The sequence below is a fragment of the Amblyomma americanum genome, chromosome 1 (assembly GCF_052857255.1).
Source record: "Amblyomma americanum isolate KBUSLIRL-KWMA chromosome 1, ASM5285725v1, whole genome shotgun sequence".
NCBI classification, from domain to species: Eukaryota; Metazoa; Arthropoda; class Arachnida; order Ixodida; family Ixodidae; genus Amblyomma; species Amblyomma americanum.
This window is the reverse complement of record NC_135497.1, coordinates 106007388-106079476: the sequence shown is the minus strand read 5'-3', so window position 1 is coordinate 106079476 and position 72089 is coordinate 106007388. Positions and strand designations below refer to the sequence as shown.

The window sequence follows — 72089 nt, the reverse complement described above, 5'->3', positions numbered from 1 at the left end:
ATATGTCAGTAACTGCTCACTAGCATCCACCCAAGCGCAGCCATCCGGCCACAAAGAAAATCTGAAACTGAAACTTCCTAGTTCAAGAAAAATTCGTCCTGGTCTGGGGTTCGAACCCGGGACCACCGCCTCGCCGGAGCAGCCGCACTACCAACTGAGCTAACCGGAACGGCTAGCATGTGGCAGGGCGAGAGCGGATTGGTCAACAACTCGAAGTGGAAACCCGGCAGTAAGCACTCCCTTACTACAAATCTATTCCACCTTGGATTATTTCCCTAAACATTGGACCAACATTAACGTAGCGGTCGTGCAAACCCACACTGCAATGATGCGTGCCTTATTGGTCATAGAGTACTATACCGAACAAATGAAACAGCCGCCGCGGTGGCTGAGTGGTTACGGCGCTCGGCGCTGCCGGCCCGAAAGACGCAGGTTCGATCCCGGCCGCGGCGGTCGAATTTCAATGAAGGCGAAATTTTAGAGGCCGGTGTGCTGTGCGATGTCAGTGCACGTTAAAGAACTACAGGTGGTCGAGATTTCCGGAGCCCTTCACTACGGCGTCTCTCATAGCCTGAAGTCGCTTTGGGACGTTAAACCCCCATAAACCAACATGCTCACAACCTGGACAAATTTATTGTTACCCTTTGTAAATAATGTATATATGACCGCTCCCTGTGTCTTTTCTTGCTGTCCCCTCACCTCTGTCATTTCACTTCTTCATTCTGCCTTCTATCCTTTCTTTCCGCTTCCCCAGCTCAGGTGCCGCCGATACAGTGATGGCAGATGCCGGGGTGAGCAAAAATCTTGTAACTTCCATTTTTATTATTATTTTTTAATAAACATTTACTACTACTACTACTACTCCATAAGCGAGACTGTTTGGGTCACACGAGGCTGCCACCATCTATGAACAAGCGCAGGTTTGCTGTTAAATTTCAATATAAGCGCTGTTCTACCTGGGCCAACCCCAAAAGAAGTCCTCCGTAGCGCTGCCTTGCTGAATCTCTTGAGACGCCCCCTCTGCGTCGTGAAAATTTCCCATGCCGCCGACGTTATTGTATCTATTTACAAAATTGCCGAACTAGTAAGTTATACAAAACATCAGGCGAAACTAAAAACAACGTTACTGGCAAGAAAGAAAATTTGAACTATGCTTTCATTTCTGGAATCCCCTAGCACATTAAAAAGGAGGTCACTACATTCCATTCAATACCATCACAACGAGCTTCTGCAGGAAATAAGTAAAAAAGAAGCCTCCTTGGAAAGACTAAATCCCTAACGGAATCCCAAGACGAAATGCGATACCTTAAGCTTCCCACGAAACTTTGAAGTCAATGTCGTTCCCCCAGAAAAGGCCACCGTGCTATCCGTAGCGATGAAAGAAATCGCAAAAACAACCATACACCAGGGCGCATTTTCATGAAACAAAATTTTCAGGAAATGTACAAAAACGTTTCTGTTTAGTATGCAGTGGCAGTTATTCGACAGTACAGTAAAACAAATAAAGAAATAAGCGGTCAGTGAATATGATAACGCCATCCTTCTCTTTCTGAAGCAATAACCAGTTTCGAGCAGCCGCCAAGCAAATAAGTCCATTATGAAAAGAAATTAGAAGTAAAAAGACAAGAGAAAAATAAAAGTGCCAGCTTTGAGGCTATATGGGCGCGATCACAGGCCCAACTACGGAACAAATGAGAACAAAAATGATCGCGAAAGTAAAAAGCGAAATATGATGAAGCACGAAGGGTTACCTAGCACCGTAGCTTGCTGTTATTTGAACATTTTGCTTCGCAAATGTGCTTTATTTTAGCCCCCCCCCCAAAAAAAAAAAAGTAAAGAGAAAGAGAGTAGCAAAAAAAGAAACGCTACACGCTGCAGAAGTGTAACGCTAGAGACATTTCCTTTCTTACGCGCACTGTGGTGTCCGCACAACGCGCAAATATCCCAGTTCAGCACTTCCGAATTCAAGCAGGATAAATTAGGAACTTATTACGCGCTTGGTTTTCGCGAACAACGCGAGACGTACCGGCGCGAAGGTATTGAAATTCTTCGCCTTCTTGTGTGCGTGTGCCTTAGCATGTTTGTGTGCGCACGCGCATAAAAAGCAGACACAGGTGAAGATGTATCCCGCTTCTAAATTCGAAGATTATTTTTCCCAAGCATCACAATCAGAGGTATCTTTTTTAAAAGCCGTAAAGAATTAAAAGCGAATTCATAGCGGTTTGTTTTTACTAATGTAGGCAGAAACGGAAAACGACGAGAAAAGAAACAGAGAATAGGCCTGCCTAGTAAATGTTAATAAAATAAAACAATTAACAAATGACCACGACGGAAATCCGATAAACGTGATAGGCGCATCGTCACGCATTCGAGAACAAAGCGCATCGTCTAAGTGGTTTAATCTACACAGTTCTCCCCACTAAATACAGAAATGTCCCTAATTGTTGAAAAAAGATTGTGTAAAAAATATTTCCAATTTGGTCAAGACTGCATATTTAAATATAGTGTTCGGGTTGGATGCTAGAATCAGAAAATTTTACAATTTTACGAGTAGAACTAAGGATTAGATGGTGTAAATGAAGGCAGCAGTCAGCACGGATTGTGCCTGTCGACTCGCCTTGAACTTGTTGTTGGGCTCAAAAGAGTAATATCGAAATAATAAAGTAATCAAAGAGCTGCCCAATTCATCTTGTGCCACGGGATGCCAAATTAAAAAAAAAAATGATCGCGAACCATAAGAAAATATTAGTACGAAAAAAAATATAAGAATCCCCATCAAGGCAATAAATAAAGAATTGTTCAGTGCGTTATCTTTTTGAACGGCCCGTTTTATTATTTATCCTAGATATTTTACAGCATTGAGCTCCTAGTTGCGTTCCTGTGAATCTTAATAAGCAATCTAAAAACCCATTAATATTTCTTCATTCTTGATTTGTTGGTTGGTGAGTTTCCGTTATATTTATTTGAACTCATATTTTTTTACCAGTTAACTGCGCCAAAGTCGACACTCGAGAAAGAAGACCCACAAGAGCGTGAAGTTGCAGTGACAGTCTCCAGGTCGAGAGCTCGGCGACTCGATTGCCAAGTGGGCCACCGGAACGAGATTTTTTTTTTCTTCTCGAGTCGCTAGGCCACTTTAATAGCAACAGCGACTTCGCGAACTTTGGCACACCACATAAAAAGCGAAGAGGGGAACGCTACTAGGCGCGTTTCTGTCGCGGACGATTCGAATTTCATGCGCTTGACAGACTGCGCGAAAAACCCTTTCGCAATAAAGATACACCGTCACGAAAAAAAAAAAGGAAACGCATCCTTTGCCTTTTTTTTTCATTTTTTAAGCGCTACATGCAGTTCTCAAAGCTCAAGCGTTTCCCATTATCCTCAGCGGTTTAAAACTGAACGCACTAATAATAGCAAAATCAATACCCCGGCGGGCTGTTTTGGTAAACGTTAACAATACTGCTGTGGTCACACAAGTAACAGGTACTCGGATTTTTATTATTATTCCTTAGCTCGACGTTACGAGATATACTTTTATGCAGGAGATCTAGGTTTACAAGTAGAAGTAGCTGATTCACATTGTTGCTTTGCGCGGAAAGTGAAGTCCTCGCAAATTTCGTGGTCTCATTTTCCCTCGCGAGTCCTAGCAATGTGAAAGCTCAGAAAAAGGGAATTTTTGGGGAGAAAAAGAACGCATTTTGTTTTTGTTTTCTCCGAAATATGGAAAGTTGTAAGAAAGCCGACATGGTCTAGCAGCCTTTAACAAAAATAATGAACAATTATTCCGGTCCATATTGAAAGTGCGATGCCTGGCAGTGTAAAAAAAAAAGAACAGGCAAGCTTCTACGTATAGACTGTAGCGTACTAAAACGAGGACAAGATAAGAGAAGACAAGACAAGCTCTAACTTTCAACTGAAGGTTTATACAACCAGAAAGGGAACAAGTACACGTTGAAATAAAGATCCGTGCAAGTGCACTTATTCCCTTTCTGTTTGAATAAACTTTCAGTTGAAAGTTAGAGCTTGTCTTGTCTTCTCGTCTCTTGTCCTCGTTTTCGTGCGCTACGTCTGTATGTGCGAAACCAACTCGCTCAACTTCCCGTTATTCTAAGTGCGCTTCATTTAATATTATGATTAAGTTGCAAAATAATTCGGGTTTAGCCATAACATCCTGATTACCTGTAATTAAAATGCTTATTGACTGCGGCACGAAGTACTGGCCGGCTGTATTCTCGTCTTATGCCTTTTACTTTCCGTTCTAACCAAGCTGGAGTCAAAACAACATCAGAAGTGTTGCGTGGTTCTGTTCTGAAGAATGAGAACGCGCCTCCACGTGGTGGAAGTTTTAAACTGGGATTTCGATCAGCTGTTTCAAAAGGAAAAAAAAACAAATCCAGTTCTTTCTAGCTTTGGAAGCCTTAGGGTACTTCTGTTTTTCATTTTTGGAAAAATTCGTAACCGCTATTTGCAAAGCGCGTTCTTGATATAGGGAAACAGATCGCTTCCGTCAAAATCCGGCATTGCAAAGTGAGCAGACTAATTAAGTGGGAGTTACTTTTCGTCCTCTTAACTTCTTGCAGCGCAATTAGTTTAATTACTTCCAGACAAAATCAAGTTCGACGCGTGGTCGCAGCAACACAGCGTTTCGACTTGGGTTAAAATACCGGCTTATGATCGCCCATATGCAGCTTTTAAGTTGCACGGATTGCCTATAACTACATAGCATACTCCTCCTCATTGCCAAGTTGAAATAATCTTTCATATCTGGATATAAACTATCCAGTGTGCCTGCGATCATCAGTTTCCACAGCAGTATAGGCGCTTAGCCCCTACGTAGCTGCAAGACAGCTGATCACGCTCTCCCCGCGTGAACAGTGGTCCAGCAGCAGTTTGGTCAGTATGCACAGACACGCGATTTGCTGGACTTTTTCTTTTCTGCTTGCCTCATCACCCTGTCATATACAGCCTTGAGGACTTGCCAGCCTTGAGATTTCCTTGATAGTGGCACGATGGCGGCACGATACGAGCTGCAAGCTTGTATCGTTTGTAACCAACAAACCTGCCCCACTCGTGTAGTATATTGTTTCTGGCAGCACCTCATGAAACATGTTCTAGCACTCTGGTGATGTTCGCTCAACAGACGGTTCTATAGAAGTTTACTGAGCAGCTTGTTTGTCAGCTTTGGACAGCTTACCCCTGGATCTCACTTCATTAGATTGGCTGCTGGAGCGACTGTAATCAAACGCAATCCTTGAGAGGCCACCTTGTTCTAACTCAGCAGATAACCTAATGCCCGGTGGCATTAGCACTATTTGGCAAGCAGAAGCAAATGAAATATTGAATGTAAGCGCACAAGAATTCGTAAAAATATATTTTCGCTGTGAAACTCCAGTCGTACCTGACGACCAATCGTGCGCATATTCTTGTTTCTAGGATTTTTTTTTCACTGTTCCCATTATTTCTGTAAAAAAATTCTTGTCTTTTTCTTCTTCCGGTGTTAAAAATTTCCTGAAATTTTACATCTCTCCACCCGACCCTCTGCTGCCCCGTGCTACGCTCTCTTCCTCTTGAAATTCACTCTGTCACTTCAACGGACCACATCTGTCCTCCGCATAGAATCAACGGCAGAAAGAGAGCAGAAAGATGGAATTCTTGATAACGCAAAACAAAGTGAAGAAGGGTTTAGAGGGAGCCTAAGTCCGCCAGCCAACGTTTCGACAAAAGGTTTTGCCAGACGAAGACAAGTCCTTCTGTCGAAGCCTGGCCTGGCGGACTGAGGCTCTCCCTCAGCTCCGCATTAAATGCCACGCCCAAGTCAATTGGCTTTTCTGGATTCTCCAATCCCCGCTGCTCTTTCTGTCTCTTAACCTCAAGAACTCCAAAATGTCGTTTCTCTGATTTATCCGAGACGGGCGCATATGATTCGCGGTAGTGATGGATGTGGGGTTTAACGTCCCAAAACTGCACCAGGCTATGAAGGACGCCGGAGTGGAGGGCTACAGGTTAATCTAAATCATCTGGGGTTCTTTAACGTTAGGTCACATTGCACAGCACACGGGTGTTTTTGAGCTTTCGTCTCCACTGAAATGCGGCCACCACGACCGAGATTCTACCTCGTGACCGCAGCGGCAGGTCATGCGATTTGTAGTTTACACTCGGTGTTTTCTGCCAACTAAATGCTAAAATGGCTAGCAGGGCATTAAAAAGAAAACACTCTGGATGCACAGTTCCAGCATTACTGGCGCCCATAATAAACTGACTCTTACTTATGTGCTCAGTTCTTGGCTGAGTTACTGAAATGATTTTATTACATGCCTTTTAAGTGCGCTTTTCTCGAGGCATCAGTGCAGCCGTGTTACCCTAGCACTAAAAAATAGTGTGTCTTAAGATGTTCAACAACGGCTAGACTGAATTATCTGACCTACTCTTTCAGCGTCCCTTGCCGTCTTGCGAGATATAGGCTAGCAAGAAAAGATAAACAGAAGAGCATATGAGGTAAAAAATAAACTATGGGGACGCTTGACTCACCTTAAGAGTGGAATGCGATAGCATATTAGGTTTCAGATTTGTCGTAGCTTCTGATGCAAGTTCTGTGTGTGTTGGCATCAGTTTCTTGGCAACCGTCGGTCCATCAACCGCCATATATGGACTGCTAGCAGCAGTAGTAGGCATACACTATGATGTGACATTCCGGACATTTGTATATATCACAATTTAACGCAGGACTGTTAAAGGCCCCATTATCCAGAAAATCCTGTGTCGATGTTGTGAGCGAAAAACCACGAGCATGACTCCGGCAAGTGGTGCCCAGAGCGCAACCTAGGAGGGAGGTGGGCCACCTAGGTCACGTGACCTTCCGGCGTCATCACAATCTGCCCACCGTGGCAGGTGGAAGTTAAATTAATAATTGGTCGCAGGGGAAGAGCAACCTGGTTCGCACAAAGAGCACCGCTGGGAGCACCTGCACCTGCCATCGCAGGACAGTGGGACATCGCTTAAACGCTGCACCATTGTGCCAGGAGGGGTGTGAGGGCTCCTAGGGATCTATAAATGTAAAGTAGAGGATGCCCTTCTGCATATATGCGAATTAACCCATTACGCTATCGCGTCATACCCTTAAGGCGGAGCTTAAGTGTCGCCTCCAATTTTTTCAAATTTGTGATTTCGATTCTATATCCAGGTTGATGTACGTCTAGAAACTAGATTGCTCACAAACCGGTGGGCATGTTTTGATGACGTCACAAGTTCACGTGACATCTATCGACCAGCCATTAATTTAATTGCCACGGTGGCCAGGTTGCCCACAATCCGGTGGCCAGGTTGCCATTTCTCGCAGGTTGTGATAACGTCACAAGGTCGCGTGACCTCTATCGACCAATCAGGGTATGCAGTGATGACGTCACAAGGTCACTTGCCCTCTCTAAGAATCAGTGAATTTGGTGGCAGTGGACATCGGCGGGATCGGCGCTCGGATTCACGTCGTTTGTTCCGTTGTCTGTGTGGTACACCGGCACATCGAGACGTTTTGTCAGTTTTGCTGCAGAAATATATTTTAGGAGCGTTGTTACATGCATGTTTGGAACCTAACGAGATATAAGAGCCGCTAAGTGCTACTGTGTGAGTTTTCTAGAGCCAGTTACACAGTGAGAGCATGGGAACAGGAAGTTTCCACATTCTGGTGGGCCGCTTGCAGAATCATGACAGCACAGTTCTGATCAGGACAGTGCGTGTCTCGTTTCTGCGTTACTTCTACATCGTCCTCGTTTTTTAAGCGCTGCTTAATGGGTCACGGTGTCTAAAAAGATGACCTACGTAAAAACGAGGCATTGTTTATTAAGAAATATCACCGAGCACACGACTAACGGGCACATCTCAAGCGCGAAGAGCTTTGTGCACGACTATCTCTGTGATTACAGGCCTTATTTGGGCATGCTTATGGTGCTTTGTTATCCGGGGTGTAGAGGAGATTATATAATGATATCGATGTCATTAGAATTGCATTTCATTCTGACTCTTTTTGCACTCCGATTTCCCCACGCATTCGCTGTGACTGGGATTAGTCGGACATACGTACGGATAATAAGAATCGAATACAATCAGGCGAACAGAATTGTGGAATAAAAGTCTTACATTCATCACACGCCGTCCACCCACTTCTCAGGAACGAAATAAGAGCACAAGGTGTGCTTATTTGCTCGGGGAAGACAGTGCGCGGAAAAAAGCGACCTCGTTGTTCATCCTTTCCACCTGTACACACAAGATTACACATATATATTCGAATTTAAAGTAGCACGTTGTTAAAAAATATTGGCATAATAAAAAACGGAAAAGAGCGCATCTTGATCACTTGAAATTCAAGTGACAGTGAGTGGCAAAATTTCTAGCTTGTTTGCTGATAAGCGGCACGACGGATTAATAACTGCTGGGTTTTGCTCACCTGATCTTCTGGTTTTGTCATTCAACAGCTGTAAAAAAATCTTCATCCACGATGTTGTTTTAAATTCTCACCAAATCGTGCGTCGACTGCCTACCGTTCCGTTTTCACGTCGGACGTTCTCGAACGCCAGACGGTAACGGTGATTTCTTCCTTGCTTCTCGTTTATTCCTTTACACGCTCGAAAACAAAGGGCTGTTGGGCTCACATTAGGTTGCCACGACCGACAAACAAGTGCGAGTTTGCCGTGAAATTTTCAAGCCCGATTCCACATTGGCTGACCCCGAAAACAGACTTCCATAATGCCGCCGTACCCGCCGCGGTGGCTCAGTGGTTAGGGCGCTCGGCTACTGATCCGGAGTTCCCGGGTTGGAACCCGACCGCGGCGGCTGCGTTTTTATGAAGGCAAAACGCTAAGGCGCTCGTGTGCTGTGCGATGTCAGTGTATGTTAAAGGGACACTGAGGAGAACTCTATCAATTATTTTTGTTAGCAAAATCTGACAGTTCGCCATTTCAAGGCTTTGTTGCCGCTTGTCCGGGCGCGAAAGATGCATTTATTTCAAAGAAATTTGGATTCGAAGTTGAAAAAGTTTTTCCCGCCCCTCTGATTCAAACTCAGGAAACTCTTATGACGCCACGGCAACTCTTATGACGTCACAGAACAGAGTGACGTGAATAGTGACGTAAACGCAGACTCCGTGATTTCTGACGGCTAGCGGTGCTGTGCGCAACCTTCCTTTGCAAGCCTCAGAGATTCGTGACATCCATGAAGTAAGGAAAATTACTCCAAGGTGGCGCCTCTTGTCCAAGGAAGTCATCACGCTTGTACTTGCGAGATTGGCCCTTGGCGGCGATACCTGTATTTTGGTTCTTGCTATTTTCTACATTACAAGAGCTTTGTTTTCAGGAAGAGTGGCGTTTTTGTGATCAGGAGCTGCTATTCTATGTATACAAGCCAACTTCAATTTCTCCTCAGTGTCCCTTTAAAGATCCCCAGGTGGTCGAGATTATTTCGGAGCCATCCACTACGGCACCTCTTCTTTTCTTCTTTCTCTCCCTCCTTTATTCCTTCCCTTACGGCGCGGTTCAGGTGTCCGACGATATATGAGGCAGATACTGCGCCATTTCCTTTCCCCAAAAACCAATTATTATTATTATTATTAATGCCAACATACTGGATGAAATGAGGCACCCCCTATAGATCACAAAAATCGCCAATGGAATGCATTTCGCACTCTGTGTGAACATAGGACGCTTACATGACTCTAAGCGTGGGAGCACAGGGTGCCCGTGCTTCCTTTGGTCTTCAACAGAAATACTACCGCAAACAAAAGAAGCCAAGAGCTGGAGATTATGTGTAGTGCTACGAAGTAATGTGGGTGCGACAGGTAATGAATAAGCACACAGAACATGGATCATAGTCGCCTACATCTCGACCATGAGTTTATTATACCAGACTACCGCGTCTAATACACGTGACTTTTTTCCTCCTGTTTTCTTTACTGCGATTTTAACGCTACAAGTCTGACACGCTCATGTAGTCATAAGTGGCTTTCTGCCGTGTGCAAAGGTCTATTAACTCTGATAGAGTTCTGATCGCAGTCACCAGGGATTCACCATCATCTCTCCAGGCACTGTGACCTCGCAGCGTTGTTAAAGCTGCAGCAGCATGGTCAACTAATTAGGAGCTTAACTGGCAAAGATGTTCGCACGCAAGAATAGGTAGCGACCGATCCGAGACTCGGCTATCGCAAAGTGGACTACAACCGTTTTTACGTGAGCTTCTCTCACCCCTTCCCTTTTCTTTCACCCATCTTTTCCTCCCTCACGGTGCAATTCAGGTGTCCACCCGGAGTGACGGGGTGGCCGGGTCTTTCATCGAAAGTTTTTCCTTCTCATCCTGTTTTAACGACGCCAATCACAAATATGCACATGCGATCAGCTTTCGCCAAGCTAACGGCCACGTGGAAAACATAGCAGTAGTGATTATTACGCTTTCAGACAGCTCACGTTTGATCCGTCCTGTCACACTACAAGGCATAATCGCTGACGCACCGACAAAGAAAATTGTCTGAAGGAGGGCCTCCGGAATATTTTGCCGAGTTATGAGGGGAAGGAGGACTTCGACTTTATTTTTTCCATATTTTCATTAAAAAATTATGAAATTTAATTTTTTTATTATATATGTTTCTTATTCTGCAGTGGCCAAAGATGTATTTGTTTAAGGAAAAACGCGGGTCTTGAAATGTTTAAAAATGCTAAAATGTCGATTTTTCAAACATGGCATATTCGGGTTCATTGTACACTAGAGTCCCAACCTACGAAGCTTTAAGGTTTAATTCGACCTCCAACTACCAAAAATCGATATATATGACGCCTCCGAAGCGCCGAAATGGCGACTTAGGAGCAAGATGCGCCATAACTTCGGCCCGTCGCTTCCTGCAATCGCGTCCCCGATGGCCGCCATCTTGGTCTTGTTCAAAAGCTGGTGCTCTGCCCTACATCCAGGTATTGCTAACTATTGTGAAATCCTCACAGAACTACCGCATTCGGCGTTTTATGATACCTCTAAAACGACCTCTGAATGCCCGTCGCGCGCACTTCGAATGCAATTTTCTCAACTTGGTGTTTTTTGCTAACATAGTCAGCCTTATGGAAGTTTTCGTTAGGTTTTTATGGTGAAATGTCAATTTTCCTTATACCGTTGTATTCATAAAGAACTAAACTACAAAGCTGGGCTATTTTTATGGCCTAGTCGAATACATCAAATTTTGTGAACAATAATGTTGCGAAATATGTTTGATAATTATGGTGTGTCGATACAATTGAGAATTTTTGTATGATTATGCACCTTAATAACAATTAAATAGCATAGCTTCACATGACAGGTCTTTCGCTACAACTCCAGTTCAATTGGAACCAAGAAATATTAAGGGAAAGTGTCGCAACGACCCTCAATAAATTACCTAATTAGGCTTATTTCCCTTATTATGATTATTAATCGATATATACCGAAACTAATTATATATTTGAAAACAGGAGGATGAACTAAATAACAATTTCATTAAATTTAAAATAATAAAATTTTCATTTTAAGCCCAGCGTCTCCCCTTAATGCATATGAAACTTAAAATGAAGTGGGCGGCTTTATTAAGACGTACACGCGAGTAGAGATTGACTGCATTAAAATTTAAGCATAGCCTCTTTAAATTCTGCTAACCATGCTCATGAACAGGGTCGTCCGACTTCTGTAGGGACATTATTGGTCTACGTTACTCAAAGTCAGCTAGTTCAGCCGCACTATGCTTTACGTTAATAACGTCTTAGGATTCAAGCGTATGTCCAAAATCTGATGCTAGTGCCAACTGGAGAGGGTGGAGGGGGTGCAACCACTCCCTTATCCTCTCTCCCCCCCCCCGTTCTGGAGACCCTAGTCTGAAAATTTATTTCCAAAATCTCGTTTATTGAGGTAGCGCCTGTAAAGAGTGCACCACCACAAACACACCTATATTGAGACAAAGCTAGCATAGCCCGTTCACGTGTGGTGGAAAGGTACAGGTGCCCACAAAATTTCTCAGAACGCCGAAATCGCCAAAAGCCTGATTTTTCTCGCTAGGTAGAGACACAACGAGGCATTGAGAAACGTATCGTGCTATTCGCGGAGGAAATTACGGAGTTCATCTGTCAGTTCGTGCATGGATGCTGAAACAGGTGAGAAGTTGTAATTTTCGTGTTCCGAAAACTTTTGTGGGCACCTGTACCTATTCCTGATGCAAGCTATGATCGACGCTTGGCACCAGTTGCAGCCGACCTGTACGAAGGATTGCGCACACGTTCAGTAATGAAGAAAGGTTTACTAGACGCGGGCTCGTTGAAAATAATTTATTTCTACACAGACAGGCAAAACAGTTCTCAAAAAAGTCTCGAAGCACGAGACAGGCGTGCTCAATCTGCTGGAACGAACAACAACTGACTGGATAGGAAGGTAGTACAGAAATAAATATTTTTCTGTGAATGCTAATCACGCAAACTTTCGTCAGTCACGGTACGTTTCAACGTAGGTGTTGTGAAGGTGGTGTAAATGTCACACGCAGCCTCAATTGGCTTGGCGCAGAGTGGATATCTTACCTTTGAAGATCGCTGACTGATGTGCCTCGTCATGAAAACAAAAGAGATCTCATATTCGGAACACCTGACGATCGATCCAGTATGAGCCGGTATGCAGAGCTGATGACATAGGCGACACGTTCTTAGTGCTTCGCGTGCAGTTATCTTTTCTTTGTGGATTGTAGAGATGTTTATTTATTTGTTCGTCACACACTATAATAATTTGCTAAATGAGCAACTACACGTACAAAACAATTTCTTGCAACTTTCTTTTGCGTAAGCGCAATTAAAACGTAAGTAGATAGCTACATGAATACAGCGTTGATAAATTGCTTGCAACACAAGCTCCTTCAATTCTTCAATGACCAACACAATTGCTCTTTATCTCGCACTCTTTTTTTAGACGCTTAACCGCCCACATTTCATTTATTTCTAGCACCTTCAATATTTCCGCACACGAGTCCACGAATGCGAAACCAGATCTCTACGACCTTACTCTTCCGCGAAAAAACAAAAGATTTGTTAAGGGCGAAAGTGCTGCTGGGACTAGGCGAATTGGAAGTATCCTGAAACCACAGCCAGCCAACTATGTAAAGAATCAAATAACTTTCTACGCGATAAAGCTAAGCCCGGCTGTGAGGGTCGTTGCTGTGAAGAGCTGCTCCGATTAATTTTGAACACCTGCGGCATTTTAACACGCGTCAAAATCTCCGTAGCCACTGAGCCACCGAGGCGGATTAGCGAGACAACAAAACAAAGGTTTCGGAGGTTGTCCGAATTAAATGAAAGTACAGGGCCGAGTTCGAATTATTTCGAGCCTATACGCCTATTTCAAATTATTTATACACTGCAGTTTGCGCCCCAAAATACTGAATCATATTTCACTGTTGCGTTTATGAGCCGATTGCTGTGAACGTAACAACAAAAAATTGTGGCAGAAATAATAGTTGACAGATACGGTGAACCGCAATTGTTTTCATATATCAGTCGAAAGTTGAGGATTCGATTTCCAGCCTTTCTTCCCGAGTTAATGCCCTAGAAAAAGTCGCCGTAACAAATCAGTTAGGCGGCTCAGGCTCTGTAGCCGATTCAGATGTGGCTAAACTTTCCTCAGATATTAAGCTACTTTCGGACAAATGTGACGACGCCGAGAATCGTCTCCGCCGGTCAAATTTGCTGTTCTTCGGAATAGAAGATGAACAAGAGGAAACGTGGTCACAATCTGAATCGCGCATCATTTCATTCTGCTCCCAGAAACTTGATATCGCAATTGATAGGCAAGATATTGAGCGCGCTCATAGACTTGGTCATTTCCAGTCGGGAAAGAACCGCCCTATCATAGTCAATTTCACGAGATCTAAAGACAAAGCGCGAATCCTTTCCACTAGTTCGGTGCTTAAAGACACGTCGTTGAGAGTCCGAGAAGACTACTCTGCACGTGTACGCTTGGCAAGGAAAAAACTTTTTTCATATGGTCTGCAGTGTTCTAACTCACTCAAAATCCGCTTTGATAAGCTAATTATTAACAATAACAGTTCGTGTATGATGCTGGAACCGACTCTGTAACCGAACAAACTTCATAGCACTCACTGCCGTCGCAGAAGCTGTTGATTCGCCAACCTTTGCAAACTTCTGAGCGCGCCACCCCTGCCCCAAGAGCAAATCAGTATCAGTTTTACTAACCAGTATCCGAAGCTACTTCTCAAATAAAGAAACCGTTGAAGCTATTTTGGATGACAACAGCACCGATATCGCGATCTTTACCGAAACATGGCTCGCCCCTGATATACAGAATGAAGAGCTATTGCAAGATAAGCAATCTTTCGATTTTTTCCGGCGTGATAGACCTGGGCGCAGGGGAGGCGGCGTGATGGTCCTCGTTAAGCGTACCTTGGTTTCTCCTGCTGTTGAAATCACTAGCAATGACGAAATCCTTTGTGTGAACGTTTCACTTGGTCATCGCACTAATATTATCATTGCCTGCTACCGAGCTCCTGATTCTGATCACTCCTTCATTGAAGACTTAGGTACCATTCTTTTTCACATGAAAAACCAGTTTCCCTCCGGGAACCTTATAGTTTGCGGTGATTTTAACTTTCCAGACATCAATTGGGAGAACCTAAGTGCAGACTCACGCCATTCCAGAGATTTTTTGGATCTTATTCTCTCGTTTAACCTCTCTCAAACATTGTTTTCCAACTCGTGGTAGTAACACCCTAGATCTTGCTCTTGTCTCAAATCCAGATTTAATCCAGTCATTGTCATCCTGCGATGGTCTTAGCGATCATAACATAGTGCTGTTCAACCTATCGATTTCAATCCCTCCCCGACAACGTTCAGTAAAATACATTCGTGATTACAGCAAAGCCGATTTTTCCAAAATCAATGATGAACTGGCTGAATTTCTTCCCCACTTTGCAGAGTCCGCTCCTAATAGGTCTGTTGATGATAACTGGCGTTCGTATAAAGAAACAATTATCTCTCTAATTGACTCATATGTACCCCTTGTCTGCATTCGTGGTGATGCCGGCAAACCATGGTTCACAAATTCCTTAAGAAAATTATGTAAAAAGAAAAAACGGTAATTCAGGGCAGCTAAGAGCTCGAACTCAGCTCTTAAATGGGAAAAGTACTTAAGCTGTCTGCATAATTATACCAGGTTGCTCAGGAGCACCAAACATAAATTTTACAAGGACCTACTTGACATCCTCCGAAATAACCCAAAAAAGTTCTGGTCTTTGTTAACTCCCAACCATAGCGGGTCACATAATATCACTTTATTAGATCCCGACGGCTCTCACGTTCTAAAGGAGCTCCGTTCAGACGTAATGAACGAGTACTTCTCGTCGGTTTTCACACAGGAACCGGTTACAAATATTCCTTTAGCGCCCAGCTTAAATTGTCCTCAAATGGCGCCAACTGAAATCTCTGTTGATGGAATAAGTAAATTAATAGATAACTTAAAGGTATCAAGTGCCCCTGGGCCCGACAACATATCTGCCAAAATTCTTAAAGGTACCAAACTAATATCCAGCCGTATCCTACAAATAATTTTCACGCAGTCTATTTCCAGTGGCCAAATCCCGTCCGAGTGGAAGTTAAGCAGAGTTGTACCCACCTTTAAGGCAGGAAACCGCTCCGATCCGTCCAGTTATCGGCCTATCTCGCTGACGTGCATTGCATGCAAGCTCATCGAACATATAATTTACTCTCACATTGCAACGCACCTAGATAATAATTCATTTTTCTTCTCTAAACAACACGGATTTCGTTCTGGTTATTCATGTGAAACTCAGCTTTTCGAATTCACGACTGACCTCCACTCAAACCTAGACTCATCCCTTCAAACAGACATAATTTACCTCGATTTTTCTCAGGCTTTTGACCGCGTTCCCCACCAGCGCCTCATGACTAAACTTTCCTGCCTGTCTCTGGACCCACTATTATTATCATGGATTCACTGCTAACTAATCGTTCGCAATACACCGTCATTGATATTCATCCTTCCGCCGCTACAAATGTTACCTCTGGAGTCCCTCAGGCATCAGTTCTTGGCCCGCTTTTCTTTTTAATCTTTATTAATGACCTTCCCGCTAGAATTTCGTCATCCATTCGTCTGTTCGCAGATGATTGTGTTCTCTACCGTCGTATTTGTTCTAATAGTGATCAGTCTCTGCTGCAGGATGACTTAAACTTAATCCAAAACTGGTGCTCTACCTGGCTCATGAAGTTGAATGTGGCTAAATGTAAGTTTATGCACGTGTCCCGGAAACGATCTAACTTGCTCTACTCATATTCGCTAAACTCGACCGTGCTATCGCAAGTTGAATCTTACAGGTACCTTGGCATCGAAATAACAAGTAATCTGAACTGGTCAAAGCACATCAAGTCACTTGCTGCAAGCGTTTCCAAATCACTAGGCTTCATTAGACGATCTCTCACATTTTCTCCGCCCACGGTTAGACTAATCGCATATGAAACATTTATCCGTACCAAACTTGAATATGCATCGACTATTTGGAACCCCCATCAAGAATACCTAATCCAGGCGTTAGAAGCAGTCCAAAACCGAGCTGCTCGTTTCATAACATCCAAATATGATTCTCGGCTGAGCGTTACCAATATCAAATCTTCCATTGGTCTAACCCCCCTGTCATCACGACGTAAGATAGCAAGACTTTGCCTTTTTCACAAACTTTATTATAATTTCCCGCAATTACGTGAGAGCCTTATTCTGCCTCCCTTGAGATCCTCCCGACGTTTGTTTAATTGCAACAGTGTTCAGCGTATTCATGGTACCACTAAAGCTTTCAATAATTCATTTTTGCCAACTGTTATATCCGAGTGGAATGTACTCCCTGACGATACAGTCAATGAAACCAACTCAGTAAAATTTAAACACTTATTGACTGCTTATTTCTCTCTTGAATTCCTGTAGAATGCCTTTTATTTACCTATTTATTGTCTTGGCAATTTCAATGCCCCCCCCCCCTTATGTAGTGCCCCATTGGGGCCTTTAAGGGAAAATAAATGATGATGATGATGATCCCAGTGATGAGACCACTGACATGCCCATTTTAAGTTATGTTTTTCAACAGGCAAAGGCCATTATGGAGACATCCTAAAGACCCACTGAAGACAATAACGTATGGCACAATATGAAGGACCACAAAAGCTGTCCTAATTAGGTTTACCCACATGAACCGGGTCCAGAACAGTATACTACCGTAAACTAGAAACAATTTTAATTTCACCTGACACTAAGAAGAATCTTTCCGAGTAAACTAAATCTAAGGCGGCAGTTTCGCAAACAAATGTACAAGGTTCTGACATACACATCCACTGCCGAAGGATCATTGCAAACTACATTCTACTGCGAGAGCAGTAACAGGCTCATTCCTCCAAATCGCGGCGACGGCAGGTGAGAGCAAAGGAGTGAAACTCAAGTTTCACCACCAATCCGCCTCCACTCTGCACCTATCTTTTCCCTCCAGAAGCCTTCACCCACCAGAAGTCCATGCAGCGGCGGAACGAAAAGGTGTTGGCGAAATCAAATTCAAAGTACGCGCAATGTGAAGGCGGCCAATGTAAAGCAAAAGGCAAAAGCCCCGTGCTACCGCAGCTTCACCGCATCAGTTCGTATGATCGTCCGTCATTTTTTTTCTCTCTCTCTAAATTAGTCACCTCCTAAAAAGTATGCTCAGGGGACTGACTCCTTATCTGTGTGTATTTTTTCAGGCTGATTTTTTTTTGTCGTCGGAAAAAAAAACATTATTTTGGTCAAAGTAACTGAGCTATTTCATAAGCGCCGCATTGCTCTTTATCTAAATACCGTATATTGCCACGTATAACTCTACTCCGAATATACTGTATACACTCGAGTAAGGGCCGTGCTAGTCTAGGAGCCGCTACCCTCAATTTGACACCTGAAAGTTTGAAGAAAAAAATTAGGTGCGGTTCAACTACTGCTGAACCTGGTAAGAGAGCGAAAGCTGTGGTGTATCGGGTAAGTAGACGCGGTTTGGCCTCTAACGTTGAGTGCGTTCCGCACACTGGATAGGCAACGTGCCCACCCTGCCAGGTGGCGGTTAAATTAATGGTTGATGGCGAGAGTTTGGTCACCGAAGAACGCTGCGGCTTATTGCTGCAGTGGCACGTGTCTGCCACAACGTTTTAGCGCTAATGCATGCAGCCCACATCTCTCTCTCCCCACCGCCACGTACCTCAAAGCGCGATTGAGGCGTACACTGCTGCAAGAAGCCAGTTATGCGCCTTCCTTTCCTCAAAATCATCGGAGTCTAGAACGTTGTCAACGCTAACGTCAATGAACACAAAGTACGCCGACGGTCTTAAATTCAGTGCCGCGTTTCTGCTGCAACGTTGTGAATGCCAACGCATGCAGCACACATCTGTCACTATCGCCACGTAGCAGCAGCGCAAAGCGAGACTGAGGTGTCCACCGTCCCAGGGGACCAGTTATGCGCTTTACTTTTGCTTTCGAATAAAACTGAAGATTGTTTTTTGAAACTGGTTTTGAAGAAAGGAAATGGCGTAGTAACTGTCTCACATATATCGGTGGACACCCGAACCGGTTTTGAGGAAAGGAAATGGCGTAGTAACTATCTCACATATATCGGTGGACACCCGAACCGCGCTGTGAGGAGTTTGACCTCTGGCTCACTTCAAGGTCAAAACCACAAGCACCGCAAAATCGTTACGAGACAGCGTAATGAAGCTTTCGCTTCAAAAAATAGTCGGCAGAAAGCAATTCCGGTTCACGTGTGTACAGTTTCCTCGTACGGCACGTTCCGCGGAGTGCTACCAAGATCAGAATAACCTAACTTAATAATAATAATAATTCAGCGGGCACTTTGTTGACCTAAAGTGCGGCGAGGCGAAAGCCTTCAGCGCAGTGTAGCTGCTTGTGTCACTGATGCGTGGTCGTTAAGTACACAATTGTTTGTGAATCTTGAATCATGGAGACACAGGAGGGCATTTGGGAGGCATCCATCTCATTCGACGCCTTTCTGCAAACACTCTCCAGCATCCTAGACAGAGAGAACTACACATGCGTTGGCAACTGTCGAAACAGGCAATAAAGACGGAAAAAAAGGAAGTAGCGTAGACGTTAGCACGCTCAGCTGCGGAACGGAAGGATGGTGGTTCGAATTCAATCGTGCACAGATTTTTTATCTTATCGATTGAAGAGTGTCACGGACGGACGGTCACCGCGAGCATGAGCCATTAAAGGCTTTCGCGTTAATATACATTTGATTTTTGCAACGCTTTCGAGAACGAAGCGAGCGGAAAAGTTGGCGAGGCAAGAACCGCCTCGCACCGTTGGCCACGGGTCTTGTAGGCAAAGCGCCGTTTCGAACCGCCAGCCACCAAACTGCCGCTACGGTCGAGTGCGGCACGTACCTCCGCCTTAATTCTCATTCGAAAGAACTCGGAATGACGTGATGTTTTGCAACAAGTGATCTACCAGTATGGTTTCTTGCGAGCAGTTCCCACCGGTCGTCTGTCATCTAGGATTTCAACGCGTTGTGTCCATAAATCATCTTAAAATACTCGTCGTCGGACAAACTGGGGGCGCATAATATGGGTTCCAATGTAGTCGAAAAAGTTGAGTGAGAAAATGAAGCTTTCGTGCAATGGCCACGCGCCGTCAAAAACTTGAAAGAAAAATGTGGCCCTTACACGGGCGCATACGGTAAGTCGATCCTCCCAAGTAGGCCTTGCTGGCCAAAAAGAAAAAAACAAGAAAATGTAGCCTCGAGAAAACTTGGCGGGACTTACACTTAAGCACCGCCTTAAAGGTATGTCGCGATAGCGTTAATGGGTCCCTTCAGCGGCCTGGGGTGCCCTTTGACATAACTTCGCAGACCAGACACTACTCTTCCTTTCACCATAAAATAACGCTTAACCTACCCTTAAGAGCACAATGCGATAGCATTGAAGATCCTTTAGCAAAGTGGGGGTTTGGCCAGTTGTTGACTCATGATTTGCAGGTAGGCTTAGCGCGAGACAAACGAGGACAAGAGAGGGGCACAGGACGATAAGATCCCTCCCGCGCAAGTAATCCTTCTCTGTCGCCTAGGTTCTGCCTACATGCTCATATATGCGGAATTGGACATTCTCTACTTCGTAGATCGTGGGGAGTCTACTCGGTTTAACTACGTGAAAACCCTACCAATTTTTCAATTTTTTTTTTCCAGGAGGCTCTATGCATCCTGCTAGGTAAGGGAATCGTCACGGGACGAGTGCTACCCGCAGCTCGGCCGGAACTACCTTAAACCCCGCGAATAGGTTGGCTCCACGCATACGTCGACCCCCCATTTTCGAATTATTTTTTTTTGCAGAAAAAAAAGCTGCAGACTTACACGCGGCAGTACACGGTGGCTGTTTTGTCGCCATCAAATGCAAATATTGCTTTAAAGATAAGTAAAACAAATAAAATTGCGTTAACAACGGAGCATACCCATATCACTTGTAGCAACCAGTTTGGGCTAAAGTAGACCTGTTGTCTGAAAAAATTAATTTAGAAAATATAAGGAAGTTTCAAACAAAAATGAAGCAAATTCACAACATAATGAAAAGAGGCAAAATTTAAGGAAGACCTTTGATCCAAATGTTCAGAGTTGCCATGAAATTTTAATTGCACATAGGTCATCTCGCTAACATTCTTCACTTCTTCAGTTTTGTTCTTGTACACAATGTTCTTGAAATGCAAACGTAATGTACTATTAGATGTAAAGTTGTTGCACAGTGTCCAAGTATTATGCGTGCTTAATAACTACAGTTGGATAAAACTAAGAATGCAGTGGAGAATGCACCTCAAAGCAGACCCTTCAGTCAATAATGTCCACCAATTGTCAGGACATCCCTGGCAATTCGTTAATATGTGGTTATTCCCCTAGCACCTGCCAGCCTCCTGTGATATCACGCTACCAAGTGCCAAGGTGATTAACCACAATGCCAAAAGAACTGGTCGACGCCATTGGCTGGATGGCCTCCTTTGAGGGCATTTTCCACTGCATTCTAGACTTGTATCCGACTACAAGGGTTGGAGTTCTCAGTTTTAATATTTTGAAAATCCAGCATTTTTTTTTGTTTATTTCAGAATGCAGCTTTCATTTTTCTTCTCAGTGCATATTATTTCCTACAGATGAATTACCTGTTCTTTTCGGCAATATAATGTAGTATTCCTATATGGTTACTTCAAATTCATCTTGACCTCTTTTCAGCATCAACAGTCGATTTAACCCCCAATTATACACACACAATCATGCTTAAAGCTTTGCTTGAAGATCAAAGTGCTATCACCAATAATAAAAAAGTAACCAAAATTAAATGATGTAGCCGTCAGACAAAAGTGCAAGCACAAGTTTACATCTAATAACTCAGTTGTCATGTTATCATTGGTTTGTTGCCCTGGGTCAAGTGAGAAGGCGGGGCATCATGTGGTTTCCATATCGATGGCATCAATGAAACTGTCCCTGCACTGTCGCAGCAGCCAAAACATGACACCTTTTCATGATACTTCCGCATGATTTCACATTAGCGTCCTTACATGCAGTGCAGTGACATACTTACCACAGTATCTGCCTTAAGATGATGATGAGAGTAAACAAACAGTACTTCGCTAGCAGGTGCCACAGAGGTGGAGTTCTCCGGTGTGCAGATGCACGAGGCGTAGCGGAGCTATTCCTAAAAACTCACAAGTGCACTAATCTAGCAGCACCAGCACCTCACTGCACTCCTAGCTGAGTATAACTCCTACTCAAAACCCAGCTAGCTGTAGCGTCCATGTCATGAAATACTGACCTTTTTCGATTAAAACCCAGTTTCGAAACTTTATTCCAGCATACTTTTCTCACATTCTTTTTTTTTCTCGGTGTAAACCGAAAAGTGCAACATCTATGTGATTTACTTTCTTGGCTGTATGGCAACCAACCTACAGAAAAAATGAGACCCACAAATCCAATTGCTGAGTAACTGGAGTTTATTGAACACACTTGATACAACCTAGGAGAATCTACATGCGTGGCACTTGCGTTCAGTCATACATCAAGGCAAGCTTAAGACTGAGCAATATAGCAACGTAAAGTGTTTACCTGTAATCAGTACTCCATCAAAGTTGTGTACCACCTCTGGCTTCTGATTTCAGAGGTAAGCTCCATTCTCACTGCCACTTGTCCAAATGACTGCACATATTGCCACGACGAATGGTCACTACTGGCTGTAAGGCTGCTTGAACAGGGAAGCAGAAAAACAAAAAGAACAAATTTGCAGTACAGTGTGTAATTTCACACTAAAGGTAAAGTTCAGGTGTGTCAGGAGTGTGCAAAATGAACACATGAAGACAGCCTTGGCTACCCCTTAAGCTTTCAATTCAACCCAGGCTTGCTTCCACTTGTTCTAGATGTTTGGCTTGTGTTTATACAGTTGTCATGCTTTTGATAGGCAAGCCATTGCTGTACAAAGCAAGCTAGGATTTAAGTCATCCTGCCCAAGAAGAAAAATTTTCATCAAAGGTATTTCAGGAAGATAAAAAATGTTCAGTGGTAGGTGTTCCCTCAAGCAGTGTCCAAATTACTGCTGGATGAAAGCATATACACAATTTAATCAATGATTCTTGTCAAGAAAGAAAAGGCTAATGATGATCCCTACAACAATATTTCTAGTACATGGAGTCGCTGCTTCATGTTACATACATCAATGACAAAGACAGCATGATGGCCTGCAGAAATCCGGACGCCATGCCAATAATGGCACAGATAGCTCTCATATTTAAAACAACACAACAGCCACAGTAGGCTCTACCTCTGCCACTGGACAGTCAAACTCACTAAAACGTCATTTATGCTACTTATGCATATCGATTACTACTACCCTTGTAGTCAATATAGCTGTGCAACAGGTCATAACTGTCTGCAATGCTGCATTTCCAGACATGCTGTCACCGCTCATTTTACCTCAGGCACTGACCCTAAAGCATGACAGGCTTTCTGAAGCTATCCTGCAGTATACTGCGGAAAATGCTTCGTGATTTTCACAGCAAAAGGTTTTGAAACGCATCCTGCAAGAGCTTCAAGTGAGCCTGTAAACAATGAACAATAAAGAAACACTGCTTCTATGGTTTGGTTTACGGTTTATGGGGGTTTAACGTCCCAAAGCGACTAAGGCTATGAGGGACGCCGCAGTGAATGGCTCTGGAAATTTTGTCCACCTGATGTTCTTTAACAAGCACTGACATCGCACAGTACACGGGCCTCTAGAATTTCGCCTCCATCGAAATTCGACCGAAGCAGCTGGGATCGAACCCGTGTCTTTTGTGTCAGCAACTGAGCACCAGAAACACTGCTTCTATGTTGTCACGATGACAGCAGGCTGAACTAGCTTGCCAAAGTGCACTAGTGCAGCATCTGCTAAGAAATCAGGCTTGGCCAGACTTCGGTGCTAGAGAAGTGTGGTCCAGTGTGGGATTGTTCTCAACGTCACCGCAAACACACACTGCCGCAGCTCAAACCAAAAATTATGGACCTTACAACTGTTTCCTCAATACCCTTTGCAATGCATATTTGGTCCTGTCCATTTCTGTTGCATAAGAATCGGAGCCAGAAATTTTTGATTGTTAGTTTGTGGTTTTCATTATATTCCATAAAAGAAGGAAGCCACGACAATATAACAGCATACAGTACTCACAGCCTGAACATTGGTACATTGGTGGCTGCCTCATAAACTACAGTAGACAGATACTGCAACTCGGACTTCCTAACCTGCTTAACGAATTCACAACAGATGATGGCACAGACCTAGCCTACGTCCCTTTAAAATCGAGGTTTGAAATCTCCCATTTAAAAGCTTGTTCATTTTTAACCATTTTCAGCTCTTGTACACAAACTGACAATGTACCCATATCCTTCACCACTGTAAGTACAGACTGGTAAATAGCCAATTCTAACATTACAACAATATTTGGTCACAGTCACTAGCGATAACTGCACACCTACATAAAAACTGTTTTTAATTTTCATTTCTGAGTAATCACCTCCCATAAGTGCATACGTCTCCAATTATGCGTTTTGTCCTTTGTGTTCGGTGCAAATTTTGCCTGAGGCACCAATACTGTGCTTTTTTTTAGTTTAATCTTCAATTGTATCATTTTATTTGTCTTTGAATTTTGTGTTCATAACCTTGCTGTTCAAAGCTGCCAAATAGGGGCAGCCGCCCTGCCCCGTCAAGCTGCTCAGTAAATCAGCTTTTTTGTAGCTGCTCTTTTCCTTTTCTTGTAGGTAAGAAAATATAAACATATTTTTCTTTTTATTATTAAACAAGCACAGAGTGGGTGAACAATAAATGCAGCTTAATAAGCACTCAGCTCTTGTTCACATCTGTTGATACAAAAGAACATAAAAAAAGGGCAATGAGAAATGCGTCCCACATGAGCAGTAGGACTTCAGAACAACTACCAGGCACCTAGCAGCAGCAAAGAACAGTTCAACTCCTGATACCCACATTCTAAGATATGCAAAGACAAGATGCCATTCACTCCTTCTTTGCCAACTGTTCAGCAATGTGATGTTGGTTTATCTCCAGCAACGTTCGTAGAATGAAGGTAACTCTAGACTGACAGATTTGAAAACTAGCCCACAGCCCAACAAGTCACTGATGTGAAGCAAAGGACAGCCTTGCTTATTCACTAAACTGGCAAAGATGCCTGCAACATCAGACATATGCATTTTTAGGGCCGGTAATTTCCGCTACTGCCAGTGCAACCCCCGCACCTTCTAAAAGGATCTCCACTGTAAAGAGAAAAGTGGTAAGTTCTGCTGAACTCCATCACAATTCCGCAAAAGCCAAGCAAAGGCTCCATGATCAACTCATAGCAAAAGTCAAACATGAGTACGAGGTCTTTTATTTTCAAAAGACCAATTCAAGCAGATGAAGAACTCAACAATACTTTCTATATAAGGCTTCGTGCAGTGACAAATAACTGCTCGTTTGTCGATATCAACACAGGATTAAGGTTCAAATTAGTATTTGGCATGAGATCTTAAAAGCTCCATCAGTTCCCACTCCAAACTGATGTGGCGATGAACCAACTTCTGACCGAGATATGCACGTATGAAGCAATGTCCAACAGAACGGAAAAGAAAACAGCTGCTGAAGCAGAAGTAAACCATGCAGTCAATGAATGGAACATGAAGAGGCCAATACTGACACACAAACCCAACTGGCACAGCAGTATGCTAACTCGGAAGGGAACTCCAACTATGGTTGCCTCCTGAGCAAGGCAAGTTACCCTCTTCTACAAGAGAACTCACAAAGCCTGCAAAAGGTATGTATGTGCAAGTAGAGGCAAACCAGACAGTGTCACATGCGGGGTTGTTAAGAAAGTTCAAATTCTTCAGTCTGGGATTCAGTCTTCATAATACAATGTAACAACTCAAAGGTTCTGAAAGTTGTATTGCCAATTAATTGAAATTAAAATTAAAACCTGAAATTGAAATTTTATTCTGCAACGAAGAGAATGTTGCCAGAAGGCCCAGTAAAAGCTGTGAGAACCACTTGAACAGCCCCGACCCCCTGCAGCTTACAGGGAAGGATATGACTGCATGTAGTTAAGGCAGCTCGAATACTTATAAGCACATGACCAACTCAATGAACAACATCAGACATGATATGTATGCAAGGATTCCATGCAAGCTTCACTTAGCTTCCCATAGCTGCTCTGTGCCAAAGGTTTTTGCTTATGGATGAAAAGCAGAACTGTTTTCAATGGGTAAGTTCCCAGCTGAGCTCTCATATAAGAACGTCAAACTTTAAGACGCTAGCCTAACGATGAGCACTGCAAGCAAGTCACTTTTGTGTTATATTACCTGAATTACCTGGGCTCGTTCACACTGTATGCAAGATAACTCCTTCCAAAAATAACCAATAAGCATACCTAGCACCTCTAGATTTGCACGATTCTGCGGAAAATTAGGGATTTGTACATTTCTCGTAGAATTAATGTGCATCAGCAGTCATGTTCTCTTTGTTGCTGTTTTTGTTGTAGACATCAGTAGGAACGACAGATTGACGGGAATGAGATTAATTTATTCATTTAAATTCTTATGAAGGCTTGAATCTAGTAATCAATTAAGTTCTGTTGATGCTTTGACATGCTTCCTCCCCCACCCGTTAGAGCAAGCTAGCACATCAAGCTCGGCGGCTCTGACAACAACATATATTCACACTCGTCTATGGGAAGCATCACGACGCTGGTGCTTTTCAAAAGTAATACTAATAGTAGTGGCAAAAATGTTTTAAGTAATGCCTGCATCCATTCTGGAGGCTTTCTTTTGTTGCAGTACTGGGCTGTCTAGGAACAAAAGTGAGCAGCAGGTGGGTAGCAAACTTTTGTAGGCCTGCGCTCCACTTGCGGGCACAGTCACCACCGCAGCCGCTGTGGTATTGTGAACGGGGCGTCATCAGAGAGATAAATCAGTCACTGCAGGGACGCTGTGTCAAGCAAGTGCAATTCTTCAAGTGACACTAATACCAAGCACTACCCGACACTGCATTCCAACAGCCACCTTCAATTTTAATGATGGAAAACTTGAATTATGCAACACTTTTTAAAAATAAATACACGCATTTATTTGATGTGTGTTATGTTTTTACTGGAATATTGAAGATTCTTTGCTCTGAATTAATACAATTTAAAGTTAAGCATGCCCTAGGCCATTCACAAGACTAAAAACCTCTGATTAATTGAAGTGAAGCCAACATCGACAAGTGCACACCAAAAGCAGTTCAAAGCCATGGGCAATATTGCTGAACACTAGTGAGCTGCTTAGAAAACAGATAGAGCAACCAGAGGACCCCGACATAATCAAGAAAGCATGCTATACAACAACAGCTCCAAGCTGCTATGACGGAAACCACATGGTATACACCAATGCACGCACAGACCATTAGGAGAAGGGCTCTGAAAGCACTTGGTGCTTGTTAGTTGTTTTTCGATTGAGAGCGTTCCAATAATACGGTCCCAGGCAAAACATACCAAAACAGCTCCCGCGGGCTTCGGCTCGGCCCCTTTATGGTCCCTCCCGTCTAAATGGGCTAGACAGAGCATCATGGGAACGACCTCGGCTACCACTACTTCCAATTTAGGGTGTTCCGAAGTTCTGGTTCCAACTTTATGGCCCTGCTTGCTTGCTTCATGGCAGTTGCTGTTTTAATATCACTTGTTATACTAATTTATTTGTACTGCAACATTGCTGATTGCACTGCATCATCGCAAGACCAACGTGACGTCAACCCTGCTCTGCATAATAGTGTGTTTTAACACGAAATGCAATCAAAATAATATAAGTGGTATGAGACTTTTTATACGAATGCAGTGTGATGTGTTGAGACACGCAGTGCACACAGTGCCATGCGTGGATAGCTTGCTAGCCCACTGGTAGCCTTTACACTCTGTGAAGAACTAAACTGTGCACATTTCAGCCCTCTGTAGTGTGGCAAAAAAACAAAACAAATATGAGTGAACAAGCGATGCACACGAGCACGGAGACCGCTATGCGACAGGCACAGTGTGTGAAAGAAAATTGCAACTGGAAGTAGCTGGAAAACGATTTTCCCATGACTCTTTGCGTTCACTTCGGAAATGCACCTTACCAATTAATCCATGCAGAAAACTGCCTAGCTCACACCGTTTCACTTTCAAATATGGAAATTGGTTTTATAATGAGATGCATGCATTTAAAAGAAAAAAATTTTCAAAAGCAAACGCCCACGTGATAAGCTTTTTTTTTCATATGTTATGAATTTTTAAAGCGAAGCTAAAGCATTTTGCAAAAAAATGAGTTCCCTGCGGCATTTTATAGTTTTTAGTTCATTGAAAAAGAATATCTCATTCGAAAAGACCGGAAATAAATGCAAAAACCTGTTTTTAGAAGAAAACGGCCCCATCACTTCAGGGCACCGAGTGAACGCAGCTGTTGTACGCGATAGGCCGGGACCGTCGTGACGTCATCGACGGGGATCTCTGGCCAGCACCGACGGTGTTGCTGCATAGCGCGTTGCTTCGGTTGGCTTAAGAACTACATTTTAGAAATTATGGTCAATTCAAGCAGTGTTGAACAGTTTGGACTCTCACCATACATGTTCGAGGCATCATCAGCTTCAGAAAATGGCAGAACCATTGCCGCTGCGGAGTGCGCCAGCAGCGAAAGTCAAGTCGTGAAATTTTCACATGTAGGAAATCTCGACTGATACGTATGTTTTGCGTAGGTGCATGCGAGTGCATATCTTCTGTGTAGACGCATGTGCAAGTGGCAATAAAAAAAAGGAAATTACGGCGAAATGTTGTTGTGTACCGCTGCTACACAAAAGCCTGGCCACCAACTTCTTGCAACGCCTGTAAACATGATCGAATTCAGATCACCAGCATGCTTAACCAAGTCAGCGCGAGGTAAAGCATTTGTTCATTTATTTATAGTGACGGGCCTAATTACACCCGAAGGCCTTTTAGAACTACAAAAGAATGCCAAACTGGATGAGTTGGAGTGGGTTCACTGCAGTACTGCAGCCCGAAGAGACAAGAAGACGGAGGAAGCTCTCGTGTGCGCTATTCCTTCTGTAGCATGTTCAGGCTATGGTTCAACTATAAAACTTCTCCACTTACCCCCGCATGTTTTTTTGTTTTTTTTTCGCATGCTGAACATGTTTTTGAACAATAATTGTGGCTGCGTTTCGGAGGTCACAGTGCTGCTCATCAAAACTAGTGTGCTATGAGACATAGTTGCTGCTGTTGCATATCGAGATAACCAGCAAAATTACTTAAGGCAGATATATCCGTACCGCGGCTCGACGACTTTGCTGTTCTGACTCAAGGCCAAATTTGGATGAATTCTAGCACCACTGTCGATCGTCAGCCATGACAAAGCGTTCATGAATGCAAATGTTTGCATTGCTCAAGTATACTAGGTTGATATAATTGGTTTTTGTTCAGTTAGGTGCAGCTGCAAGTGCTGCGCGCTGATGAAAGATTAAGAGGATTGCTTGTGCTACCAGCAGGTACAAGAAATTAGGAAAAAACAAAAAGGCACACTGTGCATAACAAGCTCAAAGGCAGTGCTGGAAGTGGCTTTAGCTCAGCATGGATGTGAACCAGCTGGAAAAGGCTAAAAGTTTACACAGAGGTAAGAAAGTAATATAATGAAAACAGAAATAATGATGCACATATTTTGTGTAGGTATTTTCAGTATGCTGCGTACCGCCAGTTTGTCTGGTTAACGTGGAAGAGGCTGGGGGAGAACATCCGACAGATTCTACCAAGCTGTGTGCTGAGCCGGCTGAGCGCTGTTCGAAAGAAGTACCACGCCAAAACTGGTTTATATGCAGGCTTCAAGAATTACACAGAACGCCCGAACCAGAGAAAGCAAACGGCACTGGCAGAAGATTACGTTGATCTGTCATTCACCAAAGCGCGGGCCGCACAGGCGCAAGCACAGCCGGACGGCCAGCCAACTCTCAGTGGATGGCGACACTTCCACCAGTGCTCCCTCTTTGTTCTCTCACTTTCTTTGCAACAAAGAAGGTGTAAACAGAGTCGTGGCTCAAGTGGTCACCAACAATGCAGAAACTGTTTGTATATTTTCTCGTTCTGATCACACATATAAATATTGATACTTAATTCTTTTGCCAGTGGTATGCCTAAATCTCATCAGGAAGCACGACAGTTCAGTTTTCGGCAAAACCGAAGTGGAATACAATAACCGAATTGGAATACAATGCTGCCACACCGTGTGCATTGCTTTTCCTCGTAGATAGTTTTACCTTGTGTCTTAATGTCGTTGTGCACAATCCATCTTACCACTAACACCCGAAGATGATCAAAAAAAGTGTCAGTATACAAAGCCTTTTTCACAAGGTTGCCAGACTCCTACAGAGCTAACAATATTTGTCTTCTGGGATATTAAGTTCTTCCAGTGGCAGAGACCTGCGTTTTAGACACTGATTGCATTCACCTAAAAGGTACTGTATTGATGACAGAAAGCAAATGAATGCTGGGTGGATGTCATCAGCATAGATTATAGAGCCAGTAACGTTCTCAAGAGCTGCAACATAAATTTATAGTTGGCACAAATAACACAAATGCACACATCATGTTGGGCATAACATTTTACTCACCACGGTCGCAAGGTATAGAATTTTGACAGGCCAATGCCAGAATCAGGATGGTCATGTTTATATATGTGGAATGCCTCTCTAATTGATGATGTCATGAAACGCTTTGTTACTAATATTTTTTCTGCATCGATCACAACAGAGAGGACATCCTTTTTGATAGGACTTTGTCTGGAACATTCCAACTTGTCCTTCATGTAGTATTCACACGCCACAGATACACACTCAGGGCTCACGTTATGCCTGGTGAAAGGATCCGGTCAGTACCACACACAGTGATTTTCTTTCAATTTCCTCGACTTGTTGACTAGATACATCGATGCTCCTTAATCTCATTTTTTGCCAGTGTTGATGGCAGGAGAGTGAGAAGTTGACAATGTTTCTGGGGTGTTGCAGGTCCTGCATAGGCTTGCTGAAAGCTTTCAGTCCACTGCACGCACAAGGAGCATTTTTCTTCAGCTGAATTTCCCGATGTGTCACCTTGGCTGCACGCCTAGTATATCTTGCAGCTAATGTTTTCGGTTATCGCCTTCTGCACCTCACTTTTTTTCCTCGCGACATAAGCAAGTCCATCCCAACTTTTCACTCTGTCTGACAGTTTCTATGGGGACACATTGGTAGTCGCAATGCTCCGGTTGATGAAGTCGATTTCTTGTTAGGGGGCATAAAAATGCCATCATGCAACTGCATGCTGTGTGAAGATATTTCATTGGAGAAGTAGCGAAAGCATGGGTAGCACAAGCAGTCCGTCTCATCGACATTTACAGATCTTTCCAGTATTAGAAGTTGCTTCAAAACGTTGATGTCTAGGTCAGTAACTCTGGAAAAATTTGCTTCTTTGCAATGAGCTTCTTGTGCTTTGAAAGGTAATCTGCACAAAATATTCACTTAGAGCGATACTTTGTCGCCATGAGACACACGTAAGTAGCAGAGTAAAAGCAGAACGCAAGTACCTTTCTCGCTCATCTGTGACAGAAGTGAACATCTGACAACCGCTAGGAAGTGTTGTGCCCGTGCTCCCCTCCAGCCTATGTGGATCAGAATGCAGACTCTCTCGTCCGGCATAGCCATGGCAGTGGTGACAGCAAGTCTCTTCTGGAAGAAGCTATCCCACCTTTGCCAGTGCACCCTCTGTCTGCTTGACGTAGATTGCTCCCAAGGCCTGCCGTAACGGACCACCCGGAGGGGACCCGAATGTTATCTGGCTCCAATCACCGTGCTGAGCCGCGTCACAGTGCAGCTGTCATCAACCGAAAAGATTGTTGCGCTGAACTCTGAGCACAAAAGACCTCGCTTCCAGTAATTCTTTGGCATACAGAGTCCCGCAACGGCAGGCAGGCGTGCATTATCCTTATCTGCCGCAACCATATCTGAAGACAAAGGACCAGTGTGAGGCAGTTTCCCCTACCCCGCATGCCTGCCTGAGGACGCTAAAACAAACTCTCACTGCGTCACCTCTTAAAACAAGCGTCTGGGGTGCGCGCGCTCCTGCTCGGTAGCCCTGCACTCATGGCCGTTCTGGAGCCCAAATCTTCTCGAAACTGACGTCCTCAGTGCCGCCAACACTTGCTACTCCAGGTCTTTTCTAAGAAGCTGAAATCCAATCCTGCCTGCATTCTTTACATGCATCAGGCAAGAAGCCATATCTACATGATTTGTCAATACTTGCACAAAGGCCTCATCGGAGACACCATAGTTACTATAGCAAAATTATTATGCAACATGTTTTTAACGATTGTGAAAGCTGATATACAGAAGAATATGTGGACAAAGTTTAAAAATATAAAAAATTGGTTTTCTTTTTACTGCCATCAGAAGCGTCTACTGTTCAGTGTTTTCTTGAAGTTAGCACGATCGTATCTCTTTACCGAAAATCCACATAAATATAAACTTTACCAGTTTGATCAATCAGTTTGTATAGAACATAATGTATAATTACTGCTGCTCTACCACAAGCCTTTACTGAGATAAAAACTGCAGAGCAGACACAAAAGCATTCCCTGAGCGGACTTTGACATATTTTATATAAAAATTTATACCTTCTGAACAAACAAAAATAACTGAGCACAAATAAAACATCCATATATTTACTCAAACGATTTTCAGGTACCTAACATTAATATATTTCATGTAATTTATAACCTAAGTTGGTCAAAACAGCACAGCATGCTGCAACTCCACCTCTACGTCATTAATAAATTCCAGCGCTTAGAAAAAATTTTAGTGGGCAAAACTAATTGTGCACCTCTTCTCTCCAGTGATCAGGCAAAAATATATAAAAATTTGAAATAAATTTAAGCGGTTGGCCAGCCACCCTTTGTTCGATCTTACGTGGGAACCACCCCACTGTGAAATAAACACCATTTCAATATTACAGCATCTACCATTAGCTGGACTGCTACATGGGCACCCAGGAAAAAAGTATCAGGAGGAATTTTCCTTGGAATACTTTACCCATTTATGCCGAAACTTCAGAAATTTGAAGAAATTAAAATATTTTTTTTCATAAGATGTTGATTCCACTTCACAATTCAGAATCTTTTTATTGGTGGAAATACTTTTTTCAACACCAACTTTTGAGCCATCCTACAGTCAAGGATACTATGCGAATTTGCTGCCTGTTACGTGTGGTAGAGCTTCAAACGTTTCACATCAACTTTAAAATCACATTTCTCATCATGCACGGTTGTTTCCTTATGACAATGTGCAAAAATTATTTGTTTTTTTTGCAGAATTACAATGTAGTCGATGGGTTCAAATTTCAAAAATGGCGTCCAGGGAAGACTGGTAGATCTTTATGAACACACGCAACACAACCCTTGCATACGAAAACTTTAGACCCTTTTGAACCCACGCTAATTGGTGCAAGCTTTTACACTGTAAACATTTAGAGTTACTGCACAAAAAAGTGGTGTCCTACATGTAAGACGCTAGGCATGCATAGGTTATTCATGGTAAAACAGCGTGTAAAAAACACGAAGACGGAACAAGCACGATGACACGAGCGCTGACTTTCAACTGGTGATTTATTACGCACGTGTGTACATATACTATTCCCGCCAAACACTAAACAGAACACAAAAATATTCAAGAAACACTGCGTCATCACTGAACATCTTAAATCTACCTTGCTGCAAATGCATGCTCCAAACAGGTGATTTCGTGGTTAACCAATGATAATGAGGGCTTGCTAATGCATGCTGCACCCCCCCTGTCAATGTGATATGCCTCTACTAGTTCCCTTACTATCTGATCTTTATATTTGAAGATGACGGATGCCTGATGAAGCAATGGGGCGCACGTGTGCTTAGGCTGCCTGCAGTGCAGCACCAAATTCGAAACGGCTGCCCTGTCCGAAGAATTGTGATGCTCCCTCAGCCGTTCGTTAAGACATCGCCCAGTCTGGCCAACATACCACCCACCGCATGAAAGGGGGATCTTATATACTACACCTTCGACGCACTCAACCCTCCTCTCTACGTGTGCTGTGGTGCAACCACCACCAATCCTCCTTCCTAGTAGGGACTCTCGCTTCCGCTACACAGCTCGGCAAATGTTGCTTAATTTTCTGCGACACGAAAATACAACATCAACTTGAAATTTTCGCCCCACTTTCTTCAGATGGTGTGGATAATGCAAGAACGTACGGGATGACAGCAATCTTCCGGCGCTTCGAGACTTCATCTTCCTGAGGAACATGCTTATGCTCCGATTTGATTCCATGGATAATAGTAACCAACTTGCTCAGCTTTCCGTACTTCTAAATGTATGGGTTAGCTGTGTGCAATGTCAGTGCCGACCCTACAGACTAAGACCCAAACAATAACTGTGATGTACAGGAGGTGACATTCAGCAGGACCCCACCCACAAGGACCGGTTTCCCAGTCACTCTTTCTAAATAAAGTTTTCCTCCTCCTCTCCAGAGACAGGGAGTGTAGACTGACTTGTCCAGTAAATAGCATAAAGTGTCGCCTCAGCTTTCTGCTGGTAAAGGGACTATTGAAGCCCATACCAAGAGTTGCAGCATGTACAGCCTTTAGCCTGCTGTCTCATTTGTAGAACCTTCAAGCAACAACTGAAGAAACCAGCCCAGCATTGCCAGAATGATTTTAGCACAAGCTGAATGAATTTCTGAATGTCTTTGAAAGAATAGCCTAGTTTCCAGGGCTTTAAAACACCTATCTATGTGAAGGTACAGCACTAAAAGTGCATGCTTATTTATTTATTTATTTATTTACTTATTTATTTATCGTACCCCTCAGGGCGAGAGGCATTACAGAGGGGGAGTGAAAAAAACAAGAATAAAATTAGAAAAATACAGCAGAGATACAAATTTATATAACACTTGAGTATACATGTACAATGCTAGCTATGGCTTTGCAGAACACCTCGTAATTATTAAGGTTGGCAATATCTGCAGGAAGGTGATTCCAGTTGCGCGAGGTATGCGGCAAGAATGAATGAGAGAAACTTTTGGTATTACTAGAATCAAAACCGACTTTATGAGGATGATCAGTACGATGGGATACATAAAATGGCTGTGGAATAGGGCGACTCCGCAGTATGGGGTGATGATACAATTTGTGAAACAAAGCGATACGTGACACTTTTCGATGAAGTGACAGCAATGGAAAAGAAAGACTAGATTTCATTGTAGTTATGCTTGCAGTGCGGTTGTAATTAGTGAGAATGAAATGCACAGAGTTATTTTGAACCACCTCAAGAGCAGTAACATGACTGTCATAAGTAGCATCCCAGACTGATGTTGCATACTCCAGTTTAGAGCAAATTATTGTTTTATATAGCAGAAGTTTTAAAGAACAAGGAACATGGAAACATTTGCAACGTAAGTAACCTAGAATGCGATTAGCATTGTTGATTACGTGCTTGATATGAAGAGACCAGCTTAGGTTATCAGTGATGTAAACAGCAATGTATTTATATGATGTTACAGACCCTAAAGAAACGTTATCAATGTAATAGGAAAGCGGGGCAGTAGATTTTCTTGAAACACGCATGACTTTGCATTTGTTAATATTTAGTTGCATTGACCATTTATTGCACCAGTTCATCACTTTGCTCACAACGCAAAAAGAATGGGACACGAGACAAAAGTGAGCAAAATAATGAATACCTACCAACTCGCCCAAATTTTCGCCTTGTTGCGCCGGTTAGCTACAGTGGTAAGGTCAGACTAAAGTAGACAGCTGTCGTTAGTATCGGTTATTTCTCTAAAAATAATGCAATCATCAGCAAAAAGGAGGATATGAGAGTTAACAAGAGACGGAAGATCATTGATGTAGATTAAGAACAAAAGATTCCGAAGGACTGAGCCTTGAGGAATGCCTGAATGCACTTCTGTAAAACCGGAATTAATAAGATCACAACCTGGAGCGGAATAAAGACTGAGGTTATCAATAAGTTTAATCACACCAGAAGTATCAAATAATATTGGCGACATAGATGCATAGTGGTAATTATGAGTCGTAGGCATGTGTGCATCAGATATGACAGAAAAGTTCTTAGCAAATGAATGGTTAAGAATTGTAGCAACAAGGTCTGAAGGAATAGGGTCACCAGAGGATTCGGTTAGGATGATATTTCCATCAGTCGTAGGATTAATCACGCGCCAAACTTTTCTAATACTTGTGAGCATAGACGGAAGACTCTGAGTGAAATTGCTTCTTTGCATCTTTAATTGCATCCACGTAACCTATGCCTCGGACTCATGCGAGTACTAAGCCCAACGTTCTCTAGTGACGGAAAGCTTAGTGATGCGATACAGTCACGTCTTTTTATTAGATAAGCGCTTGATATGATTGCTATACCAGGGAGCATTAGTGTGGTTGATGATGGTGCATTGAGGAATGAATCGTTCAGTGAGCTGGTTTACTTTGGCTGAAAACATGTTCCAGTTAGTTTGAACAGTACGATTGTTGAAGCCATCAAGACAATGTCAATAAAAGAAGAGAGTTCAGTGTTTATTGCCTGAAAATTGTCTCCCTTATAATCGCGTATCACTGCTACCTTTTTCTTAGATTCTGGACAAGTTAACTTAATGGAAAAGTTTTAAGGAGAGTGTGATCGCCAAGGCCAGGCAGATAAGTTATAGGTGAAACTATTGCAGGTCGTGTAGTGAGGATTCAGTCTAGCGCATTGGCAACATTAGCTGTTAAGTCTTGTCGCTTGCGTGCACATTTGCTGTAACGAGAATACTGAGCATACATCTAAAAATTCATGAGCTAGAGACACGAATGGCGACAAATTGGGAATGTCGGAGCTCCAAGTATGTTGGGAGAATTAAAATCACCAAGTAGAAATTTCAGAGATGCGGGAAAACGTGTAGTAACAGGATTAATGACATTGTGAAGTTCACTGCAGAAGGTGTGGGAGGAAGATGGTGGGCAAAAGCAAACTCCTATTATGGGTTTTTGGTGATTAAACGTTATTGCTGCCCATACCATTTCTAAGTCAGTCTGAACATGCACACATGATGAAGTGATATAGTTTGAAATTGCCAGCAGCCCGCCTCCACCTCTCTGTGTTCCATAATCCCAGCAAAAGAATGCAAAACGATGAGCGTTAAGAAAGATATCAGAATCATGGACATGAGTGGTTAGCCAGGTTTCTGTTAACGCAATAATTTTTGCAGAACACATGTCAATAGCTGATCATAACGAGTCAGATTTGTTAAGAACACTTCTGACGTTAGTGAAAAGGATTGATACAAAGGCTTTAGATACCCGACCACTACCCCTCATGTGTGCCTAGGATGTGCTGGGTTTGCAATCGGCTGCGGGGGAACCAGAGCCTGCCTTGCGTGTCGGAATGCTCACGATAGCGTCAGTGGCCGAGTCATACATGTAGCAGCTGTCACTAATATGCAACTTTTTGTAGCGCAATTTGTGTTTTGGGGCACCAGGTTGGCTTTTAGCAAATTCAAGAAGCTTTTTACGAGCGACTCTTGTTGCAGCTGAAAAGTTTTCAGTAAGGGTGATTTTAGTATTGTATTGTACTGCATTGTATTGGGTTTTATGGCGCATAAGCTACTCAGGCTATCATGCGCCAAACACATGGTATAATTTATTTCAAAAAGTGGGTGTCCTCAGTGAAAGTCCTTGTCCGGACAAGGACTCTGAGGAGCCCAACAAATCAAATGTAGACCTCAGCCTTCTTCTCAGGCCTGAGAAAATGAATGAGGTGCATCACAAAATGCATCAAAGCACATGGTAAGCATTTTCAGAATTAATGGTCCTGTGATATTATATTTTGTTTAAGATTGCCGCTTAATCCCGGAAACTAAAAACAGATGAAGTACCTATGAGTGGATTATCTCCTAAAAGTAAATTGGGGTGGAAGGGAATGTGTTCATTGTACAATACAGTAAAATATTTTTCCTTAGCCGTTCCAAGTTCTGTGCATGAGAATAGGATGCGATTTACTGTGAGCTCATCTCCACATTTCTCACATAAAGGTTTCTCTTGTTTTGTCAGTAGAAAGTTATGTGTTAGGTGTGTGTGTCCGATGCGCAGGCGGCATAAAATTACTTCTATAAAACGTTCCTGATGCCTGCATGACCTCCATTCTCCCAGAATAGGTTTTACTAAATGTAGTTTGTTATTTTCTTCAGTGTTCCATGTAGACTGCCATTTTTCTTTAAGTTTATTTTTTACTAACTTTATGCAATCTTCATAGGGTATATTTACAGTCCCGACTTCCTTATGGCGAGCTTGAGCAGCGCACGTGTCAGCTCTCTCGTTGCCACGAATTCCGAGATTGCTTGGTATCCAACAGAGCTTAATTTCATGTCCTTGTGTGTCAGCAGTTATTATGTTATGTATTATATCTCCTATTAAAGGTTCTCTTACATTTCTGGCATTCAGTGCTGTGATTACACTCAGCGAGTCCATGTAGATAATGCTGTTTTGAATGTTCTTTTTGACTATTTTTGATACAGCCACCGAAATGGCATAACATTCGGCTGTGAAAATTGACGCGCACTGAGGCAACCTAACTACCTTTTCCCATTTGTTTTGCACTACAGCACTTCCGACGTAAAGCGCTGTTTTATAACCGTCTGTATAAAATGCTCTGTATTCTTTGTACTTTTCTTCTAGTGCAAAGAATTCTTGTAATATGTGTTTGTGTGGAGTGTGCTTTTTCTGAAATTGTGTCAGTGTGTAGTCCCCTACAGCGGGAAAGGTGTACCAAGGTGGCAATGGTTCGGGTCTCTGGGCAACACCAGGTAGTGTGTCCAGAATACTTAATTCCTGGGAAATTTCTTCAGAAAGGAGAATAAGGGGCCTTGTTGCATTGGGTTCATTAATAAAAAGCTGCTTAGATGGGCACTTCGTAACTATGGAGTAGCAGAGATGTTTTGGTAGTGAATGGGTTTTTAGGACGTATGCACGTGTGAGCATGGCTCTTCTATCTGCAAGGGCCAGTTCGTTACATTCTACATATAGACTGTTTATGGGTGATGTCCTGTATGCCCCACTTGCAAGGCGCAGACCTGAGTTATGTACTGGATCTAATTGCTTCAGGTAGGACGGTCGAGTTGAATTGTACACTATGCACCCATAATCTAGGCAAGAGCGAACTATGCTGCAGTAGATGAGTAAAAGGCAGGTCCCTTCAGACCCCCAGCGTTTACGTGAAAGCACCTTTAAGATATTTAATGATCAAGAAGTTTTCTTCTTCTGATTCTTTATGTGGGGCAAGAAGGTCAGTTTTTTGTCAAATGTTACGCCCAGAAATTTGTGGTCACTCTTTACCGGTAATTTGGTTTCGTTCAGGTGTAGTCTAGGTTCTGTCTGTAGCTAGGCCACGTTTGAGTGAGAAAAGAATGGCCACTGTTTTCTGTGGGGAGAACCGGAGACCATTTTGGTCAGCCCATGTTGAAAGTTTATTTATTGTTAACTGCACTTGTCTTTCGCATGTTGATATGTTTGAGGACGTGCAAGCTAACCGAAGATCGTTGACATAGACTGAATACATAATGTACCTTGGAATTATTTTACTAATTGAAATCATTTGAACAACAAAGAGGGTCGTGCTTAAACACTCCCTTGAGGCACTTCATTTTCCTGAATGAAAATTCTCGAGAGGGTTGAACCGAGGCGTACATGGAATGAACGGTTTGACAGGAAGTCTTTTAGGCAGTTCAACACCCTGCCGCGAATGCCAAGTTCAGCCAAGTCGTGAAGAATCCCGTACCTCTAGGTTGTATCATATGCTTTCTCTAAATCGAAAAAAACAGCAAGACATTGTTGTTTGTGTACAAAAGCTTCACAGACAGTATTTTCAAGACGAACTAAGTGGTCTGCTATGGAGCATGTCTTTTTGAAACCGCACTGATGGACATCGAGAAGCTCACAGGCTTCTAGCACGAAGGTTAATCTAATATTCAAGATACTTTCAAAGGATTTTGCAAGGCAGCTGGTGAGGGCTATGGGCCTATAACTACTTGGAGAGGTTGGTGGTTTTTCAGGTTTTAAAAATGGAACGATGATGGCCTTCTTCCAGGCTTCGGGTAGTTTACATGATACCCAAACCTTATTAAAAAACTTAAAAGTGCCTCTACGGCAGGTTCAGAGAGGTGGGAAAGCATTTGATAGTGTATTTCCTCAGGGCTGGGCGCAGTCTGTTTACCAACGGACAAGACTGTGTGGATTTCTTGAATTGTAAAACAATTATTATATGGTTCATTTGTATATCCACTTGCAGGGAGTCCTTGTTTCTCGGCTGTGTTTTTGTACTTTAGAAAATATTCTGTGTAATGTGATGAGCTCGAAACTGCCGAAAAATATTCACTTAAAATGTCTGCCTGTTCTTTGATGTTTGTCTGTATACCAGGGGCTGTTAGAAGGGGAAGTGTGAATGGGGAGTATTTACCATTCAGTTTTCGTACCTTCTCCCACATTTCTTTTGATGTGGTTGAGCTATTTATGGATGTCACGTAACTTTGCCAAGAAGTCTTTTCGGCACTACGGCAGATGTAAAGTTTGAAATTTTTCTGTGTGGGGTACCTCCGAAAGTTTTCCCATGCTTTGTTCTGTTTCTTTTTTGCTACTCTACATTATTTTGTATACCAGGTTTTATGGTCTTGTTTCACCACTCCAGAAGATTGAGGTATACCTAGGCGCACAGCGGAAATAATGCAGTTTGTGAAAATTTCCTTAAGTTCATCTATACTTAAGTTATGTGCATCTATTTTTTTCTAGGCTGGCATTTTCTTGAAACAACGCCCAGTCAGCCAAATGGAGCTTCCAACGTCGTGGTTTTGTAGGAATGATTTGCGGAGAAGATGTTAGGTTGATAAGAACGGGTAGATGATCGCTACCATACGGGTTGTCCAAGACATCCCATTTAAAAGCAGTAAAAACAGAAGGCGATGTAAGAGACAAATCTATGCAACTCCATATTCCTGAGCTTGTAGAGCAGTATGTGTGTTTGCCCCTGTTGAGCAGGCATATATTATTGCACAGAATAAAATCTTCTAAAATACGGCCTCTAGTGTCCATTTGTTCACTTCCCCACAAACTGGAGTGAGTATTAATGTCGCTGACTAACAGATATTGCTCTGGTAACTGTTTTAAAAGGTCTTCTAAGTAATGGAGTGCTACTACTGTCAGGTGTGGTTGGAGATATACAGAACATACTGTAATTGTTTTAAAATGTACTACAGATACTGCAACGGCTTCAAAAGTAGTCTGAAGCTTGACTTCATGAGTGGCCACACCACTTTGAACAAATATAGCAGTACCTCCAGCGAGCCTATTTGCGTGCTCTCGGTCGTGGCGAAAGACTTTATATTTACTTAAAATATTTTTGTTTTGATCCCAAGTTTGTCTCCTGGAGACGCAAAACAACCAGGGAATATAAAGTAAGAATGTTTTACGTCACTGTAGTTTTTTAATACGCCTCGACAGTTCCGGTGAATTAGGAATGCCATATCTGATGCCTTTTGGGGATGTATTTAAAAACCTAAGCTCCCGGTTTTGTCGGGCCTGTTATTGGATTTTTTCCACCCTTTTTGTTTTCAAGGGAGTTGTGCCGCTGCTGCTGCAGAGGCGGGCTACTGCTTATATCCATCACCTGCTGCGAGGCTATGGATTTCGGCGGGTAACCAGCGGGGGTACGGGTTTGTGGCTTCTCCCGATGGCGGGAAGCCGTGCGGCCTGCCAGCTCAGGGGCCAGCGGACCTTTCTTTTGAGATGGCAGGGCAGCCTTGGCTGCACCTGTCAGAGATGTGGATGGCCCTGCCTGGGCAGTGGCCTTAAGTTGGAGTGGTGTATCACCCCTCCCGCTAACGTTGGTTGTGCCAGAGGCCGCCGTCAGGTGCACCTCTGGGATGTCAATGGTGCCGACACCGGAGTGTCGTTCGGGTTGGGGAAGGGGGAGGCACACATCAACAGTGGTGTACTGCGTGCCCACTGTCACCAGACGCCGCTCGGCACACGGCGTCAACATATGATCTGGATGTCTCTTCATTGAACTTTTTTCTTGCCTCAGGGTAAGCTATATTTTCTCGTACTTTCAGATTGATGATTTGTTTTTCTTTTTTGAATACTTCACAGGTTCGCAAGTAGGCTGCGTGTGGACTTTTGCAATTTGCACATTTTGTTTCAGTTGTTTGGCAGTTGCCTGTACCGTGTTCGGTTTCGGCACATTTGCCACAGGTCTCCTTGCCTCTACATGTCTTGCTGCCATGGCCATACCTTTGGCATTTGAAACATCTCCTAGGGTTAGGAATGTATGGGCACACTGGGCACCTGATGAATGCAACTCGGACAGGCTCGGGCAAACGAGTGCTGTCGAATGTTGGCCCAATGTGAGGTGTTGTTTTTTCCTCCCCTTTACGCCTTATAGTGATACGGCGAAGGGACGTTACGCCTTAGTCACGCAAATTCTCGAGGAGCTCTCTTTCATCCTCTGCCATTAGCAGCCACTCAGAAATTACTCCCTGAACGCTGTTCAGGCTTCTGTGAGGTGTTACAGTAATGTCAAGGTCGGCAAGTTTCTCTTGTTTGAGTAATGCGTCACTCTGCTTTTTTGGACTTGACCTGTACAAGAAGATATCCTGAGAATAGTTTTCTTGCTTCATAATCCTCGCCTATGTTAGTCACTAGCCACTTTTGTATTACAAACACTGACTGCGCGGCCACTGGAGCATTTTGCTCAACAGCATGGACTATCAGGAACTGTGGGAAATTTCCAGCAGATTTCGGAGTTGGAACTATGATTCCTTCGGTGTGGTACCGTTTCCGGCTCCGATCATTTTTTTTCTTTAGAGGGGGAAATTGAGAATCCATGCGGCATGTATGGATTAAGGGTTCCTATTCTGTCACTTGTGCTTCACCCTTATAGACACAAGAAGGTCCCGGAGCCCCCACCTGGTATACAAATGGGGAGCCCGTCGGCCGGGGCTTGACCATGGCCCAACCACCACCGTTCATGGTTTCTACCCTTCAGCTTACAACCTGTCGTCATGGTGCGGATTACAGCTTCGGTATGGGGGCTACGGGTCCGTGGTGGCGCCAAGCACTATCACCTTGAGACTCAAGGTACCCTTGCGAGAGGTGATTTTAGTGTCCTTCAGACTGTTACATGCAGCGAGAATGGCATCTTTTGTTTTCCAATTTAAAAATTTACCTATGATGGGGCAACATTTATTCGGCCTGAAAACTACCAAGCGATGCACGCGTTCCAATGCATCAGGAAGAAAGGGATCAGTTAGACATTTGTTAAGAGCAGAAGTTAGTTTCTCTTCTGTCTCTTGTCATGTCTCATCAGAATATGGAATGCCATCATGATCGTGTATTTGTGTTTGCAAAGTGCCGACTATTTCGGAAAGTTCTTTAGTTTGAGTTTGTATGCTAGAAACTTCATTGCTGACTTCTTCTAGCTTTTTGTAATTTTCTTTCAGTACATCTAGACAATTCTGCATAGCCGTGATTTTGGTTTCGATGTTCTTTTCTCCCGTTTTGATAGCGTTAACATCGGCTGCAAGTCTGTCTGAGTTTTATAACTTTGCACAGACCGTGTAAGAACATCTTTAAGCAACTGAAAAATAACTTTCATTTGAATCGCGGAATCGGAGGGCAAAGACTTAATGTCAAGAAGCGAATCAGAGCACAGGGGTGGGGGCCCAGGGTTGCTCTCAATCTCACAGGCGCGTAACAACAAGAGGGCCATATGAAAACATTTGCAAAAAACTTCGCTCAATACCCATGGACACGGGAACAACAAGCACCAAGCATACGTCATTACTCCTCGCCACATACAAAGGAAGGTTTGTGCCCACCTGCATTGCAAAGGGGAAACGTTTGAGCGACTGGTCAAAAGAGCTGTTCCCGTGTCCACTGAAGCGGTAGGGGCTGAGCTGGCTTCTTAAATACTTCATGGCGGATGATGCCGCTGTCGATCCCGGAGGTTGCTTGAAAGTGAGTTCGAACAGTCCAGCCACACACAGGAGGGGCTTGAAGGCAAGGAGAGAAGGAAGCATCCCATCACTTGCACAGGTGCGAGCGAGATCTGATGCTAGGGGTGATGATGCCAGGGGTATCGTATCACAGGAGGCGGCCGATAACCAAGGCACGAGGAATGCAAGCCATGCCTGCATTGTAAAGGGGAAACGTTTGAGCGTCTGGTCGAAAGAGCTGTTCCCGTGTCCACTGAAGTAGTAGGGGCTGAGCTGGCTTCTTAAATACTTCATTGCAGATGATGCCGCTGTCGATCCGGGAGGTTGCTTGAAAGTGTGTTCGAACAGTCCAGCCGCACACAGGAGCTTGAAGGCAGGGAGCGAAGGAAGCATCCCATCACTTGCGCAGGTGCGAGCGAGATCTGATGCTAGGGGTGATGAAGCCAGGGGTATCGCATCGCAGGAGGCGGTTGATAACCAAGGCACGAGGAATGTAAGCCATGCCTGCATTGTAAAGGGGAAACGTTTGAGCGTCTGGTCGAAAGAGCTGTTCCCGTGTCCACTGAAGTGGTACGGGCTAAGCTGGCTTCTTAAATACTTCATTGCAGATGATGCCGCTGTCGATCCGGGAGGTTGCTTGAAAGTGAGTTCGAACAGTCCAGCCGCACACAGGAGCTTGAAGGCAGGGAGCGAAGGAAGCATCCCATCACTTGCGCAGGTGCGAGCGAGATCTGATGCTAGGGGTGATGAAGCCAGGGGTATCGCATCGCAGGAGGCGGTTGATAACCAAGGCACGAGGAATGTAAGCCATGCCTGCATTGTAAAGGGGAAACGTTTGAGCGTCTGGTCGAAAGAGCTGTTCCCGTGTCCACTGAAGTAGTAGGGGCTGAGCTGGCTTCTTAAATACTTCATTGCAGATGATGCCGCTGTCGATCCGGGAGGTTGCTTGAAAGTGTGTTCGAACAGTCCAGCCGCACACAGGAGCTTGAAGGCAGGGAGAGAAGGAAGCATCCCATCACTTGCACAGGTGCGAGCGAGATCTGATGCTAGGGGTGACGAAGCCAGGGGTATCGTATCGCAGGAGGCGGCCGATAACCAAGGCACGAGGAATGCAAGCCATGCCTGCATTGTAAAGGGGAAACGTTTGAGCGTCTGGTCGAAAGAGCTGTTCCCGTGTCCACTGAAGTGGTACGGGCTAAGCTGGCTTCTTAAATACTTCATTGCAGATGATGCCGCTGTCGATCCGGGAGGTTGCTTGAAAGTGAGTTCGAACAGTCCAGCCGCACACAGGAGCTTGAAGGCAGGGAGCGAAGGAAGCATCCCATCACTTGCGCAGGTGCGAGCGAGATCTGATGCTAGGGGTGATGAAGCCAGGGGTATCGCATCGCAGGAGGCGGTTGATAACCAAGGCACGAGGAATGTAAGCCTTGCCTGTATTTTAAAGGGGAAACGTTTGAGCGTCTGGTCGGAAGAGCTATTCCCGTGTCCACTCAGAGTACCAAATGCATTGGAGGGCAAGGTGACAGTGAATTTTAAGTGCATGGAGCAGAATGGCATAATCACATGGTGTAAACATTCTGAACGGACCCGTATTGTCGTGGTCATCAAAAAGATTGAGCAATTTATTTATGCCTTGATCCACAGAACCCTAACGCAGCATTCGAGAGGCACCACTATCGACTATGATTTACCAGACTCTAAAGAGCTTTTTGCAAACATGAATGGCTCAACTGTGTTCTTAGTCCATGATGCCAAGACTGATGTCCGGCAGCTTACTCTGGATGAAGCATTTTCCCAGCACACAAGTTTGCAACACCATTCAGCTGCTACTGCTTTCTCTGAGTGCCATTTGAACTGATTGTTCTAACAGGCCATTGACAAGGGTTTTTGAAGGCCATACCTCCTCAACAACTTTATGAACAGACAAAAAAGAACTCTTAGCTGTGGTGTTCACATGAGAATGGCTCCACCATTACACTTTTGGCTTGTTTGTAATAACTGAAACAGCCCAACCTCTAACTGGATTACAGATTAAGGACCTAGCAAAAATGTCACCAAAGCAAAGGCTTTTGCTCCAGCTCCAGAGTAACAGCAAAAAGCAGCTGATCGTGGTTAATACAGTCCTTTAACCCAGGAGCCAAAATGGAAACAGGAAACAGTGATCCATGACTTTTGGCCGCAAGGTAGTTCAAGCGTCACCAACCATGCTCGAACAGATTCAAAAAGCAACATGCAGTTCTGCAGGAACAAGATGCACAGATCGCTTCTCTGAAGTTCATTGTGTCTCAAGATCATATTTTCACAACACGTGAATTTTCACGCGACACACCTAGGCATTGTGACATGGAGTTAGCAACCGAGAGTGCTTTTTAGCCAACAATTGACAAGAGAATCACAGCCCACATCTTGCTAATCCAACCAGAAGGAAAACCCTTTACAACTGCTGCTTGATAGAGACCTGCCAGTTCAAACATGGGAAAGGTTAGCAGCTGATTTCTCTCCCTTTGACACCAGAAAGCATTTATATCCTTGCTGTTGACTGCTTTTCAAAGTATGTGGAAGTGAAATGCATGGAAACTACCACAGCAACATCAATCACTTTGCTCCTAAAAGACACCTTCACACATTTTGGAATCTATAATGTGCTTCTCTCAGATAAGGGACCCTTATTTACTCGGAAGCATTCAGAGCATTGTTGCAAGGATGGGACGCTGTTCATGAACCATCATCACCATTGTGCCAAAGTTCCCATGATCAGGTGGGAAAAACAGCGCACATTATTGAAAGTTCAAGATGATCATGTCATACAGTGATGGCAAAGGTTTGCACTTGGTCCACCTCAACTGACAGGCCAACAATGGAACAGGTTCGCCTGCAGAGCTGTTGATGGGCAGTGAACTGAGAACATTCATACTGACACTTACAAGAAACCCCAAAACCATTGTTCTCTACTGATGCTCACCAGAAACCTTTCCGATGCAGACAGAGTGCGCAGCTCAAGCACTGCAATATCCACGCTCACAGATTTTTGACTCTCGTAAAGCACCAGCCTGCTAGGGTGAAGCACAGGAATACTTTGCAAAAAATAGTTGTCACTCAGGTTGGTCCCCAGCCAAGGCATTACTACACAGTGCAAACCAAAAGAGGTGCCATCAATGTGTGTAACCATGTTCACTTCAGGCCACATGCTGAAATGACATGTGATGACAGCCTGTCAGCAGACTACAGTTTGGATAAACTAGGGCCAACTTAAGTGGTACGTGGCAGCAATCTAACCCACAGGCATGAAGAAGCAAGAGATGCTCTATTATCTATATGTCACGCATTATGGATAAAGCATTTGTTACAAAGCAGTATGTAGCGTTTCATTATTAATGCTCCCTTCCTGTCCTACACAGCTGCTAATAGCAATTAACACTGACATGGGCCAGGACAGTGCAGGGTGCCAAGAAGACAGGGCAGCAAAAGAAAAGTCCAAAGATTACACTGATGAATTGAAAGTCTGCTGCTTGCAGTGATGCCAGACCAACGAGCCCCTCAATTCCCTGTCCAATCAAAGATGTCATGCGCAACAACATACAGAACCAAGCGGACAAAGCACTATGCAGGGAGAAGAGGCAGAACAAACTAGCTCAATGTTTTGATGCAGCTCTATACGCTGTGACCGAAGCCTGTGGTTCAAACATTACTGCCAGCCGGCAAAAGAAGATATGTAGTAATGTAAATTTTCAAGAAAGTGCTGCTGAGGTGACTAGCACATGACAATGAGGGTGAAGGAAAATAAACCTCATAAATAACTGAGGAAGCCATTACACAACCAGGGCATGATACTGGAACCTTTGAAATACTCTCCCCAGCATAACAGAAACATGGCATTAGCATTACTGGAGAAAAAGGAAGCCATGAGGACACTCTGGGTCCAGCCTAGGACCTTCCTAGGATCACAGGAGAAGTTAGGCCTGTGTGCTACAGGCGCTACTCACAGTAAATAGGAAGTTTTTGTTCTTCATGTACACCTCCACTAGTTCATTAAGGGTCAATAAGGGTCATTAAGGATCATAAAGATTTACAATTCATGGAGGCAATCATTTCAATCTGTAGCTAGAACACAACAGTAATAGCCCCGAAGACATCACAGAGATTTCACATTAAAAGAGGGGATTGGCATGCATGACTGAAATGTGTGTCACACTATGAGGGCCATTTCAATCAAGCTTAATTTCCAAACAACTTGTTATACAAATAAAAGACCTTGCTTTTTTAACATGACACCTCTCTGTATTTAATGTTTCATTCAGGCAGACAAGTTTAAATGCTTCCCTCGGGTAAATCACTCGTCTGTTTGCATTCAGAGTTTGCAGAGAGGTGGCATCTCATGGCAATTTTTGTTTAGTGATACATTTGGGCACCGTGCTCACCTCATTCAGTCAAAATGAACTGACGGCCTGTTGTTTGTGGTGATGCGAGACCAAAGAAGGAAGTTTTTGCCAAGGCTGCACCGGCAGTGCTATCTCTCATCTGCAAGTATTAAAGATGAAGGATGAACACAGATGATGCAAAATGAAGAATAAAGTGCTTTACTGCAATTGAAAAATGAAAGCAAGCTAACTGAAGTCTGGGGTAAATTCATACAAAAAAATATTTCCTTTATCCGAGATTGGTAAAACAGACAAATATGGATCTTAGAATCAGCCATGTGCTACCCTCCCACTGTGTCCAGATCACTAGGGGACTTTTCTGTTGCCTCCCAAGGCAGAGATAGGCAACTAAAAGCTTCTCTTATAAAGGCAAGCTCCAGCTGATCTAGGGCCTGTCTGTCAAGCTCTTGTTAGGCTTTTTGCTTGTACCGCTTGAACATCAAAGCTGTCAGTGGATGCAAGATGCTGAAAATAAAATTTGACTGCACCACAGAAATGGCTGCTGTGCCATGCTAGCACACTTTGTTTTTCCATTACTGGCATGCAGAGAACAGCCTGCAATAACCACAACACGATCTAAAAATGAAACGCATAAAAACACAGCCACTTCATGAATATGCTCAAGCAGTAAAAGTAAACAGTTAAAGAACCAGCACCCTCACCTTGAGACACGTACTACGAGGGGCCACAGAGGAAGCCCAGACGATGTTGCATATTAGCATTAATGGATAACTGAAGAAATAGTACAAAACCTTAAAGGGGATAGTCTACTGGCAGAAACGAGTATAAAAATTTCGTCATATCCTTGTAGATCTTTCCCTATGATGACAAAAATGAGGGCAGAACCCAGGGTTTTGGCAGGAATTTATAGTTTAAATTGCCAAAGAAAGTCTGGTCAGAGCCGATGATTGCACCATGCTGCGTTAGAACTTCACAGATCTCCATGTAACCTGTCTATGTCTGGTTTGGTTTATGGGGTTTATCGTCCCAAAGCGACTTAGGCAATGAGAGACGCCGTAGTGAAGGGCTCCGGAAATTTCGACCACTGGGGTTCTTTAATGTGCACTGACATCGCACAGCACATGGGCCTCCAGAATTTCGCCTTCATTGAAATTCAACCGCCGCGGCCGGGATCGAACCCACGTCTTTCGAGCCAGCAGCCGAGCGCCATAACCACTCAGCCACTGCTGCGGCTCCTGTCTATGTCACCTGGTGTTTATATACTACACATTATGAATAGAACTGAGTGCAATGAATAGCATTATTTTTGCTCGAAGAAACTTCAGACATCTTAGATTTTTTTTCCCTTTCAACTTGTAATCATTTTTTTTGCACGGTTTACCTATGCTTTCTCATCACCTCTTCTAAAGTCTTCAAAAAGGCTGGCTGCTGCTATGCTGCCAGCATAAGCGTTTGATGGTACGTGTGATAGATACCTCCAGTTTTATTTTATTGATAGTACTTTTAAATAACCTTCAGATTTTTAAATCAACTGCAGATTTGACAAAATCTATGCATCTTGGTTAACCCTTTGAGGTGCTTTGCACATAATAGTGTACAAAACAAACTTGCAACTTTTTCTGCGAGCATGCTGCACCTAGCAGTGATCCCTTTGAGATAAATTTAGCATTCTCCAAGTCACAAATAAGTTGTTTTTTTATGCTGCATTGAGAACGTAGCAGATAATTCACAAAACAGTGAACTGGGTAGCACGTCATGCACCATTTTTATGCAAGCAGATTTTGTTCCCAGTAACAACATCGTCTTTTTCCTCAGGTTTGAGCACAGTGCGCGTCTTCAAAACAGAAAGTGATTCCACAATCCCTCATGAGTTTACTTGACAAATCATGGCAGTTCGAAGTCAATTTTTCCAACAACTGTGACACTTGGTACAAAATTTTGCACATGTCTGTAAAAGTCAATCAGTGGTATACTGCACTGAAAGACTAAAAATTTGTGCTTAGTGAGGTCTGAGTATCCTATTTAGGAGGAAAGACATTTGTTTTCAATGCAAACAGAAAATGGCATCTAAAACGGTTAGTCACGCTCATTATTGCTACTGCCCATCGCGTAGACGGCGCAGTAGTCATGTCCTGGAGTTGCACAGAGTAACAAACTTTAAATCGTGTCCCAGATGTCAGGTATTGAAGACACCATATACCATTGAGGAAACAAGACTACCATATGAAAAATATAGTTTTCAAATTGTTCTCCTGTGTTTCTCAGCACCACAGCCGAATATTCATTTATTTAGGCAAGAAACTTTCTATTGGCAAAAAAAAAAAGCCAAAAAAAGTCAGTAGACTGTCACTTTAACCACTGAGTGGATGAATGAAGAAATAGTGCAACATAGAAAAATCAGATGCAGGACAGGGTTGGCAGAGGGGCTACGTTTTCTGCAACAAAAAATTAATTGCAATCACATGAATGATAATGCAGATGATCAGCAATACCTGATAATAATAATAATAATTGGTTTTTGGGGGAAAGGAAATGGCGCAGTATTTGTCTCATACATCATTGGACACCTGAACGGCGCCGTAAGGGAAGGAATAAAGGAGGGAGTGAAAGAAGAAAGGAAGGAAGAGGTGCCGTAGTGGAGGGCTCCAGAATAATTTCGACCACCTGGGGATCTTTAACGTGCACTGACATCATACAGCACACGGGCGCCTTAGCATTTTTCCTCCATAAAAACGCAGCCGCCGCGGTCGGGTTCGAACCCGCGAACTCCGGATCAATAGCCGAGCGCCCTAACCACTGCGCCACTGCGGCGGGTGAATACCTGATCCAACTTGTGGTTTTGCAATTGTTGCACTTGCTATGAATGTTGCTGCCCTGCATGAGTGTGTAACATTTGTGTTTCTGCTTTGGGAGGGTTGCAGAGTGTGCTTTATGGTGTGAGAAATGTGATGGTATGGGCTTTAGCATCTAGCCATGCAGTGAATTTGTGAACGGCGTCCAGAGAGCGTTCATCCACTGTTCAACCTAGCGCACATTTTCGGCTCTGGCCCACATACGTGCAACATTCAGAGCTCAACACTCTGTTTTATAAGCGTTCCAAGGTCCTCTTGCAACGCAACTGGTGTTCCACACCACCCCTGGCAGCTTTTCCATAACTGCAGCGGCCACTACCGCAGTGACATGCAGGATGCCACACCATCCAGTTATTTTAGAATGTTTTCACGAGAGGCTTTTCAGTGTATTTGGCAGTGCCTTTTTCTGACCCCATTCCCCATGTGACGAAAACGAAGTTAGTACGAGGCACAAGGCAAGGGCTATATGCACAGGGTGGTCACATGCATATATATGCAGGTGCTTGGTGCTCATGACGACGGTTGGCATTATGGCCAGGAACCTCCGCTTTAATAGCTGGTGCTGTAAAAGAATGTCTTCCTCCTCCCTACCTCCTCTCCATGTGTGGGATAGCCAGCCAGGCATTATGCCAGGTGAACCTATCTGCCTTCCCTTACTATATCTCTGTTAGAATTAGCTTAGAGTACTTGAGGCTGCACGCACTTGTTCTCATGATAACCAACATTATGACTGTAAGGTTGATAACTGCTTTCATGAAATCAGAAGAGCAATTACTAAAAGGTGCTTCAGATAGAGCTTTTGTCAAAAGTCTTCAAGCCACACAGTTTACTTATCAGTCATGTACAGAAGCATACATGATACCAGCCATGTTTTAAACCTCTGTAGGGTGAGAACCCTCATCCTCACCTTTCAAAACCTTTTGGTCTTCAGGCGTGCTGTAGTGACCCACTATACAGTTCAAAAGTAAACCATGTGGCCTCAAGACTTTTGACCAGCATTGTGCATGTAGTCAAGTATCTAAGTATCTAAGCCTCATGCCTGGCCAAGCAGCACAACGTTTGACCCTGATGTTGCTAACACGTCTATGCCATATTTAAAGGGGGAGGATCAGCAACAGCTTGATACATGAGAGACTGGATGAAAAACATTTTCAAAGTAGCTAGGAATGAAGCTCACCAACAATGTAAGAGCAGATGGCATCATAGTTCACAGTTGGCAAGCCCCACTTTTTTTGCTGTAGAGCTCATAAGACACACACACTCATCAGTGTCCTCTGCACTGCATGTTCCAAGTCCCAAGTCATGCCCAAGCCATGCCCACTGCAAGCCATGTCCACTGCAAGCCATGTCCCAAGTAGGATATCCTGCATAAAAGGAACGTGCAAAAGGATATTAGTTATATTGCTGTGCATGCCATTTGCTCTCTCACTAGTGAATGAAAGGAAATGAAAAAAGCATCGACACCCAGCACAAAAAGCAACCAACCATATAAAAGCTGTGTGAAGGACCATAAACTTGCACTCTAAACGCCCATAATATGTGAAAATAAAGCTCCAGCAAGTATTACAGGCGTGTACCTACTAGACTGCAAGCTGACTGAAAACAGACTGCCAGGCTAAAAGAAGTATGAAAGACAAGGGTAACACGGCTGCTTCTTGCAGTGGGCACTTTACTTCTTTAGTTCACTGCTGAGTACTCTCCTCTTGCATCTTCTTTCCACTGGCCCCTGTTGTTCTCTCTCCTGCCTTTTTAATAAATTATCTCATATAATTATAATATATAATTACCCAATTATTCCACAAATTAAAGATATATGAAAAAAACATCCTCTATGCTCCTTAGTTTCGGTGACTGTTGGCTTCTTTCCACTAGCCCCTTCAGTGTTAGCCATGAACCAGATGACCCAGCAGTTCGCTTTACTGGCCTTCTTGGCCGCACTTCATACGCTCTCCCCACCACAGGTATAGCATGCAGGCTGCTTCTAGAGTACCGTAATGGAGTGCAACCCAGCGCAAAGGTAGCAGCTTTGAGAGCAGGTCCTAACAGCAGAAGGAACATACAAATTAAGGGAACCAGTAGGAATTAAGCAAATCAGTTGTGTAGAAGCATTCATAGACATGACTTCAGGGTTGGTCAAATGTTAAGGGGAATTCCCTCAGCTTATAATAAGGGAGTAATTACTCATTAGCATCCAACCAAGTGTAGCTATATGGCTACAAAGAAAAGATATACAGCTTTCACAGAAACTTGATAGTTGAAGAAAAACTTGTCCTGGCCCTGGTTTAAGCCCGGGACCACTGCGTCTCTGAGGCAGTCGCTCTACCAACTAACTGGATCAACCAGGACGGCTAGCAGCTGATCAACAACAAGTCCTCCCTTATTACAAATCTACTCCAGCTTTGGGAATTCCCCTAAACATTGGACCAACGTTCATACAGTGTACTATGCATATAGTGTTCGTATACCAGTGTTGGTGCAACATTTAAGAAAATTACCCAAGGCGGAGTAGCCAGACAAATATTTCTATATTTCTTCAACTACGAATTTTCGGTGAAATCTGTATAGCTTTACTTTGTATGCTTGTGCATGGGCGGAGACTGATGAGTATTTCTCGCTTATTAAAAATCTTCTAAATCTGGTGGGTGCAAATCAGTACAGCTTTTTTGTACAACACATCAAGAAAGAAATGTCACGACAGCTCAGACAGAAAACACATATATAGAGTTGGACGTCACTTCATACCATATGCCACAAGAATCTCTTGTGATCAATGGACCTTGAAGTGCTTAAAGAGCTCTTGCAAACTTTAGGGGAGGTGAGATTCCTCCGCATGATTTCCTAACACACTTATTATGTACCAACAACATTAAAAGCAATTAAGCAGTGCTTTCCATTGTGCTATGTGGGTTAACACTTGGAATAGCTAATAAGCCGCACAAGCTTTGGCAAACACACTAAGCAGAATTTAGAAAAGACGAAACTTTTATCTATGCATGTCTTCCTTTTTTTCCAAAGTGTGCCCCTCATCTCTTTAAGCTTCTACAGCACAGAAACAGCCTACAATCAAGAATAATGCTCACCACACATTCAAAAACAGTGCTTGATCTTTTCATTCACATGTCCACTCACACAACAAACAGTGGAATATAAAAGAAAGTTTAGCAGAATTACCCTCATCCAGAGGACAAGGGCAAGCAAGCCAAACACCACACTCCATTAATTTACCTGTTGTGACTAAAATCCAGACACAAGCTAGTGGAGCCAGTATTGTCTGCAACAATACATAATGCCTGCAAACTGTAAGAGGCACCCCTTATTAACATTCAGAGGCTCTACAGGGTTGACTTTTTTCTGTCAGTGCAATAAATGCAGATGAAAGAGGTGCATATCGAAGAACATTTGAACATCTGCACAGACCGCTCCAATTTGCTCCAAAGTTCACACACACACTGCTCTCTGGATGCTGTCGAAGTTACATATCAGCCATTTCAGTTCATATTTTACATAGCACTTACAAATAACAGACAAAATAATTCATCACTCTTCACAATGCAAAGTCCACTTTCATACCTCAAGGTCAAGCATTTTGCAGAAAATGGAACTGCAGGAAGAAATATCAAATGCTCCCAATCCAAATACTGTGCAAAGCACTGTTGATATACTTTGTAGTAGGCAAAAGAGTGATGCAAATGAGTTGCAGCAACTTTTTGCAGACGTAGGCATGTGCAATAGAGAAGGTACTGAAAACAACGATAGGTTTCATAGGGCATACACTTCAATGTTGTCAGTAATGTTGGCATCGGGACAGGGTAGTGCTTGCGCCTTCAAACTTAAATTACTGAGGACTCCTGTCTAGATCTTGTGTTTCAGCAACAATTTCATGACTGATTCACTACACGCACCAAACCTAAAGGAGTTTGATCCAAAGATGACATACTCTGCTCAGAGCCCCAAACCAGCAGGTCCCAACACCTAGCAGCAACGTTGCACAGAACAGCCAGTGGGGCCAAAATCACGGGGGTGTCTGTCATGACAGATGTGGCTCAGCAGATAGGCAGTTCCTTTGTGACTCTGTGAAACCTGCAACTGCTTTCAGGTCAGCGCAATAATAATAAAAATACCCAGGCTTTTTGCTCTTTCTCAGGACAAAAAAGTGACAGTGACTAAGGCACAACTCCTCCACACAAGGGCAGCCATTCTTTTCTTAGCATACCCAAACAATACCATCCTTGACCAACAAGTAAAATGGGGAATTTCTGACTGCAACATAATACAAAGTCAACAACGGCCACCATAAACTCACGAGGCAGTCCCTCATAAAACAATAGCTGTCAAAGTTCTAATGCTGGTAACAAGCCTAGGCCTTGCGTTATAAAACACAGACTCCCATTCTGCACACACAGCAGTCACGTCTACAGGAGATAAGACTACATTACACAACACTTTCTACAGAGAAAAAATCTGCAGCAAAGAAAAAAATGCCTTAAGCTTTGCTTTAAAGACTGGCTTGCACAGTTCTCGCAACAGCACGACAGCATGTGAAAAAATGCAAAGGACATAATACATATCTTCAAATCCAGTGCAACATACCAAAACACTTGGGTATCTGCTTTGTGATGTAATATGCATGAATCAAACATGAAGCAGTATTTTGCACATGAAATCATTCAAACAAGATGCGTCACAGAAATCGAACAGTGCACTAACCAAGTAAATACAAAAACTAGCATGCACAGAAAATCAGGCTTTGTCTTAGCAAATCTTCAGAAACCAATATACTAATAGCCCGACACCACAAGCATAAGCTATGATGTCAAGCAAGCCACCAAAACTAGCTAAGCTAGCTGCGGTTATCACATACTGAGTCAAAGAAGATTATAGAGCGGAGAAGTTTCCAGCCTTGCAGGTTCTTGCACGGCCCTAAAACACTACACTGCAGTTCATCCAAATCTGAGTCTACATCAGCCTCATGACATAGACACGCAGTGCTAAGGGGAAGACAGCCACAGCCACTCTGTCACCACATGATTTATGATTATGTAATTTCTTTACCCTTTTCCAGGTGAAAGCAGCGATGATTTCTTTTTTTATGTATTCATCAACTTCAGTTACTCAAGGAATTGTACAGTACTTATGCACCCCCTAAAAATTCCCATACAGTATAACGTCACATCCACAGTAACGGGTCGCCATTTAAATCAGCCATTCGATGACTTCACCATCCATAAAACGTCAGCAACCACATGCACTTTATTACAACAAATTTATTAGTCACTGAGTCAGCATTAGATCCATGACCCTAGCTAATGGGTGGTTGGTTGCGTCCTTTACCAATCCCCACAGAGCAAAAACCCTATATCAGCCTCTCATGTGATGCTGCAGCCCTCAATGCCCCAGTACAAAGGAAGCTACTGTCACAAGCTCTAAAGAAAGTTATTCCCCTCAGTAGGTTGTGCCATGGGCTTGGAATAACATCATGCAGCACAGAGCGCAGTCGAGTTGAGCAGGCAGGCCTTCCCTCGCTATTGTATGCAGTTAATGAATGGGCAAAACAGACTGCCATTATGCTAGAGGAAAATCAGCTCTTAAACGACACTTCAGCACGAGTCTTGATTGTTCCCTAGAAACATACCAGTAGTACACATGGCAGGAAGCTAGGAGAAACTGCTGGAGCTAGCTGCTGCTGTAGACACACCGCAGCAACTGCAGCACAAAGGGGGCAAACCATGGCCAGCACTGGAACATAAAGACAGCATGGCTCCCAACCAGCGCTCATCCTGTAAATGCAATCCCCACGACTGTCTGTATTTCAGCTCCACCAAGCAAGTCAGCCTCAATAAATTACTGGACCTATTTTTTGTCGCCCTACATGTCAAAGTATTGTCATTACCTATATGGTCCACACTATTACACATAAAGTACAAAAATTCAACAGCAAAATATATGCCCTACCTGAAATGGCACTGAGCTTCATACATAAGTGGTGCTGCACAAAGTTTGATCTTGTTTCACACAGAATTAATTGTTTAGTTTGGTTTATTGGGTTTAACGTCCCAAAGTGACTCAGGCTATGAGGGACACCGAAGTGGAGGGCTCCAATTTCTACCACCTTGGGTACTTTAACACATGGGCCTCTAGCATTTTGCCTCCACTGAAATGCGCTCACCGCAGCCGAGATCGAACCCGCGTCCTTCGGGTCAGCAGCAGAGCACTATAACCACTAAGCCACCGCTGCGGCTCGTACAGTAATGACTATAATCAAATAATAAAACTAAGGAATCATAACAGATATACAGAGCTAAATAAAGTTAAAGGTGACTCTATACCACACCGATCAATCTGCTACCAAGGCAACAAGCCTCTGTAGTAGTGCACAGAAAGCTGCAGTGCCTATTGTCAAGATAGTACACAATAAAAATAATAAAAACAGAAAAAAAAACAGTTACAGTGTTGCTACAAAAGAAAAGTTTCAGGGGAAACCTCATTATGGAGTAGCTTTCAATGAGGGAGTAGTAATTCATTAGTGTCCACATGAGTGCAGCCATGCAGGCATAAATGCAAGCTATACAGCTTTCCCAGAAGTTTTGGAGTTCAAGGAAAATTCGTCCTAGTCCAGGGATTGAACCCAGAACCACCGCCTATTGGGTGCAGTTGCCCTACCAACTAAGGTGACCAAGACCATCTAGCCGATTGCCGTCCTAGTTAGCTTAGTTGGTAGAGTGACTACCCCAATAGGCAGTGGTCCCAGACTTTATCCATGGACCAGGATGAATTTTTCTTCAACTGCAAGTCTTCAGAGAAAGCTGTATAGCTTTTTTTTGTAACCTTATGGCTGTGCTCAGGTAGATGCTAATCAGTAATTATTCCCCAATTGAAAACTACTCCACCTTTAAGGTTTCCTCTAAATGGATTGCATAACACTACTTCTGCTTTGAGCTGCCAATCAATCCAATCTCACCCTACCATATCTGCTGGCCGTCCTCGTTACCTTAGATGGTAGTGTGCCTGCCCACGATAAGCGGTAGTCCCGAGTTCGATCCTTTGACCAGAACGAATTTTTCTTCAACTGCAAAGCTTCTGAGAAAGCTGTATAGTTTTTTTTTGTAGATGTATGGCTGCACTCAGGTGGACACTAATGAATAATTGCTCCAAATGAAAAGAAAGTTTCTCCAAAGAAACTTTAAGCACAATAATAATTTGAAGCTGGAACGTCAAAGAACTGAATATGTATCTTGGGCAAATGCCCCACAGCAAGCACATGTTTAAATTGCTGGGCTCAATATTCAAAGCTCAAAAGTAGTGGCCACGCTCACTGTAATTTGTGAAAATACTAATAACTTAATTTTTCACATTCATTTCATTATTTCTATCATATTCAGGAGGTTTTATGTGGGAAAAAGATTATCACAAAAGTTAAAAAGTGTTCATTTCGTGGTCTAAACCCAACTGTCAGGTGTTCAAGTAAGACTCAGACATTGGAAGCATGTCAATTTTGTGGACAGTCACACCAACGTGAATAGTTAGTCAAAAAAACGGTAGGGTTTTAACGTAGTTAAACCGAGCAGATGTGTGAAAAGCATGTACTTAGCCTGATCGGCTCATGGTTTTGCTTTGCTGGAAAGTGGGCACATCTGGCAACGATATTAGACTCAAGTTAAGCTGATCTGTTCACGCCGCAGATGGAAAATGATGACAATGGTGTGCAATGCACAGTGCGAGAGTGTGCGACAGTCTAACACGAGGCACATGATCGGCTCCAGCGGTAGCATAGTGCTCTCATGCAGTAGCCAGCGAAGCTGATCTGTTCGCGCTACTGTGGGTTTGAATCCCAGTTGTGGCAACATTTGTTCCACTTATTTATTTGTTCAAGGTCAAGGCCTCAGCGATGGCCTGGCTTTTGCAGCTTTGGTCATGAAGTATAGCTTTCGCCCTAAAACCTAGTGCCAACAAAGATGAACACATCAGTGAAGCTGATCAACAGTAGCAAGTTAAAGTAGCTTACAATCTAGTATTCTAGTTTCATTCAGCCACCAAACAATAGTTACACAAGGCGACAATAGGCACAAAGGTTTGAGGTTCATGTATCTTTTGGCAAGCTCTAGCAATATATTTTTTTCTGGAAACAAAAGATCCTCCATCACCTTTCATTTTTAACATTCTATTGAGAAAGTTAAATGTCGACTCAGTTTGATGCACTACTCATTCGATGGGAACAGCGTGCCATTCAACCATTTGGTAATCATTCCACTATAACTCATGAACACCATATCATGAACGATTACTAAAAATTAATGCTGATTACGAAAGTGGTAATGTGGATTATGAGCACTAGCTGTGGAGACAGAATCACATTTCAATCCCATTATTCATCAAGGATACCACTCGTGCAGACTTTAGGCTCTCCTCAGAGTTTCTTGCTATCGGTGCATGCGAATTCAGCAAAAGCCAGCGAGCAGAGACTGAAGATAACAGTAGAAGAGCTATGTTCTGCAGAAGTTGCGAACCTCTTATTTCAACGCCCCTACCTCCTCCCAACCCTCAATCCCTCATACATGTGCCTGGCCATGTGTACTATTACATTTTCGAAGTAAATTGGTTTTTGAGGAAAGGAAGGCGCAGTAACTGTCTCATTTCACTGTGAACACTTCACCTGCGCCGTGGGGGAAGGGAGGAAGCTTGGAATGAAAGAACAAAGAGAGAAAAAGGTGCCATAGCGAAGGGCTCTGGAATACTTTCAACCACCCAGGGATCTCTAACATGCAATGACATCCCACAGCACATGGACGCCTTTAAGGGCTGAAGGGAGCGAAAGAAGAAAGGAAGAGGCGCCAGCCACGGACTGCACTGCACAGTCTGCTACACTTTCATGTGGTGCAAGGCAGTCATTACGGGCGTTCCCTGTTCAATGTTTTGAAATTCAATATAGCGCACCTTTTTTTAGAGCGCTAACTCCAAGGATAAAGGTTCCCGGGAAGGACGTAGTAGCACTACAGCTGTTAAAGGGGATGATTATAGCGCTGGCTGCGCAACTGCTAATTCTTCACTAACCCTGATTCCTCAAGAGGTAGCATGCATTAATAATCTAAACTCTCTCTCTCTCACTCGCACCTGCATGGTGGCGGTGACTTCGATGAGCAGGGCACTTGTTATCAAGCCCTACGGCTCACTGCTGCGATTCTGGTCATCACAAGGGCAATGGCTTTCGTGGGGGTTCGTTAGCCAAAAGTGCGGGGACTGTTTTATGGCTTTCATTCCCGCCTTTCAGCCATTTCTAGCGTTTCTCCTTTTCCTCTGAACCCTAGCTGTGGCGTATGCGCAGTTCCTTCAGATCTGTTTGCATTTCAACACGGGCGCAGCACCGTAGAAAGCTTGTGGGCCACCATCCTTCGCATTCGCCGCGGACACTTCCTGGCTACAAAAACTTACGTCTTTCACAAGAACATTTGGCCTAGCGGTTATCGCTATAGAAGGAGGCATTCTGTAGCGAAACTTCAAAACGCTGGACAGACAGTGACACTGGTTTATGCATACTTTTCCGTAAGAAGCAGCAGAATATTGCAACAAAAGTATTACAAAGGAAAGAGGATAAAAGTATAACAGACAAACAAAAGGCGAGGCTCTACATCAGCTTGCAATTTCACATCGTTTTGCGACATCCGCACACACAGCGCAATAAAGGTACCGATGAACGTCATCCTCCTACATTCTTATGTAATTAGTCGTAGTTAACATGGAAGGCATGGAAGCATGGCACGAAAGAAAGGACAGCACTATAGTTCCAAATGAGAGAACACAGTCCTATTTAGGCAATTCATGCTTTGAATAAGTTTTCCGCACACAGTAAGTTCCCAATGAGAAAGCACAGGCCTATTTAGGCAATATACCACCTTGGAATAAGTTTTGCACACAGAGTAAACTGCAGAGATAGCATCAAGGATCGGGTTTCACTTGAATGGTGGCGGTCAAGTCTTCACTGCTGTCACTCATCCCGAGATCTCGTAGTGCAGCCAGTACAACTCACTCTCGGCCCCACGGTAAACAAAAACATCCGCGCACTTTTAAAATAAGACTATACAACAACAGTTCCAAGCTGCCATGACGGGAACAGCACAGACCATTAGGAGAGGAGCTAGCTCTGAAACACTTGGCGCTTGCGAGCGGTTTGCGATTGAGAGCGCTCCGTAATTGCGGTCAAAAATATAGGAGGCTATGTCCCAACCAATCGTACCAAAACGGCTCCCGCGGGCTTCGGCTTGGACCCTTTACGGCCCCTCTCGTTTAATGGGTGAGAGAGAGCATCATGGGAAAGTCGACTGCTACCGCTACTTTCGGTTTCGGGTGTTTCGGGGTTCCCGCGGTGGCTCAGTGGTTAAGGCGCTCGTCTACTGAGCCGGAGTACCAGGGTTCGAACCCGACCGCAGCGGCCGCGTTTCGAAGGAGGCGAAGCGCAAAAGACGCAGGTGTGCAGTGCGATGTCAATGCACGTTAACGATCCCCAGGTGGCCGAAAAACCTGAGACCTCCACTACGGCAACTCTTTCTCCTTTCAATCCCTCCCTTATCCCTTCCTTCACGGCGCGGTTCAGGTGTTCACTGAGATATATGAAACAGCTAGTGCGTCATTGCCTTTCCTCAAAGCCAATTTTAATTTTTTTTCTGGGGTTCAGGTTCCAACTTTCTGCCCCTGCTCACTGCTTCATGGAAGTCGCTGTTTTAATATCGCCTGTTATACTAATTTATTGGTACTACATCATCGCTGATTATACTGCATGGCTGCAGTGGTGGTGGTAAAAACTTTATTTTCATCAAAATTCATTGAAAGGCGCCCTTTTATAGATTGAGTGGGGTCTCCATGGCGCTTTTTCTTTTCCTGCTTCACTGCTGGTCGCGTGATGTGGCCAGGAGCCCTTGGCGCTCGGCGACTTCCAAAGCTCGGCTCACGGCCCGGAATTGGCTCTTCGGGTTGGAGCTGAGGACCGCAACCTCCCACTCTTCGCGGTTCGAGAGCTGCAGGTCCATCGGCAGTGTGTCCCGTGGACATTCATGCAGCATATGAGCTAAGTCGGCACTATCTTGACCACATAGCTTACACTGGGGCGAGAATACTCCCGGATACATAATGGAGTTCTTATAAGGGTTGCGGAAAGTGTTTGTCTGGAGTTGCCTTCAGGCCACCTGCTGAGGTTTGGTCAAAGACTTATGGGGGGGGGGGGGTATTAAATTTAAGTCTATTATTACGATAGAGCACAGTTATGTCGTGATACGTGACCATACGCTCCCTGGCCGACCTCAGGTTTGAGCAGGCCACAGCCAGGTTGACGAATCCTCGGGCAAAATCGTGGGCTGCTTCCAGGGCCGCATCAAGAAAAATGGGGGCCCTGGGCTAATGCGCATGCAGACCCCCTTTCCCTATACTGACACCACCCCCCCCCCCCCCCCCCTTCGTCTGCTACGCTACTGGAAATATGCCATGTTCCATTTTAATTCCATCAAATTAAAAAGAACGAAGTGCGATGAACGAGATTATTATTATTATTATTGTTATTATTATAAGGAAAAGAACAAAACTTGCTTGAAACGCGTGCTGTTGTAAACACCAACACATATGTTCACTTTGTGATTAATCTGCATTCTGTTTTCCGAAAAAGCTAGGCTTTAAGGAAAAGTTTAGTGCACTCAAGACGAACAAGAACGTAGAAAAGACAACACAGCTCAGATGTCGGTCCTTCTGAAGCTAGGCTTTGCTTGCATCACTAAGTTTAATCCCGTGAGGAGACGCATGGTTGTATCCAAAGCATTCTTTATTAAAATTCAAGCATCAGACTGCAGTAATCGTTATAGTGCACGTTCATCTATAAATATGCAATAGATATATACAATACTTAAGGCAATACAAACACCATAAAAATGCACTAGAATATAGATGAAAAATACCAACTGTAATGACAAAACATTATTTGAAAATATTTTCGTTAGAGGTAAGACAAGCAAGGACGAATCCAAATAAACGTCGGCACTATAAAAACAAAATGCAGTTCTTTATAAGCACGCTAAATATCACAAGAAGAACAAACAAGAGACGAACAACGAAGATTTGCATATCTTGAATTACACTGCTCAGCGTTTCATTGGCAACGTGGAGGCTGGGAGGCGACGCAACGAACTTATTGGAACTATTCATGTATAGCGCAAACAGTCCTCTTTAAAGTGGCATCTTTCGCGCCTTCGCTTTGGCGAAAACATATATAGTCTGTTCGAAGGATAGATCGCGGAGGAGGTCAATTTCAATGGACATGATAGCAAGCGAGTTCACCTTGTCGTCAAGGAGGCTTGAACGAAGGCGATTTTTTATCAGCGACAACTTGGAAATAAATCGTCCGGTCTCACAGTTTGCCACGGGTATGCTTAAGTACATTCGCAAAACAATAGAATTAAGGTTCGGAAACACATCAATAAGCTTTTTTTCGTGCAGCAACTTCATTATTCCCAGGGGGCTCGTGGCCTGGCACACAGAGTTGTGCAGAAAGTTCGCAAACTGAACGATTTCAGCGGAAAATGCTGACTCCAAATCATTTTTGTAGGTTTTCACCAACATCTCAGCCTGCTGTGCCAGAGAGGCCTCGCTCCCAACTTCTGTCAGCAATTTTAAGAATCCAAACCTTTCGCAGAGTTCAGTGTAGGCAGCCTTTCGCACTCGCAAAGCAGAGCCTAGACTGTCAATTACAACATTGTAGGTCTCTACGATAAACTTTTTTCTACCTTGTAGCGCACTATCGCTTTTTCCGTCCGGGTGCTTACCCAAAACGATGCGTTTGCCCTCATCCTGATAACATAGATTGGTACTTAGCGTGCGTGCTCTCTCTTCGAAGGTATCAAAGAGAGGTCGCAAAAAATTAACGAAGCCTTCTAGAGAGCTCTACAGGTCTACGGCAGTTGAAATGCTTAGGCCTGGTTTTTGAAGTGCTACGCTTGTTTTGTCAAAGCGCTCCAAGATTTCACTCCAGAAAATCGCCATGAATGCAGTCTCTAGTTTTGTCATTTTCTTGGAGAGAGTGCGCTTCGCTCCTAGTGTCACCGTTTTCTTCCTCGTTCTTTGATATGGCTTCAAGGCAACACAAGACTGCATCAAATTTTTTCAGAATGTCTTTGCATGATTCAGCGTGTCTTGACCACCTGGTCTCAGAGAGATTTTTCAAAACAAGCTGCTGGCCAGTTCCGCCCATGCTGCATGTCCAAAAGATACCTCCATCGCTTAGGTGAGGCAGCAAAGAACACATACAGTCTTTGAATTACAGTGAAAATTTTGACTGCCTCAAAGCAACTGTCAACGCTACACGCACCAAGTTCAGTGAATGACCAGCACACGGGACGTAGACTGCCAATTCGTTCAGGTGTTTGATTTAAGCGTGCAGTCATTTGTATTTTCCTGACATATTACTCACATTATCATAAGCTTGGCCCCTACAATCACCAATTGAGATGTCATTGGTCGTGAAGAGGGACATCACGGTATCGAAAAGATAAAAGCCGGTATGCGATTCGATTGGAACAAATCCAAGAAAGCGTTCGTACACTTTCCCATTTAAATAGTATCGTAAAACAACTGACAGCTGATCAACGTGAGTAAGGCCTGGAGTCGAATCAACAAGAGAAGTATTTTGCGCGTTTGACTTCTTCAACGAGACGTTCATTGACAGCCTTTGCCATATGCTCGATAAATTCATCATAAATGGTTTTTGACAGATACGATGGGTGACCTTTTCCTTTGTTCCCGTAGTGTTTGATGTGCTCCTCTAGAAAGGGATCAAACTTGGCAATGGCCTCAAGCACTGCCATATAATTGCCATTTCTAGGTGAACCAAAAATCTCCTCACTGCCCCTAAACGCTAGGTTGCGTTCAGCTAGAAGCTTAACTACAACGTCTACGCGCTTCAACACCTCTGTCCAGTAAGCGGTCTCAGTGACAAGATGCTTAACCAGCTCCTTGTCAGTTGTGCTGCTCGAGTTAGAGCGGGCGAGCCATGCTGTCACGCAGTTCCGGTGCTCGACGCAATTTTCTTGCGCGCAAACCTTTTCTTCTGCTCTTTTCCAATCAGAAAAGCCGTGCGTGGTGAAAGCACTAAGGTTTCTTGAAATCGAAAGTAGTGTGCACGTGAAACAGTAAACGGAACGTTTGGACTCCGAGTACATTAACCAGTGTCGCTCGTACGCCTCCCCATTTACAGCCTTTCGCACGAAAAGATGAGGTGACACATAGCGTTTCTGAATTTTGTATTGCCTCTCTGAAGACGGAAAATTTTCTGCCTGATTTTAAACATACAATGGGCCTTTCTCAGGGCATACACTCCGAAAGCTGTCAGTAATAACGTCCGGCCACTTAGCAGGGTCACTTCGGAGAATCTCGCAATGTACCTCTTTCTGCCGGGGTGTCTGTACTTCTCTGTTGCCGCAACGAGAAGCCGTCTCATTCGTCCTCTAGAGGCACACTTTGTGGGAGGGAACATGATTATTTGAAGCCAAACTAACAGGAAACAAGTGAGTCGGTTCTTGGAGTGTTGTTTCCTGGCGCTCGTCAGTAGAAGGAGGCTCATCCGGGAGGTTTGGCATCTCTTGATCAGCAATAGTAGAAATAGGGCGTGGCGGACCGGACACCTGGAGCTCTGTGGCAGTGGCCCGGCCGAGTAGCATAGACGCTGCTGACTCGGGAACAGGACAGTGCTCGGTTAGCGTCGGTTGCTCAGAAATATGGACGACCGAGGCGTTTTCACAGGATCCAGACAACCTTGATGAGTCAAACCTTGCTTCCTGTCAGGAAACCGTGGTGATGGAGTTGGCAAGTCCTCCACAGAAGCACAGTCGGTACTATTGGGAGCTTGACGCGGACTCTGGGTACAGCGATCATACTGCTCCGCGGAAGCTGCATTCAGTAGGTACTTTGTCATCTTTGGTAGCTTCTTTTCACGCTCTTCTCTTTCTAACTTCGCCTTTCGTTTAGACGCACCACTTTGATGCTTCCGACCGAGCATTTTCGCATGAATGGATGCTAATTGTTCACCGCACCGGGAACTTCCTCAGTCCGACGCGACTGCAGGTGTCCAACGGTGGCCGTCCCGATGACTGGCGCACGCTGCCTGGATGGTCCATGGCTGGCCGAGAAGGGTGCGTCCCGCGGGAGCTCCTCAGCTGGCGGGCTTATGCAAGCTTAACCGGCGGCTCGGGGCTGAATCGCAGCCAGCGATCAACTTCCTTTCATAGACGAGCTCCGCGTCTGTCTGTTACTAGCGCCAAAGCAGGCGTTCACATACGCATAGAGTTCCTTGTACAAATTCCCTCCTTTTCCGTACAAACTCACTCCTTCTCCCGTTCCGGTCTCGTCTTCCTATTGGCTAGAAGCAATCGTCTGTTCTGGGAGGTTCTCGATTTTTCTTTCGCCCCGTCGACGCCGAGCGCGAGAACAAAGGGGAGAGGGCGACTCCAAGCGCTGGCGAAGTTACGCGCCCTCCGTCGCCTCTGAGTCATCTTTTTCTACTTCTTTCTGGAAAGTTCGGCGGCCTGTCTGACCTACTTTTTCCGTCGAGAGCACGCGAAGGTGCGCAGCCACTAGGCAGGACTGGGCCCTGAATACAGGCCTTTGTGTCCAGCTCTCCAACTTCCCCCTTCACTCTTCCACAACCCTAGCCCGAACAGTGAACATTCCATGCCCCACGGGGCGCGGACAAAAGCACGTGTGACGTCTTCTTTCCTTTCCTGCCTGGACTCTGCCATCAGACTCATCATCATCTGCTGTTGGACTCATCCTCCCCCACCCAAATTACCATCACGGTAAAGAAAAGTCGAATGGGAGGCAGTGTTGGGTACTGCAGCGCATCTTTTCTGTGGACAGCGGCGGAACTATTTGAGAGGTGGAGGGTGGCGTGGTGGTGACGAGGGGCAAGGGAGATTCAGGGCCTCATCCCACATTACATGTTTTAGGTGTTTCCCTTTGCCCCTCCTCTCCAGACAGCACTGGACAGACGGACTCACAGGAAACCACGAAAACTATTTCAAGCAAACACACCTCGCTTCGTAAGAAAGAGGGCCTCGCCGGAATGGCGGGGGATTCCTGTTTTTGCAGCTCGACAAGCTCTCCCCAAATGGTCAGGCTAAACGTATGCTGTTACATAGGCGGGGGGCCCCGTCTGCTCGTTCTGGTTTTCTCGCTTCATACGTGTCGCTCGAAGTTCCGTTGCCCATGGTTCCATATACTAAGCAGGTTAGAATAAATGGGCCCCCTTCTCCTACTGTCAGAGGTGAGGCCCTGGGCTGCAGCCCCCATAATTACCCCCTCCCCCTTAATCCAGCGCTGAGTCACAGGAGCTCTGAACGGCTTCCACAAGTTTGCTCTTGCGCTCTCAAAAGACGGGTGAGTGTGTGAACACACTTTAAAAGCTTTTAATTGATTAGTAATATTTGAGCTGGCCTCATATGAGGCTTATCGATAGTCGGGGCCTCTATTTCAGAGCTCCGCTGGCTTCCTCAAGTCTGTTGGCTCTTCTGACTTGGAGGATCTGCATGGTCCTCTAAATCTGAGCTGGCCAGCAGTGCCTCACTGATCTCTGTTTGGATTGGTTGTGTGAGGTTCTATGTTGTATTATATATGTTGTGGTGTCTGAGGTTCTGTGTGCACTCCCATGTTTTATGGTACAGGGTTGGTGTAGGCCCGAGTACTGTGCGATGTCAGTGCGCGTTAAATAACCCCAGGTGGCCGAAATTTCTGGAGTCCTTCACTACGGCGTCCCTCATAGCCTGAGTCGCTTTGGGACGTTAAGCCCTCTAAATGAAATCAATCTTGTGTAGTTTATGCAAGTTTACCAAGGTGCCTGTTTGTAGCCGACGCGGATCGGTGTCTTCTTCAGTCTTCCGCGGGGCAGTGGGTAGATCATGCGATTCCTTCTATAGTAATTTAATATCGTACAATAGCAGGAATCGATTGGCGTTGGGTCATAAAGAATGAATAAGAGAGGACACACTCGTAGACCCCAGTGGCCCAATCGATTTTAGCGCGCCTAGCGGTTGGTGAGAGCTGGCTCACACTTCTTGTTTCGGTTTTAGTGGCACTTATTTCGGATTGATTGATTTTAAGGCACCTAGCAATTGGTGAAGCACCTGGCCCACACTTGTTTCGGTTTCACTGGAGCAAATTTAAAATTGCTCACGAGCGCACCCAGCGGTTGGTGAAAGCAACTGGCACACACTTCTTGTTTCGATTTCACTGGCACAAATTTCTAATTGCGTGCGCTTTGCCCACGTCTGGCTGTGTCCGGAGATGGACAGAATGTCTCGCTTAATACATTTTGTGAAATTAATTGTACCTAAAATATTTCAGTGTTGGTTGTATACAAAATCTGTACCTATAAAAAAGGCAGGAATGGATTTATAAATCAACAAACACTCTTTCTATCTGGGGCGCTTGTCTTCTGTTCAGAGAAAGTGGTCATTCAGCATGCAATACTTATCGAAGAGTCGGAGCGTTGAAGAAACTGTTTATTCTAGACTATAAGATAACGAATGAGGGCATAAAGGCTAAACACAACCCAAGATAAGCATGGTATTGAAAGACTCTATATAAAGGCAACTGCGTTCCTTATACAAGCCAATCTGAAAATATTAACACAGAGAACACAAGACATGTAGCCAACACATCGCTAGTGCTTACAGGAAAAAAAGAAGTTGGGCGCCCTAAAATGGTAATGCTTTGCAGCTGTGTACAAAGTGAAAAAATAAACGGTGCTCCAACGTCGGCAGGCAGTTTGCCTCTCTTATGAACCACCTTATCACAAGTTTAGAGCATTCTGTGGCATGTCGATCATCATCAGCGGTTCTCATGTCATGAAGGCGAAAGGAACCGTAGTCCTCACTCCTCCGGAAACTCCTTTCAGGATTCGAAATACGCGCCACGCCGCGCCTGCGCAAGAATACGGCGTGCAATGCGTTTCACCACGAGCATAACAGTATATCTGCAATTTTCAGAGTAATAAACAGGTCCAAGGTTTCATGAATGCGCAAGGCTTTCGCCTAAATCTACTGTGCCCCCCCCCCCCCCCCATGCCCCCGCCCCCTTCCAACCCCCTTAATTACTTTTGTAAACACATCGCCCACATGGACGCCGTGCGTCTTACGCCGTATGTGAACAAAAACACAGCAACAGCCTAGGCTGACTCTTTATGCCGGTGCTTTCAAGCAGCATTGTTGTAAAAGCTGTCTCACCTGTTGTACAACACGAGAAAAGTCGTTTGGTGCAACGCAGCAACAGCGACGCAACCGACGACCACAATCATGCGCTGACAGGGCAGACGACTGCCGGTCTGGCCTCCGTCGGTCGTCTGCGCTGCCGGAAAAAACAAAACAAAAAAACCTACGAAACGTTTTTCAGTAAATTGCATCTTCATATATAGGTTAAAACAGTGGCGCTGAAGCATAGGATAATTTTCCCAACAAGAAGTTTGTACGCTTGGATATAAGAACATTTCTTTTCAAGCTTGCGTCCTCTGGCGATTGGTGAGAATACCAGACGCTTGCGTAGTCGTGGCGTACTTTCTGAGGCCAGTTTCAGCCAAGTATCCTCTCTCAACGTTTTTTTTTTCTCTATGGTTAGGTCCTCTACCGCCGGTGTGTTGAGGGCCCGGTAGTTTGCTTATCCTCGGACCGCTCTATCCACATGTAGATTCCCTATAATCCGTTCGTGTCACGGTACGCAGTTGTTATCGTTTGGGTAATTTATGTGCAGTCGTTTTTGAGCTTGGTTAGGATGTGGTGTGCGTTCATAGACGACCAATCATTTCTGGAAGCCGTCGCTTCGCAGCAACAGGCACGGTTCGTTTTGAGACATTGCATTACGACACTGTGCTGCCCCCGTCCGCATAGCTAAATTCCAACAGGCGCTAGGTGTAACTAAAAATTCAGAGCTGGCATTTAGGAATAATATCCTGGGCTCAGATCTCACTGGCGGCATGTGGTTGTTTTTGTTCTACTTTCTAATCGATTATCTTTCTGGAAAAAAATATTACACATTTCTCGTTGATCAATGCCACAAATGGAAAAAAAATCGGTGACTGTTGGCTTCCATCTAATCTGTCGTAACGAGCCCCTCATGTATACCTACGCTTGTGCGCTCAGTAGGTTAATGGGGACCTCGGTTTTGGCAGTCTTGATGCCATAGGTAGCATATTAGAGGGTTCTCACACAGCTGCCGCCCTCAATGATCGATCACGTTCAACATGGCACCTGCGGTATTTCAGGGTTTCTTTTACCCGCCGCAGTGGCTCAGTGGTTAGGCTCCCGGCTACTGAGCCGCAGTTCCCGGTTTCGAACCCGACCGCGGCGGCCGCGTTTCGATGGAGGAGAAACGCAAAAAGCTCCCGTGTGTTGTGCATGTCAGTGCACGTTAAATATCCCTAGGTGGTCGAAATTATTCCGGCTGTTGTCCTCGATATATAATGGCACATACCCACAAGAGGAATAGGCCATGACCAGGCGGCGACTACCAGTTTTTTTTTTAATTTGAAGGCGCAAAAATGAGATGAGATCAGAAAAAAAAAGGATCAACTGAAATTCATTGACAGAGATGGTTGAGGGTGGTAAAGGTGCCTAATAAGCAAATTTGTGGGAGATAAAGAACAAAAGAATAGAAAAACAGGAAAAATAATAAAAAAGAAGGCGGAAATAAATTAAAGGTAAACACCATTAATTATGATGGAAGATGTTTTGTTTGAATGGCGGAGCAAACATTCCACTGCTGCGTCCAAGCATGGAATCGCCAAGGGATGGAACAACCGCAGAAGACAGGCGCAAACTGAGTTTCTGGAATGGAAGCTTCTAGCACTCGCCTCCTTAACGAAGTAAAGCGGCGACAAAAGAGAAGTGGTCTATTGTTTCTGGCTCAGCACAATATGGGCTCAAAGGGGAGATCGCGAGAGGTAAAACTTTAACTGCGGCACACGACAACGAAGTCGCGTCAAGGAAACTTCAAGTTTGCGAGATCGCCACACTTTACCCCTCCAAGGAAACGGAAGCTGCTGAAAATCATCCAAGGAAGTAAGCGCTGGTGCGACAAATTCTTGCATAAAAAAGTATGTGCGAAACCTGACCGCCGTAATGTACGCAGAGGTCGGTACGGGGTCTACAACTGGACCATTTGGAGGTGCATTTGCTGAAGCATCTGCAACCTCATTGATATGTAGGCTCTTCGGCCAGGAACCCGAACATACCGAACTGATTGGACATGAGGAGGGATAGGCAACTTGAGCATGCGAAATGACGGCGCGGTTGTGGTGTCCAACTGAAAAGTGAGACAGTCACAGCTCAGCGCCATTTCTTTTCCTAAAAAAAAAAAAAAACACTATTCTTTATTTTATTTTTTTACAGGGCATTCTTCTTCGGCTGCTTTGGGTGAGGGCGGCGCTGGTAAATAGTCAAGGTTAGGGTGCCTCGATGCAGCTTTCTTTCCCTAGTTATAGTGAATGCCCTAGTGAAGGTTAGAGCACTGATCTCCACCAGGGGGCTGGATGGCGCATGGGGCACCCGAAAGTGAAGCCACCGAAAGTAAAGCGGCATGGAGGAAGGAAAAAGTACGAGATTGCAGTTAAGTCTGCTTAAGAGCGGAAATACGAAAGCCTTTCCCTGTCCCCTCTTTCGCCCTCCATTTTTCATTTCTGTATTGTTTTTGTTATTTATTATATTTTTGTTTTTTTGCTTGTTGTTTATGTTTTATTTTCGTGTTCTTATTTTTATTATATTTTCCACTTTTGATTTTTTTATTTCATTACGTATATGCTGCCTATTAACTGTTACTTAATGAACTTTTACATTTTATTTTATTTACCCTACAAACTATGATTGACAGCTCGGGAGGACAACTTCCGTCCACGAACTTCCGCCTAAAACTTCCGTCCACGCCACTCATGAGCCAAGAAAGGCTTACACCTTAAAACTCAGGAGAGGCCCTTGTTATCCGAGCTGCACGCCAAAAAATGTGCCGGAAGTCACGCGCTTTCGCAAGGACTACTGGGAGTGTTTGGCCGACGGCGCTGCCAATAGTAACGCTGGGCGCAGCGGCGTCGTCTGCTGCAATGCCTGCTGCGCATGCGCAAGCGCGTTGAGACGGTGGCCACGTAAAGGGGGGGGGGGCAGGGAGGAGCCGGCTTTAATAAATGTGACGTAACAGCCTCTCC

The 72089-nt window shown here is 44.1% G+C and overlaps 1 long non-coding RNA gene across 5 annotated transcripts; it reads right to left on the bottom strand.

Annotated features, from left to right (window-relative positions):
* Window positions 1–22029: 22029 nt before the first annotated feature.
* LOC144113397 (uncharacterized) lies at window positions 22030–61136 on the bottom strand. 5 transcript variants are annotated; one of them, XR_013310775.1, is made up of 6 exons: window positions 61110–61136; window positions 56514–56658; window positions 54819–54961; window positions 52059–52245; window positions 48069–48168; window positions 22030–22292 (listed from the first exon to the last, which is right to left on the bottom strand). It is a non-coding gene; the product is annotated as an uncharacterized LOC144113397 (long non-coding RNA). The 5 variants fall into 5 exon arrangements; XR_013310777.1 differs by having other exon boundaries at window positions 54819–54967; window positions 60997–61125; XR_013310774.1 differs by having other exon boundaries at window positions 60997–61125.
* Window positions 61137–72089: the final 10953 nt, after the last annotated feature.